General features: G+C 44.4%; 1 protein-coding gene across 1 annotated transcript; it reads left to right on the top strand.

Annotated features, from left to right (window-relative positions):
- Window positions 1-12,066: 12,066 nt before the first annotated feature.
- Myocd (myocardin) lies at window positions 12,067-65,294 on the top strand. Its single transcript, XM_032913648.1, is given in 15 exon segments — window positions 12,067-12,124; window positions 21,431-21,486; window positions 23,083-23,158; window positions 26,375-26,536; window positions 40,351-40,526; window positions 43,626-43,751; window positions 46,560-46,837; window positions 47,675-47,828; window positions 53,512-53,585; window positions 53,587-53,649; window positions 53,651-54,398; window positions 56,475-56,618; window positions 57,585-57,713; window positions 60,089-60,146; window positions 64,723-65,294. Coding segments are annotated over 13 exon segments (2,700 nt in total). The 5' UTR covers window positions 12,067-12,124; window positions 21,431-21,486; window positions 23,083-23,142.
- Window positions 65,295-72,089: the final 6,795 nt, after the last annotated feature.

Here is a 72,089-nt window from a genome sequence, read left to right as displayed (position 1 = left end):
TGAGCTTTTCCCATTCTTGGTGATGACTAATCCCTTTAACTTCCTTACTAGAAATCATCACTATCAAAGACAGGGAAAGGGAGAAATGGATGGGAACGGTGAGGCCATGAGTCAGCGCCTTCTCTTTCCCCGCTGTCTTCCTTCCCAGCCTGATATGTGAGCTGAGTTACCCATGCCTTCCATTTCTGCTTCTTAGAATGGTGTGTCCCGCTCCCGGGCACAGCCTTTAGCCAGGGCCCTGTCTAAGAAGCAGGTTTCTTTTGAAAGACCCCGTTTGCTATCTCCAGTGGCCTGAGGTATCCGTTTCTCAGCTTTTCTAACTAGAAACAATCAGGGAATATTTCTTCTGTAGACATTTTTTTTTTTGAGACAAGGTCTCACTATATTGGCCTCCAAAATCTCAATCCTCCTGCCTCAGACCAGTGTGTGCCAATTTTTGGAAATGTGTTAGTGTATCAGTAAAGCCATGTCATCAACATAAAGTGTTTGGTAACTTGGAAGTTCGGGGAAAGGTTAGCTCATTGGTCCCATTACTGCTTCTTCTATTAGTCACGCTGCTCTAAAGACAAGAATATTATAACCCAGTGTTACTGCCTAAGCTAGCCGAGGGCAGGCAGACGTGATCCTCCAGCCCACTGCGTTGACACCATCATGTTGCTTCCCTCTGTCCACCAGAACAGCTCGCCCAGCAGTTTCTGGCTCATAGAAGTGGGGTGTGCTTGTGGGATAGGAAAAATGTCACACTGTCCATCGCTCCTGATATTCCTCTCTGACTGAAACCCTAAAGAGACAGCACAATGACACCTGGCCCTTCTTCCTTCTGAGGAGAGACAAGTGTCATCTCTCAGCTCACAACTTTAGGCCTGTTGACTTTGGTCTCGCAGTCCTGCCCCAGCTGAGTGCAAGAGTCCAGTCCTACCCTCCTGAGGTATCGGACCTGCATGTGCGTGAATACATCATGGAATTGTCATTCAGCAGGAAGCCACTTCTCTGACCAAGTAGGATTTATACCTCTTCTTTGATGAGAAAACATTAAGGGAAAATGGCTCCCCTGCTTTGGGGACGTAGGTGTTTGCAGTGCTAGAACCTGCCACTCTGTCCTGAAGATCATTTGAAAACATTCTGACAAAATACTTCACACACACGCTAAAAAGAAAAAAGCTTAAGGAAATTATAATATAAGGTCCTATCTACCGGGCATGGAATATATCCCAGCAGTCTGAGTAATCTATCAATAACTGCTCTAGCACTAAAACAAATTGGCAGCGAGATCTAGAGAACCCCCAGATTCTGAATAAAGGGCAATTTGAGTCCTACACGGGACTCCCAATTCTAATGATGGTGCAGATGTGGACAGCACATTACTTTGGTTCTGGAAGCTGAGGAAGACTGACTCCCACATAGCAGAACCACAGCTCAGTGGTATGCTCTTGCCTGTTTGAACCAGGTCTTGGTTCAAACTCCAGCAATCAACCAAGCACATGTATATAGTACACACATGTGCCTGCTTGCACACACACACACACACATACACACACACACACACACACACACCATCACCATCACCACCACCACCACCATCATCACCATCACCATCATCATCATCATCATCATCATCAGATAAAGCTCTCAGAGAAAGCACCGGGATGACATGAGTAAAACACCCCAGAATTCTTCTCTCCCCTTAGCTACTTAAAACCAGCACAGCTGAGCTGATAGTTCTGCAAACACCTGCTGTTTTCAGAAGTGGAGAAAAGGAGAGCCAAGAAGCAACCCTCTGCTGGGCGTATTTTTAGCTACAGTGGATCATCCAGGGCTTGCCAGGATCTCCAGGGTCAGCAGTGGCCACAGCAAGCTGAAGGGAAGACTCGAGAACAAAAAGTCTCCCCGGAACAGGGCTAACCAACTGCTGTGCCCAGAAGGAGAGGCAATGTCACCAAGCAGCACAGACTTGGGGTGGCACAGTTTCTGCTTGATGCTTCAGAGCTCTGCAAAGTGACACAGGCCATGTGACAGACACTAGAGAGATGTTACCTGGCTGATGTCTGACCTCCAGACTCCCAGCTTTGCTAAACATGGAGGAGAAGTCACACAGGGGCAGACAGATTGCTCTGGCAAGCTCCTCCTGGGTGTGGCTCTGGGCTGGGGACAAGAGACAGTGAGCTGCCAGATCTTCACCCTCAGAGGCTGCAAGGACCACAGTGGCTCAATGAGAAAAGAGAGAGAGGAAGAGGGAGGGGGGAAGGGAGGGGGATGGGGAGAGAGAGGGAGGGAGGAAGGGAATGGAAGGAAGAGAAGGAAAGAAAGGAAAGAAAGGAAAAGAACTCTTGTTCTTGCTCTTTTCCCCTCTTCCCCTCTTCCCATTTGTCCTTCTCTCCCCATTCTCCTCCCCCACTTCCCTCCATATGCACGTGGCCAGCCTCTACTCCTCTTCTTCTCTCTTTAAACCTTTCCACATGGAAAGAAAAAGAAAAGAAAAGAAAAAGACAGACAACAGACCATTGAGGACCAGGCACACAGTGTAGTTTAAAATCAGAACCTCCTTTAGAGAGATCTATCACCTAAAAGATTTCAAATTTTGCATTTTCTGTGACCAAATCACTCTACTTCTAGGTTCATCCCTAGAAATACTTTAAAGTGCTAGAAAAGCAGTCAGGGCATAAGGCCCTGGTTCTAATCCTCTAGCCAGCACCACCGGAAAATGGACAAGGTTGCAGGCAGGAGGGTAACTCCAAAGAAAGTGCGTTCCCTTTTTAATGGTAAATAGTGTGAGTTTTCTTTGCAACATTCATTCAGAAATCTAGAAGCACAGATTGTGCACTAAAGTTCAACAGTTGAAATTCCTCTTCTTTTGCTAATCTTATTGTATAAATTAGTAATTTTATTTCTGGTAGTTTTTTTTTAACCCAACCAAAATTTTTCATACCAAATGTTTTAAAAAATGAGAGGCCATGATGAAAACCATTACTTTGTGTGCTAACCTAAAAAATCAATGTAAAGAAACAAGAGAAACAAAGTGTAAGCCCTTGGGAATAAACTAAATATCCTGCAATGGCCATTCAACAACTTACAGGACAGCCAGAAAGTGAAAGAAGAAGGAAGAAAACATGATGATGCTCTTACAGTAGTGTATTTTAAAGGGCTTTTAACAACATGGGAAAACATTGAGACATCTTACTAATAAAAAGCAGAAAAAGCAGGAGATCTTGTGATGCTTACTACATTGATCACATACAAGCTTAAAGCCCCCCACCGATTAACGCGACATCTCTATGCTGACAATATGTCTTAGTTTTGGGGACTGCTGTAATAAAACACCACAAGGTGTTAAGTGAACCACAGAAAGAAGTTTGTTTCCCACATTTCTGGAGTCTAGAGTCCAGGATCTGGAACATCTCTTTTTGTTCGTTTGCTTTTATAACTTATTCACTTTCTATCCTGTTCGCTGCCCCCCTCTCTATCATCCCCTCCCACAAGCCTTCTCTTCTGGGTAGGGTGGGGGCCTTCTGGGTATAACCCAACCCTGCCACTTCTAGACTCTTTGAGACTAAGCACTTCCTCTCCCACTGAGGCCAGACAAGGCAGCCCTCATACAGGCAACAGCTTTTGGGATAGCCTTCGCTCCAGTTGTTAGGGGTCCACATGAAGACCAAGCTGTACATCTGTTATATATGCAGGAAGCCTAGGTCCAGCCTGTGTATGGAACATGTCTTTTTAAAAGAGTTATTTCATGTTTAGTTTTGTGTGTGTGTGTGTGTGTGTGTGTGTGTGTGTGTGTGTGTGTGAATAAGAGAGACAGAGACAGAGACAGACAGACAGATAGACAGACAGACGGACAGACAGAGAACATGTGCCCAGAAAGGTCAGAAAAGGGGCATCTCACTCTCTCGATCTGGCAGTTACAGGGTGGGTTCTGGGAACCGAACTCAGGTACTCCGGAAAAGCAGCAGCCATCTCTCTGGCTTTGATTTGAGCTTTATTTAGATCTCTGAAACTTATATATTTTAATTGTAATAAAATACACATAGCATAAAAAGTATCGACTTAATCATTTGAAGTGTACAAGGGAGTAGCATTAAGTCTAGTCATGGTGCTGTGTAATCACTACCACCATCACCACCACCACCACCACCACCACCACCACCACCACCACCACCTGCCTCTTTACAAACTAAGACTGTGCGTTTGTTAATTAATAATTCTACAGGTATTGTCTCCAGTCTATATAGATCAGACATACACAAAGTGGAGTTATATAGTGTATGATCTGTGGGCATGGGCTCATCTCAGTTAGGATAATATCCTGATGGTTTAATCGATGTGGTGTCATGGGTCACAATTTCCTTTCTTGGTAGGCATTGACACACCATGCCAATCTACTTATCCACTGATACGCAATAGCATATCAGTAGCATATCGGATACAAACAGATAAGCCCGTTGCGTCCGCTCTCTGGGTAGTGTGACTAGTTCTGCTATGTACACAGATGTAGAAGACTGTATAAACCCCTGCTTTGGCTTCTTTGAGTAGATGACCTGAATTAGCCGGTCTGGACCACAGGCTAACTCTGTAGTTGAGGCTTTGATGTTTTCTACAGCAGCTGCCCAATTTCACAGTAGCCATGCCTGAGCCCCCTCTTCCCCTTGCCACCACTTGCTCTCTGAGTTACTGACAGGAGCCACCCTGTGGTCGTGAGGTAATTGGCCTATCATCGTTCTGTTGATGGGAGTCCTCTTGTGTGTCTCTGGAGGACTCTTCCAGCGATGCTTCTGTCCGTCTGTATGATTCTTTCCTTTTCCTTTGACGCTCCTCCAGATTGGGCCGTCCTCAGCCATACACTCCCATCGCGCCCTCCATTTGCGTTAGAATGTCATGGGCACAGGCAAGTATAGCATGCAGAGGAAAGGCACAGTCCGTGGGACTCATTTTGAAGCTTGGGGGAGGGGATTATAACGTGAAACAGGAAAAGCCACTAGAAAGGTGTGAGTGGGCGATGAAGGATTCATGATTCCATAGGGCATTGGTAATAATCTGGGGCCCAGCCGTGTCTCCCAAGGTATCAAACGTGATCCTCACAACTGTATGGATGGTTCCAGCCCTTGTGCCCAACCCTTTAAATGATGCGAACAGGAGCATACTCCATAGTAAAGGCTGACCTTCTCTAGTACCTCAACTGGCTGCCCTGTTAGCCCTAGTCAGATCCATCTTTACAGTAGAGGAGCCTGAGCCCACGGCTTTCTTTTGATTCTTTGCTTCTCCTCCTCCTCCTCCTCCTCCTCCTCCTCCTCCTCCTCCTCCTCCTCCTCCTCCTCCTCCTCTTTATATTCCATCGGTTAGTTCCTATGAGCTAAGATTCCTTTGTTTTCCAGTGTCGACATAGACTTGTCTCTCAATTCTGTTATTTACAGGAATAAGTAAGGGCTTAGCTCACCACCTAAAAACAGAAAATATTTAGTACTCTTGCCTCTTGAAAAGAAGATGTGGTACATGACCCAAACCAGCTCACCTTAGAGTTTAACTCCCAGAAGCAGATCATGGTTGGTGTTAACACTTTCCCAAATGAAGAAGGCATTACAAATCAGTGAACACAGAAAAGTGTTTAGTAAACATAGGTTGTAAGGTTTGCAAACCACACAATTAAATGTTTCGTGATAAATTAGAGTTACAGCCTCAGTGAGCCTTCCCCGATCCCCGTGGTAGATGGCCATAAAGCTGGGGCAAAGCTGTGTCTGCCATTAGGCTTCAGAAGAGACAGACTGGTGGAGATGGAGTCAGTGTAGAGACTGAGAGTGGGTGGGTGGAGGAACCATCAGATGAGAGGAGGAGAGGAGCCCTGTAGCACACTGTACAAAACAACCCTATGCAAATTGAGCATGCAAATAACATTGATGGACACAACCAGTAGAGAGCATGCTAGTGATCACAGAAGATGTGAGTCAAGTCTGACTTAGTGATTAGTCACATTTGAAGATTCCAAGGAGGTTCAAAAACCTGACAAAATTCATAGACCCATCAACAGAACTATTCTCTCTCTCCCCTTCTCCCTCTCCCTCTCCCCTTCCCTCTCCCTTCCTCTCCCCCTTCCCCCACTCTTTCTCCCCTTTCCCCTCTCTCTGTCTCTCTGTCTCTCTCTGTCTCTTTCTGTCTCTCTCTCTCTCTCTCTCTCTCTCTCTCACACACACACACACACACACACACACACACACACACACACATCCAACTTTGTAGTTTCAGAGCCTTTACGAAACTCTTCAAAACCAGTCTGTTCGAGGAAGAATACTTCAAATTAAGGACAATAGAAAAGGATTGGCGATAAAATGGTCTTCTATTCAGGGAAATTGAGTTTATCTCCAACTACTGTGTTCAAGCCAGGAACCTAGAAACCACCTGTCTCATTCACTGTGTGCTAACAGGACCCAGTCCTGCCACACAGTAGGCAGTCACATACTGTTTTAATTGGTCAATGCTTCCAGTCTTCATGAATGTTTAAAAAAGGACCTGCAAATTATTTGGCAAATGGGAACCAATGGTGTCAGCTGTCACAATGTTGCACATCGTAACAGGTGCATAGTGTCAATTTGCCCTCCTGGCTTCTTTTGAAACAGTGCAATTTTGTCACTATTCTCTTTTTATTATCTGTTTCCATGGGTAATCATCCCTGTTACTTTAGGAATTCAGCTAAAATGTTCATGCTGTAGCCTATTCCAAGATGATACCCAAAGTCAGTGTCCTAGACTTGACCTCTGAACGTTCTCAAGCCCTGTAAGTGGCAGTAAGGTGCCTTGTTTATTTACAGGGACCTCCAAAACTCAGATTGTCTAAAATTAAGCTTATCACACTTTTCAAATTACTCCATCAACTCCATGATAACTCTAATGCATGTTCTCAGAATTCTTGAATTTTCAGATTTCTGCATTAGTGCTTTTAAAGTCTGAAGGCCTTTGCTGTGTTTGGGAACCTGATGTACACCATGGCCCATGCCCAAGGGAAGAGTGTATATGCTGTTCTAGTTCCTTCTATCAAGGAACCCCCAAGTTCCTTCAGGATCTCAGAAGACCTCACGCTAACAGTCTTTAGAGAGTAAACCGTATTTCTCTCCTTCAGGCCAACTCGTGCTGCTTCCTTTTCTAGATTCTTCTCTTCTGTTTCTAGTCTAATGTCTGCCGTGAACTCAGTCCCGGTCAGAATAACTTAATGCTCAGAGAACTGAAACAGCCTTCAGACATGCTGATCTTAGCGAAGAGCGCTCAATGCTCTTCTTTGTTAGCTTAAAGTAAAAGACAAAATTATCAAAACCCAGGGACCCTACAGGAGCAGAAAGTACTCTTATTTCTAGTTGCAGGAATGAATATCTGGTGGATAACTTGGAAAATAATCAATTTGTTAAACATGTATTTCCTATTTAACTTAATTGGTGTGTGTGTGTGTGTGTGTGTGTGTGTGTGTGTGTGTGTGTGTGTGTGTTTGCCATATGCATGTAGAAGTCAGAAGAGGAAGGCAGCATATCTCTAGGAACTGGAGTTAGAGATGGTTTGTAGGCCACCATATTGTTCTGGGAGGCAAACTCAGGAGTCTTACAAGAGCAGTAAGTGCTCTTAACTACAAAGTTACCTCTCCACCCCCTCACATAATGTATCCTTATAGCAACATTTGAAAAAAAAAAAAAACCACCATCAAAATTCTGTCGGCCAAGAGGTGTTTTTCAGTATGCAGAGTGGGTGAGGTTTTGATGATCAATAAGATTTATTTTTAAAAAAATGTTATTCAGAATTTTTGTTTATATCAGTTTTGTAGTTTTCAAGAAATTTGTTCATTTCTTTGAATTGCTACAATTATAACACAAATCTTTAATGATAGTTTCTTATCATCTTTCTAATGTCTATGATATGTAGTTATATTCCACTTCTTATTTCTAACATTATAGGTCCATTTTACCCGGCTTCCCTTTTCTTCACCAGCCTAGACAGGCATTGGCTGAGTTCATGAGACTGTACTTGGGATCTGCTTTTAACTTTGCTAGGTTTCTCTACTCTGTATCTGTTTTCTCTTTTAAAGATCTCTGCTTGTCTAGGTCATTGTTCTACTGCCTGGACAGGAGGCCCTGACCAAGGAAACTGTTCTATAAGAAAAGCCCTTAATTGTAGGGCTTGCTTACAGTGTCAGAGGAATAATTAGACCTTTGTTACCATGGCAGGGAGCAGGGCAGTGGGCAAACAGCATGCAGAACAGTAGCTGGGAACTTTACCTCCTGATCCACAGGGAACATGCAAGGTGGGGGATGGGGAGCGAGAGAGGGAGAGAGACAGAGACACAGAGACAGAGACAGAAAGACAGTGAGACAGTCTGGTATGGGCTTTTGAAAACATCAAAGCCCACTCCCAGTGACTGGCCTCCTCCAACAAGGCAGTGCCTCCTAGTCCTTTCCCAGCAGTGCTACCAACTAGGGACTGAGCATGCAAATACATGAGCCTATGGGGCCATTTTCATTCAAACCACCACACTTCTTTAATCTCTAATATTATTGTATGATCTGGGGCATCCTCCTTGTTCTATCTTAAGGTAGAGTCGTAGGTCACTGACCTTCAGCCCTTCTTCTTTTCCCACATGAGCCTATCAAGCTAAGTTCCCCTTTGACCACGGTGGTTGCTGTTTTTCATAAATTACACCCTCTACTGATGGTTATGCACATCAAAATACTTTGAATTTTCCTTGTGATCTTTGTTTTCCCTTGGCCTGTGAATTATTTAAAGTGTATAGCCAAATATTTTCCCTAGTAACATATTGCTCCTGATTGCTAATTAATCCCAGTCTGATCAGAGAGCACACAGTGAGTGAGCTAAGCTCATCTGAGGTTGGTGAGGCCTCTTGCCCAGGGTAACTCTGTGATGTACGGCATGCACTTCAAAAGACTGTCATGCACTTCTTCCGGGGGGCTCTCTGCAACGAAGTCAAGATGTAAGTCAATTCGGATAAGATCACACACACTGTTCAACCCCTCTGAGCTGCTGGTGATTTTTATTTTTTCATCTAGCTTAATCAAATGTTAAGAGATGGCCCACTCATGTTGCTATGTCTTACTAATGACTGTCCATTTCGTAACTCTAATACACCACATTTTAAAATGCTTTAGTTATATTTATTTGTCTTGAATGTATGCAGAGAGGGAGGGGTGAGCCCTTTATTTGTCTTGCATGCGTGTGAAGGTCAGAAGACAATTTGCTGGAGTCCATTCCTTTCCTAGACCCTGCACGATCCATTGACCCTGTTGCCTCGAGCCTGTATCAAGGTAGCATAGCATAACAGGGGAATGTGGCAGGGGTGGGGAACACACATCTCAAACAACAGAAAACGAAAAAAACAGAAGGGACCAGAGGCCCAATACTTGGTCCAAGGTCACACCCCCGGTGCCCTAACTTCCTTACTAGGCTCTACTTTCTAACTACCTGCCTCTTCCCAAGAGCTCAGACCTGACCTTGGCCCTGAGGATCTTTGTGGGAAGCTCAGGACCCAAAGGAGAGCAGAGATGCTATGTGCTACAGCTGGGCTGCAAGACATCCATGTGCCTTGGGAACCCCACCAGGCAGTGCTCAGTCTTTCTCTCTCGTGTCATGGGTTTTTTAAATGACTAGAAAGGGGGTAAATCTGAAGTGTTTATCTAGATCACCAGTGCTTCTAATATTCTTACTCCTGACGATCTAGGTTTCTTTTCAGCCTTGCTTTCCATAATCAATTCTCGAAGCAGCATGAGCTAGCAGATGATTGCACCATTTTCCTTTCTTGGGAATCACCCACCCCACCTCCCTTCAGGCAGGGTGCTTCTCCTCAGGCTGGGAGCTTCTGGGTTTTGTTTTAATCTTCCTTGCATCTTCCTGGAGTTCTGATGAGAAGCCCGGCTACTCAAGTTGACATTGCCTCCCTAGAGGCGATGACCCCTTACCCTTTCTTCTGCTGCTCAACCTTCAGGGGCACTCTTAATCCCTCAGTCAGATGTTTGGACACGCCCCTTAGAGTCTGCTCACTTAACCCCCTGTTTTTCTCCTTCAGTTTGGTGTGCCTCCGAACTACTGGGCCCTTCGGTATTTGCTGATCTTTGTTTCCTTTTACTCGAAGGCTGTAGCTCACCTTATCCATCCTTTTTGGCCATTGCTCCTTTACCTTTATTGAACCTGGTTGAAAATCACCCCTTTAAAAGCCTTGTCTGGGAATCCCAATACTAGGGTCATGCCCACATCACCATCTGGGTTTATTTTACTTCGCCTTTTCCACTTAGCATTGGTTAAGATGACTTGTTTCTTTGTGTATAGAGTAGTCTTAAGTGGTTCCCCGGACATTGGACAAGCCATATACCTTAGAACCCTGAAGTCTGTCAGAATCTGCATATTTTTCTGCCTTATTGTAGTAGACAATTAAGCCACAGAGGGGCAATGGAAGCTGGCTCCTGCCCATCTGTGGAGAGACTGTTCCATTGGACCCACAGGAGTAAGTGTGAAACTGGGGGCTTAGGATGCTCATGAGCTAGCTGCCATCCCCCGCCCCCAATCTTACTGTTCTCTTGCTTGATTTTTCCATCTCCCCCTGGCAGCACTTAGCAGGCCACCACCCCTCATGCCTCTGACCAGAAGCCTGCACTTTGATTTGCTTCTGGAGTTTTAGTTATCTGTAACTGTCACATTCTCACTACAGCCACTTTCAAGTCTAAGCCTCCAGAGTAGGAATCTGAAGTCAAGTTGTTTCTCCAAGCTCTGGTCCCCTCTGCAATATGTTTAATGTTTGCTGGTTTTTGGGTTGTGTGTGTGTGTGTTCATGTGTATATGTGTGTTCATGTGTATACACATGTATGTGAATATGTGTGTGGCATGTATATGTGTGCGTTATGATACATGCATGTATACATGTGTGTGTGTTTGGTATGTGTGTATGTGCATGTGTGATGTGTGTGTATGTGTGTATATGTGTGTGCGATGTGTGTGTGTATATGTGTGTGCATGCATGTGTGGTGTATGTGTGCCTATGTGTACAGTATGTGTATGTGTGCTTTGTTCAGTGTTTACTGTTTTTAATTATCAAGTAATTTTTTTATTTGCTGTTTTAATTGTCTGTGTATGATTACTGTCAACTTAACCTCTGAATGTTCAAGCCAAACAAGCCCTTCCTCTCCACAGGGTGTATGTCAGGTATTTGTCACAGTGACAGAAACTTATTCCCAACAACTTAAGCCAAGGATCATAATGGAAAACCAGAATCTTCCTAAGAAAATAAAATATTCATTAGGGGAAAGCTGAATTTCTAAAAGCAGAATGTGTTTGGGGGACAGAGTGGAGAAAATTGTATTTATTCTACTCAATATGTAACAATCCCATACTATTCAATGTTAACAGTTACAGGCCCATGTTTTATGTATAATCTTTGTGTCATGAATGTCTAATGCATGTACATAATATAATGTTTGGGTAATTTATAATGTTTTTTCCTAAGAGAAGCATAATTGCAATAACCTTTAACTTTCCATAAGAATTCCAGATTCTCCTAGTATTAGCATTGCTGACAGGCACTCTACTAAGCTGTATGCAAGCATTTATTTTATCAGGCTTTGTAGCAACTCAGACAGGTAGGTGTGACTCCTATAACAAATGGGAAATCTGAAGATCCAGGAGATTAAGCACCGTGCCCCCGTGCCCATCCATTAAGGGGTACAGATGTGATCTGGGTTCTAATGGGACTTCAGGACCGATGTTTTCTTTGTTTTACCTCCCCTTTTACATCATGGACTACCGCCCAAATAGCATAGAGAGCATAAAGTGCAGTGGAGAGAGGGAGATACTGTGCTGGGGAAGTACAGTCTCTTCAAAGGAGCCCAGCATTCTAGCTTCTGGAGAGTCGCAGCACCAGCAGCTTCCTGCTCCTCTCATGCCTGTCTTTGACTGACACAGATATGAAAGTGTACTTCACAATACCATTTAAAGCTGTCCTGGACATTAAACCAGAAGGATGGTATGATGAAAACCTGTGACTGTGTTCCTTCTAGCCCAACTCACAAGCTTGTGCTTCCTTTTCCAAGTCTTACAGTTACGGCTTCAACAGAGAAGGACCCAGGAGCAGCTGGCTAACCAAGGCTTAATACCACGTGAGTACCCACAGTTCTTCCTCATTTGGTCAGCATTGTGATATCTGGGAGATAGGAAGTAACTAGAGATCAATTAGTCTAAGCCAGTGTATCTCTCACTCAAGATCCCCCGGAATCTGTATTTGCAGAAATCTATACAGTGAAAATCTATAATGTTTTGCCCAACTCTCTTCATCTACACAGAGGTAATTCCTAGGATTCCAATATGGTAGATTTACTCTCAGGATCAACTCAGTTTATGATGGGCATCCCTGGCTCTTCTACTAGAAGTACCAAATGTAGTCTCTCTCTCTCTCTCTCTCTCTCTCTCTCTCTCTCTCTCTCTCTCTCTCTCTCTCTCTGTGTGTGTGTGTGTGTGTGTGTGTGTGTCTGTGTGTGTGTGTGTGTCTGTGTGTGTGTGTTGGTGTGTGTGTATGTCTATCTTTTTGATTTGAGTTTGGCTATTTAAGTCCACAATTAATTGAATATTGTCAACTAATTCCTTTCTTGACGATCCAGTTGTAATACTGTTTGCACATAAGCAATATTTTGAACTACTTCCCCCAAAGTGGGTCAAAACAGGATTATCGTTGGTTTTAGGAGACAATTTGAAATTTTCTAACAACTAACACTAAATCTTGGTTATCTAGTAAAGTATAGGGAAAGGTATTCTGGACCCATTAAATCACAGTTCGAATCCTTCCACGTCCTATTAACTCTCCAAATAGAATTAAAAACGTCACTATTGATAATGACACCTGCAGAAATCCGGATGGTTGTGCAATACTGTCACACCACGCTTCAGGGTGGAACACACAGCATTCAGATTGTTGACAGACAGTGATTACTACAGATGAATACTAAAGCCTGGAACTGAAAATCTCAAAGCCTTTTGCATCTGCAATTTAAAAGTAGCCTTCTTAATAACTAAGCCTGCAAATGGTCAACAGCAGGGAGCTTTGGATCAAAGCGTTTTAGCGGTTTTTCCAGAGCGCAGAAGGGACAGATGGCCCTGTAATCTCAACACTGTTTCTGCAACACTGTTCTGCTGGGGAAGAAGGCAGCAAGCTCCTGTCTGGTGTTTTAGCCTGGTCAGCACCCCTGAAGTGAGGAAGATGGAAGACAGGGATCTGAGATTGGTCATGGCAGAGAAGTCCAAACCCTCAAAGCTCAGCACTGTCTCCCTGTCCTCGCTTTTGCAAAAGCAGATGAATCTCTCTCTCTCTCTCTCTCTCTCTCTCTCTCTCTCTCTCTCTCTCTCTCTCTCTCTTTCTCAAACACACACACACACACACACACACACACACACACACACACACACACACCTGAACCTTTTAGTCTGTCTGAGGTCACCACTGATTTAAAAGAAAATTCACTGCCCATGCCTGAATGCTGAGGCTGAGGCTGGACTCCACAGAATGAGTGAGCAATTGCAGGCAAAGACAGCGATGACCCTTGGGGATATAGTTCAAACCACACTTCTTGTGTTGGGTGGGTTAGGTCAAGCATCTCTTCATGAGGAGGAACAAAACAGAGATGTGATGTTTTCTTCTCGAAAGTTTCAGGCTGAAATATTGTGGATATGAACAAAATGTTTTAAAAACACTTACAGAGAATTTGTGACTAGTCCATCGGGTCACTGAGACAATTTCAGGGCGTCCGGGAAGTCCTGCAAAGAATGAAATATTGCCTTTGAAACTTAACCAAAAGATAAAGGGTTGATATAGTTTATAGCCACCTCCTGGGAACCAGAGTTTCTAAGGACAGAGCTCCTAATGTAGAACAATGTTCAGGTGTCTGGTACAACTGAAGACCCTGTGTGGGTGGACCTGTTCCTCTTAGCTTTCCTCAGAAAGCTAGGAAAAAGCCAGCCCTCTTCCCCTGCTGGCAGGCTCAGACTCGTAATAGGACACTAAGCTGCCATGGAGTGCACCAAGGGCAGGCACGTGCCTAAAGGCAAATGGTGGTGAGGAGAGAGAACCCATGAGGCTTGGGGTCTCTGGCAGTCAGTCTTCTTTAACACATTTTGTTATTAACTGTGTACAGAGTCCAGAGCCAGGCACAGAGAAGCACACAAAAATGGGCAAGATGGTCCCTTGGAGAGACTCAGAATGCTAGGGGAAAAGGTGACAGTAACTGATTCAGTGGGGTCCCACAGTCTGCCACAGTAGAATTTATTCTATTATTTTAATGTTTTGAATTTGTTTGTTTGTTTGTTTTAAAGGAAGAGGAAGGGAAGGGGGAGAAAACAAAAACCAAAAAGTTAACAGTCCCCAAAGAGATCTGCTAATACTGTGATTTTCTCCCTAAGGCTTTCAATTTTAAGAAAAACCACCATTATATATATATATATATATATATATATATATATATATATATATATATCTGCTGGCCAAGACAGTGTTGATAGTCTGTGCCCACTCCCTGGGCCTCTCCTTGTTTTCCTTAGAAGCCTCTAGGATTCTTCACTAGAGCAGAGTTTTCTTCAGCAGACATTCGAGACGCACTCAAGGTGATCAAATTCTTACCCCTCGTTAACATTCATAAAGATGAAGGGGAAGGCCTGAAAGAGTTTGCAGATGTCCTAGAGCAGATCCAGGCTGTCCAGGGTCCCTCTCACTTTAACTTGCAAGAATTTAAGTATTAGAAAATGAGATTATTTTGTAAAACCTTACCTTGCTTGTGATGCAAAGTAGCTATAATTTTCTCTGAAAGCTTTACAGCTTACTATAAATTGTCTACACATAAAACCAATGGCCAAGTTAGTGGGTTGCTCTAAATTGTCACATATATGGTTAAGGGGAGCACCTACCATGCTTCGGCAGAATCTCTTCTGAGTTTTTGTTCGTTTGTTTGTTGGTTGGTTGGGTTGGTTGGTTGGTTGTTGTTGTTGTTGTTCTTGTTTTGGTTGTTGTTTTGGTTGGTTGATTGGTTGGTTTTGTTTGTTTCTTTGGTTTTTATATTTGGTTGTCTCCAGAGTCTGGTAACTGCAGAAATGTCAACCCTTTCTTAATATGGCAGACTTGAGGTCAGAACCAGTGATGTCCAGTGCCCACAGAGACTAGACCCCCTTTCTACCTGTGATTCTCAGGCCCTACAGAAACCTTTTTCCTCACATGTTTAAGAGAAATCACTTTACATTGTAAGAACTTAAGTCATTGTGACTAAAAATATTCAAGTAGAAAGCTGAGGTGTAACTCATGACGGAGTAGACGCCTCTCGTGCCCAAAAGACCCTGGCTTCCATCCTGAGTACTGTGAAGACCCTCTGCGAAAATGTGAAAATGATCAATGGTCTCAATGAGATGTATTACTGTGACCAAGTTTGAATGACAAACTCCACTACCTAGCCTTGGACAGATCCCACTTTTTCTCAAAGTGATGATTAAACTCTAAGGTTTCTCCTCTCTGACACCAATGGACTAAGGTATACACTCCAGTTGGTTAGCCCACCTAGTTCAACAGAGCTCAATTCTCTTCTTCCGTTTTCATTGCTATGCATTGGGCAGGCAGGCTATGAGGTCACTGCTAAGTAACAAACAGTCCACACCAGTAGCAACAACATGGTTTATTTTTCAATCCCTCCAGTCACTTTAAAAAGCATCCACTTTGTCCCTGTTTGTATGAATTTAGGTTTCTAGCTTTTCTGGTGCTTTGAATGAAATTAAACACATCACCTTTTGAACAAAAGTGAAGACAGATGTCTTCTTAGGTCGATATGCAACTTTAGAACAACTTAAATAATGGAAGTTTGGGTTTGGAAGAATGTCTTCACTGGACTGCAGGCTCAAGATCAGGGTCCCTGTTTCCTTGGAAACATCAAGGATACCCATTGTTTTCATATCTATTTCTTCCCTGTACTTCTCGAGCTGAGAATCACTCACCCATGGCAGATACCTTTTATTTTTAAACATTTTATTATTCCTTTGATAGGCGCATTAAAGGTTTTGTTTATAATCACTCTCCCTCCTCTAACTCTTCCCAGAAACACCCCCAGCTTCTCTAGCCAACCAACTTCATGTTGTTTTATCTAGACCCATAAAGACCAATTTGCAATGCTCAAACATTCTTGAATGGGTAAGGGGCTACAGTCTTAGAGAGAACTGTCTCTCCACTCCCAGCAGCTACCAGTTGCCAATCACTCCCGTACTAGATATGGAGTTTCTGTGTGCTACTCTCACCTCTGTGCTAGGCTTTGGTCTGACTTGGACTTGCTCCAGTCTTTGATTCAATGGCTTCAATGACTCCATCTTGTTCTGACCCCTTCAAAAGCCCTCAGATAAAAGATTCTCAGCCTTCAAACTAGATACATTAAAACATTCATAGAGCTATGAGCATCTATTAGGAGTAAGGCTACATGTAGGGCATACACATGGGAATCAGACACAGTCTGTGTCAGTGGACTTGCAGGCTATAAGGAGCTCCAAGTAGCCCCCATTTAACTGTTTCTATTGATAACTTGGGGAAAGTATAGGACCCATGAGGAATGTGGGTACCTGGGGATTTGAAGGAGGAATCCCAGTGTTCCCTCTTCCTCCGATACTAAAGAGCATGTAATAGGGAGCAAGCTCAGAACGTACAGGAATACAGTTATCTTCCTGGGATGGAAGAGAAAAGGAAAGGAACTGGAATGGGTTTTAAAGGACCTGGGGACCAGAGAGGTCATTCTGTGTTCACGGTTTCAGATAAAGCCACCTCTGCCTAGAGTGGGATTTCTGGGCAGCTTTAGTCCAATGATCTGATCAATATAAATGAATTTCGAGAATACGAGGAGCTGTCTATGAATGGTGCTGCCTTTATTTGTTTTGCAGACTAATCCAAGCTACATCAGCCACATACTTACTGCAAAGCCTTGGTAAACCCCTGAACTCTGTGGCACTCCCGAATAGCCAGAAGAAGGACGGGCCATCCCCACGTCCACTCCCCACGCAGCCTCACCATAGTTTTTGAGACATTCGCTGAATAGAACCTCTGCCTTTCCTCAGTGCATCAGCTGATTTGGCTTCTCCCCCACATCACCTACCACACACGACTGGCTGCCTGAGCAGAACACGGCACGAGGGGATTAATCTGTCTGCCTCTTCCTTTCTCCCTAACATCTCTCTGCCCCACCCCAGAACTAGGGAAAGGCACCCTGAACTGTCATGCAAAGCTGGATCAATTCTGACTTCTCCTTCTTCCTGTATCCCTCCTTCAGTTTCCCAGTTGCCTGTTTCTTAAAAAAGTAGAAACCCAGTCTACTTAGAGACTGGCTTTGAATTTGTCTTTATAGCCAGTAGGGGAGAAATTCCGAAGTATTGCATGTTGGGTCAGACTCTATACATGTGCAAGACAGATCTTAAATGCCACCAGGTACACTGAGCAAATACATTGTTTTCAAACACTTAAGATGATAATTTGGGCACAGACTAAGCAGTTTATTACCCAGTTTCCCTCGAGAGATATAGAAATAGACATAGATGACAGATAGATACATAGAAAATAATTTCCAAGTTGTTATCATCTACACGTAGCCTGTACCCTGGTTGCTCAAGGGGACCACGTACTCAAGGTCTGCTGTGCCTTACAAGCAAAGCAGAGTGAGTAAACACTATGAAGTCCATTTCATAAGTGGGGAGCCAAAAGCCATTAGCTCAAGGTTATACCATCAAGGAGAAGTCTCAATTAAATAGTTCCTAAATTCTCAGGTACCCAGGATACCTTTGATCACACAGCATCTCCAGTCTCATGTATGAAATAACTCTGTCTCCTCCCATAGAGAACCGTCCAGTAGAGGGCTGAAGATTGGCTCAGCAGCTAAGACGTATTGGGCTACTCTACCAGAGGACCGAGGTCCAATTCCCAGCACCCATATGGTAGCACACGACCGTCTATAGCTCCAGTTCCAGGGAATTTAATACCCTTTTCTGGCTTCTCCAAGAACCAGGCACACACATGGTACAGGCATAAACGCAGGTGAAACATCCATACACATACCCTACTAAATATTATTAATTCATGTCTCTAATTTCAAGTAATAAATGATCAAATGCTTTTCCACAGGAGCTAGCATTTTTAACCTACATTGCTATGACTCCCGGCAGCAATGACAAGAGAGGTGGTGTTATTTACCTGAGCATCCTTGGGGCTGACTCTGCCACTTCCTTCGTTTATTTATTTATTTTGTACAGTACTGAAAACCAGTCAGTGACAAGCCCCATCCAGCGCTTCTCTCTAGAGCTCACTGTTTCCATCAGACCCTCCACGGGAGGTTGTCCTGGCTTTACAAGCTCCACCAACGTTCTTAAAGCTGGGCATCGACATCGTGTGGAGGATTTGTTCAAAACCGTGTTTCTATGCTTTCACCCCTAGAACTTTAGAGGCTGTGGTTCAGAGGTAGAAGGTCTGGATTGTCTCTTAACAGTCTCCCAAATGATGCTAGAAATGGCCAGTCCCTGGGCCTGCACGTAAAACTGAGGCACGACCCAATGTAGCCCTTGGCATCTGCCTCTTTCTCTAGTCAGTGGTGTTAATATAAAGTACTAGGAGTTCTCCTTGGGCCTGGCCCTGAGAGATTCCCTAGAGGAGAGTCAGCGACATGCCTCCTGGGCTGTCCATCAACACCGGAGCCCCGCCTTGTGCGAAACAGCCCTCTTTGGCCTTAAATGAGCTCTCAGAATCCCCGGCCTCCTCCTCACTGCATCTCTTTGGAGGCCTCTGAAGTCAGAGTGGAACAGAGAGACTGCAGGAGGCCTGTTCTTATCTAGGCGAATGTTTATCCACACAGCTGACCCAAATTAGCTGGAGCTGTAGGGACAGAAATAGGAATAGCCTGCGACTGAACGCCGAGGCGAGAACGTGAATTCCCCTGCGAGGAACGATTAATCTTCCTCCAGGGGGAACAAGTCAGATGTGTGGCTGACTGGATTTATAGTCCAATTCTAATTTGAAATCACATGGACTTATTTTTTTAATTTAGAAATCCAAATTCCTTTTCCATCTTAAATGTCATTGTCCTTTAAATACGAAATTTTGCCATTTGATACTCCTTGGGCTGGCAGCAAAAGTGGTCCTTTGTGTATTTAAAAAAAAAAAAAACCAACTGAGGGAAGCATTACGATTTTTGGAGGCCTGGAGGGGAAATGGCTAGAGCCCACATTCTCCGGAGTCACAAAGAAGGCAAATCTCAACCCCAGGGCCACTGCAGGGGAGCTTTCCACAGTGTGACCTCAAGCTAGTGCCCCATAACATACCCAACCCCCACGGCAAACTCTGAGGGGAGCATTTATTGATGGGGGCAGCATGTAGACCTCTTTGTATTCTTCCCAAGACCTCAAACATAGCTTTCTACCATAGCTGAAAACTTCAACTGTGTCAGTCACTCCTCAGGAGAGGTAGCAACATAGTACTGAATTGTAGCTTTGTAAAATCCAGTGCTGGGGGTGGGTTGGGGGGGGGATGTCAGTGTTTCTCAAGGAAGCGGCAGGCTCTAAGAGTGAGACCTGAAGAGTCCCGAGGATGCAGAGTCAGGAAATTCCTCTCAGGTCTCAAACCCAATTAGAACCAACTGAGAAGACCAGCAAAAGGCACAGTGGCTACTGGCATTTTCTTCACAAATCTGACAGCGTGAGTCTAATGCCCAGAACTCACACCAAGGTGGAGAGAGAGCAGACCCACCCACAAAGTTGCCTTCTGACTTCCACACTTGTGCCTCCTCATACATGTCCCCACGTGCACCGCACACATACAAATGCATACTCAATAATAACAAAATGAATTTTATAAGACAAACACATCTCGCTTACGATGTGGGCAATAGCAGAAGGCTGTCATCCTGTGCCCTTTGGGGAAACCCTCCAGGAAAAACACACGTTATTCTTCCTGACCATTAGTAAAGATCAGTTCAGAGTCAGTCCCTTTACTGCTGATGAAAGTAATTTAACCATACCTAACGCATAATGCTTAATTCCACGAACACTAGGTGAGGGGACAGAGGCAAAGACCTATGGGTGCAGAGCTCACACTTCAGAAGGCTAAGTAGACTCTGTGACCCAGTAACCTGGTGAGGGGAGAGCCACTCCAGACATTCCCAATGTAAATTTCCAGGGATCAAATGTGAGAAAAGGCAAGCCTCCTTCACAAGGGTACCCAGATTCCTGTCGAAGGAAATGCATAACCACAATAGTAATAAACACTTGTTTCTCAGAATCACTTGGCTAGGAAAAGTCGAGGAAGAAAGGGCGTGCCTACAGTAAAATATGGCTGGGAAGCCCACTTTACGACTGAAACTGACAATCAAACAGAAGCTGAAAAAAACGTCCAGGTCAGGGTGAAATGTTATATTCAAGCTAAATATTCATTCATTTTCCTTTAAGAAAAAAGCCTCTAGCTCCAGTCAAAGTGAGAAGAAATAATGTCAACGAAACTACGTATCAAGCAACCACCTGGGATGATTGGGCATGGCTTTCTGCCAACATTGTTAATGTTGGAGTGAGGCAGAGAAATTAATAGAGCATAACTCGTTAACATCCCAAACAGCCACCTACATAGAACCTACTATAGCACCACTACGGTACTTAGGCAGATCATGTAGGCTTAACCTCCACCAGGTTACAGGGGAGCTGTGCTTCCTCCCATGCAATCTTCAGGACTGAACGTGCAATTATGGGTACAGACACACGTGCACATATGCACGTATGCACACGGACACACACACACACACACACACACGCACACACGCACACATGCACGCACGCGCGCACGTCAACCCATTTTTGTGCACCTCAGTTTCTGCATCTCGTTTAGGGTTGGGATTAGATTTCGTGGTAACCTCCTAGTCCTCATATATGAATCTCTGCTTCTCACTCAACGCCCTCGTTGGACCAGCTGCTCATGGTCAACCACATCCTACATCCAAAGAACAGTCTCTTCCTTCAGTGCCCCAGGCACCTCAGACTGCAGTCATCTACCATGCTTTTAGAACTAAGGGCACAGAACAGTCAATGAGGATGTGAGTTACCTCACTTAGTATCTCCCCTAAACTAGTGTCACCCTATCCCCTGCCCCTCTGGTTCCTCAGAACTTGGCATGGCCTGCCTACACCACCTCTCCTCCTGTCGCAAAGCCTGCCTCTGCTGCTCCTCCTGGGTTAGGTCTGAGTTCTGCCCTCCTCTGTCTTGTGTGCCTTCTGGGCAGCTGGCGACCTCCAGGCCTTTCTTCTTTGTTGCTTGTGGTCTGATAGCGGCCATCACTTCCAGACTGTGCCTAGCTCAGCAAGCACACAGCAGCCCTGCAGTGCCGACCGTGCCTCCGGCCAGCCTCTACTCACCTCTTTATCTTTCTGTTACAGCCCTGAAAAGTCCAACTGAGTTCCATGACCCGAGGAAAAAACTGGATAGTGCCAAGGTAAATTTTGCAAACTGCCTTTTCTGAAAGGGGGTGACAGGCTGTCGATATGAATGCTGAAACGCAGGCCTGAGTGTGTGCAGTGATCTCCAAATGGCCACGTCCCTGTCCTCACACCAATACGGACTCTCAGTCCCATGAACCAAAGACACGTGTGAAAATGACATCTAACGTCTAAGCTTTAAGACTCGTAGTTGTCACCTTAAGAAAAAGTGTTTTTAACCATTTGGTATCAGAGGACAATTACCAAAGATAGACTGTTGAAGTTATTTTCCAGTTCTTCCTTCCAGCCCCATGCTCTCAGAAATAAGACTCAGATTCAAAATATATTTACAAATACCTTGGCCATATAGCTAGGCTCTCCTCTGACTAGAATCCTAACTTTAGAGGACCCATTTACTTTAGCCTACATTCTGACACGTGGCTGGTTACCTCTGCTCAGGTTACCAAGTGTCTATCTCCTTACATCTTCCTGGGTGAATCTTCCCTCAGCTGTCTCCATTCCAGAACATTTTATGTTCCCCAATGTCCTACTTTCTATTTCCTGCCTAAGCCATAAACCATAGGCTTTTTATTGACAATGCACAAGATACTCTCTCTACAATATACTAGAGGTCAAACATCCTTAAGAGGAGAAGGAAAGTTGGTCTTCTCACTGATTTATCTTTCGGTACAGTTGTTCCTAGCAAGAGTCAGTTTCTCATACGTGTATTCATTAGGAAGGTGAAGTCTGGGGATGAGGTTTATTTGAAGCAACACAAGAATGATGTTCATTAATCTTCTCACTTAGGCAACAGGTTGTTTCATTTTTTTTGTTTCACTTAAAGGGAAAGTTGACATACTCGTTAGGCACCTTTATAATAAATAGGTTTCTATACCTGCTGTTCTCAGTGGTATAAACGTGACGTAGGAGCCGTCTGCACCCCCAGAAAGCTGGGAAAGACACACTGGTGTCTTTTCTGGCCTGTCGCCGCTTGCAGCCTTGTAGCCAGGCTGTGGATAGAGGGGAAGAGCAAGGCTGTGCAGTTCTTCCAGGTTGCTTGTGAGTGGCTGTGGTGCCTCGCGCTGCAGAATAGTGAACAACATACTTGTCAGTCATGGAAGACCATGAATAGGGAGGGAGAAAAACCTGGGCGTAGGAATCCGAGGCCTCTCATCCCTTTAGACAGCTCCTCCGTGACAGACATGTGGCAAACCATCCCTCCCCAAGTGCCTCCCAAAGCCGGAATTTGCAGGGTTCACACTTTGCCAAGTCAGAGGCCAGGGTTATATGGAGTCAGATCGGAGAGCATGTTTATAATATTTCATCTCTGATCTCGGCTGCTTTAGAGACGATTCTAAGAGGCAATGAGGTCAATTCTAGTAAAACATCTCCAGACCTAGAATGCCATTGTGTTTACAGACATCGTCTTGGGCCCAAGCTTTTCACCCCTCTGCCGTTCTTTCCCATACTAAGAGTCTTTGTTTCTTTGTGGAAACGTGGGAGAAAGGGGTACTTTCCACTTGTCGTTCAATGAGTACAGTTTTCTCTTTGAGAGAAACTGAGAATTTTTGAAAGTTAAAACTAGCTCGATTCTCTGTGTGGTTGTTCCACAGACTGAAGACTCTCTGAGGCGCAAGGTCAGAAACAGGTCGGACCGTGCCAGCCTGGTTAATATGCACATTCTCCAAGGTAAGGCTGCATAAGTCATCAAGTAGGACCTGCCTAGTGGGAGGTCATTTTTGTATTTCCGTGTCTCTGTACTGGCTAAGCCCCTTAAAAAACCTCTCCCAAGCTGGGCCGTGGAGGCACAAACCTTTAGCCCTAACATTCGGGACAGAGTCAGATGGAGCTCTGATTTTGAGACCACCCTGTTCTACAGAGTGAGTTTCAGGATAGCCAGGGTTACACAGAGAAACCCTGTCTCAAACAAACAAACAAACAAACAAACAAACAACAACAAAAACAAAAAAGCATCTCCAAAAATAAATTAATGAAATAAAATAAAAATCTTTCTAAAACACACACACACTGCACACAAGCATTCATGCACACACCCCAGCTTTTCATCAGGCCATTTTGAGCAGCCATCCAGCCGTTCTCAAAATTTGGGCTCCAGACTCACCCGTGCCATTCCTACCTGACTCTACGGCAGTGGTTCTCAACCTTCCTGATGCTGTGATCGTTTAATACAGTTCCTCATGCTGTGGTGTGCCCCCCACCCAACCATAAAGTTATTTCATTGCTACTTTATAACTGTAATTTTGCTGTTCCGAATCATAATGTAAATATCTAATATACAGGAGATCTAACACCCACAGGTTGAGAACCACCGCTCTAAGGCCAGGCGATTCCATAACTCCACAGAGCACACATACAGTGTCCTTTGTAGACACGAGAGGTATCGTCTAGCTGTTCCTATTGTCGTTAAGGAGCGGTATGATTCTGCCCTGTGGATGGCTTTATGTTCTAGTGTGCAGGAAATAAGGATCGCAGGAAAATCAATGCTGATCCATGCAGTCCTATCCTGGGTGCTGTCACCATGTTCAGGAAGGGGAAACAAAGCAAACACCTAGTTGTCACCATCGCCTGACACCTGAGGGAAGGAGATGCCATTCCTGCAGTAGGACCCACAGACCACAGGGGCCCAGCTTCAGAGATGTTCAGCCTCTGCTCTGACATTTTCTGTGAAATATTTGCTCGGTGAGAAAGCGCTGCGCTGGTGATGGCTGGCTGATTGTGTGAGTTCTGAGATGAGTAAGGCACGGGTTTCTACCCTTAGAGAACTTCCCAGGGTAGCAGAGGAGGTAGGCACAAGAATCAGCATTCAGAACCCAGCACGAGAGAGAAAGTGCATGATATTCTCAAAGTGCAGGGGAGGCCATGGAAGGGAGACATCTGACTCAGAATGGCCTGGAGAAGGGAAAGCAAGGACCTTTGCATAGGAAGCAGGGAGCAAGTTCAGGAAGAAGGAAGAGCATTTAAGGTGGACCCAGCATGCACCCAGCAGCAGCGTGCTCGCGCCAGAACGCATATTTCCTTCCAAGACTGGATGCAGCTTTCCAAGACAAGAAAGGCCCCGAGATAGAGTGGAAGTTGCAAGCCTTTCCCCATTGGTCAGCATCATCTCTGACTTTGCTGGCTTACTGACTTTCTCTCCAACCGTGGATTAAGCGAGATGCTGTAAGACAGAAAGTAGCAGATGGCGCACAACGCAGAGGAAAGGCCGTGAAGAGTTCTAAGGGCGCTCAGGCATACGTGACAAAATTTTTACCTTCTTCACAGTGACATCTCTGAAGAACCTGGGAACCGGTGCTGTGTCAGCACAAAATTACAGCTATACAAATAGCAGGAGAGACGCCATTTCAAATGAGATACAGACCTTTCTGTGGTTGAGTTAGCAAATAAAAATAAATATTGCGTGTGACCAGAATGCATGGGATGCAGGCATTTGCACCCGGCTGGTGGGGTGCTGCCGGGTCGGTGTTGCTACAGGGCAGTTTGGCAGAGTGTGTCGAACGCCTTGACTATGTGTCTTGAGCTTGTAAAGGTTTGTATACAATGGTGTTTAACAGAGAGTTATTTGGAGGGGAAATATTGAAGTTGGTTAAAAAATAAATTCAGCAATCGGTGATCCCCCAAGTAAATTGGGGGATCTTCTGCTGAGTGTAATATCACATAGCAACCAGAGCAAGGGCTTGGAGGAATAATGATTTAATAAGAAAAAGCTTAGAGGGTGTTTAGTCAAAACAGCAGGAAAGAAAAGCAGTATTTATAGACAAAATTCTGGGAACTCAAACTAAACATGTAAATATGTGCATTCACGGTCCAGCTCTGGGAAGAAAAAGTATAGATCTAATAATAAAAACAAACAACTTGGGAAGGCAGACGCCTGGTGCGGAGTTTCCAGCTCATTTTATTTTCTCACGCACACCCTTGGCATGTATGATACTGGGGTGCACAGAGGTGCTACAGTCCAGCAGCCCTTCATTCTGTAAGTTGTCTCTTCCATGGAGCCTTCTAGTCTCCCAAACAGAAATTAGGAGTTAGCTCCCTGAAGTAGCAAAGACCCACTAGTCTCTCTCTGCCTATGTCTCTCTGTCTCTCTCTGTCTCTCTCTCTCTCTCTGTCTCTCTCTGTCTCTCTCTGTCTCTCTCTGTCTCTCTCTGTCTCTCTCTGTCTCTGTCTCTCTCTCTCTCTCTCTCTCTCTCTCTCTCTCTCTCTCTCTCTCTCTCTCTCTCTCCTGAGTTTTGCATTCAGGTGGGGCCAGAAAATTGAAAACATACAGCGAAGGTGAGCAGAGTGTGCCCTGAGGGCAGAAGGGACTAGTGGTTGACTGTAAGGAGGATTTGGAATGGAGAGATACAACTTCAAAGGATCTCTCTCTCTCTCTCTCTCTCTCTCTCTCTCTCTCTCACCTTTTACAACAGATCTGAACATTTGCCTCTTAGTATCACAATACTGACAAAGCTAAAACCACTAGAAGGTCACACACACACACACACACACACACACACACACACACACACACACACACACTATTACCAGGAGATCTTGTTTGCTGCATTCCCAGCCTGTGCCAGTTGCTCTCAAAAGCTAGGAACCTAAGGTCAAGCAAGCCACAGGGACCCATGGACTGCTTGCTTACAAAATTGCCAAATAACATTTAAAAAAAAAATCCTCTCAAGGCGAGTTTCTCCAGTTTTCCTGTGCATCTTCATTTGCCTATATTTGGAAGTGTCTGCTCTCTGGTGCTAATCCCTGTGAAGTGATGATGCTCGCATTGAAAAATTATCAAAATGGTAGAGCATGGTGTGACACAGTGTTTTGTAACCAGCAGCCAGAAAACCAAACCAAACAAAATGACATCGAGTTCTAAAACGGATCCTGTCTGTTTCAACCTTGCAGCCTCCACGGCAGAAAGATCCATTCCAACTGCTCAGATGAAGCTGAAAAGAGCCCGCCTTGCAGATGACCTCAACGAGAAGATTGCTCTTCGCCCAGGGCCCTTGGAACTGGTGGAGAAGAACATTCTGCCTATGGATTCTTCCGTGAAAGAGGCTATAAAAGGTAGTTTGGGTCGGGGAAAGGGAGGCATGCCCATCCACACTTGTGCATGCCAAAGCAGCCACAGCTCTGGCAATCTGGGAACCTTGTTCTGAGCATCCCACTGGGAGACCCATGACATGGGTTGTCCCCCAAGCATATACCCCATACCCAGAGGTCCAGTATCTTCTACTTCCTGTTAAATAGGCAGAGGTGGGAGGGAAGACAGGGAAGGAGTCAGCAATGATGGCCCACACCTATGATCCCAGCACTTGAGAGGCTGAGACAGGATTGCTATGATGTCAAGCTCAATCTGGGCTCCAAGTGAGATCTACAAACCAAACTAATGAATGAGCGAACTGTGTTGAGACCTGGGACAATAGAAATAGCCATTTGGCTGCTGTGTGCGGTGGTAGAGACGGGGATGGCAAGGTCCAGGCTTTCTCAAGCAAAGCTCACATTAAGATACATGTGAAACTGACAATTCGTAGGTGACATCCAAGGTCAAACACTCGTGGACAAGATGATACACTCACGGGTTAGTTTCCTCAAAACCTTAGTTCATTCCTTAGACTGTTTGACCAACTGACCTCAGGTGGATCCGAGCAGCCTGCAAATACTTTGCTTAGAGTTCGTCTAAGCAAAGTTGGACCTGGGTAAGCAGAGGAGAGGGGAGAGGAGAGACGGATTTTCTTTTTCAGTTAGACCCACAGGTGTCCTGGGGACACTTAAAAGATACTATTTGCCAATAGATATTTAAGTATCTCAATATGTCATCAGAAGCATGTGCCAGGACATCATACGCTAACTGTATTTATTGTGAGTTACCCTTGAGTTGGTCTACAACTTGATCGTACCCATCCATTCAGAGACAATGTGGATGCTGCCTTGGGGATGTGTAACTATGGAAATAGGGACTCCAGGAGAGTCACTGGATCCTCTTCCAGTGACTGGCTGTCCTCATCACATGCTGCCTCCACACTGAATGTCTTTCTTTGAACGTGACCTACAGTTCTCAGGAGTGCATGCTCCTCATCACTGCTTCATCAGACAGGAAAGGGGTAGGACAATGCCGTCCAGCGGCTCTCATCATTTCTAGAACATTCTATTCCATGACTATAAAATTGTCACTTATTTCTCTACTAGAGGCTAAAGATTTTTAATCTGCACTTTTGCCTCACACTGACTTTGCACCTTCCCCTGAGATTATGCGTTGCTAGCTGGTAGCCTTTTCTTTGTTCTTCCTGGTGCCTGTGTCTCTCTGTGTATGTCGTACTTATACAGAAACAAACAAACAAACAAACAAACAACCCCACATCTTTCATTAGTGTGGCAGACATTTTACCAGCCTGTCAGCCTGTGCATCCTGATTTTACACACAGTGCTTCCAAGTTTCTCTGTCATCTTTTTATCTTTTTCTTCATAGTTTCTAAACTTGTTTGCATTGAAAATATTTTCCAGATCAAGGATATAGACTTTTTACATCGTCGACTATACCTATGAAGTCCCTCGTTTTCACATTTGAAATCTAAGTGCCTCGGCAAAGATGTCAGGACTTAGATGAAGAGGCAAATGTCATTTTGCTTTGTCTAGAATTTTGTGATGGATTTTATAATTTACTCCGACATTTAGCTTCCCAAGCTTCTTCACATTGGTCTTTGTCTATTGTATCCTGGCTTCTTACAGAAGTATGCTAGAGATAAAACTTAGGGACAGTTTTTCACATGTTTACTTTTGCTCCTGTCAACATTTGCTTGGGAATGCAACCCCTTTAGAGCTTAATTAACAGTGAATTCATGTGTTTAAAGCATGTGGGTCCTCCCAACTCAGAAACACAAAGTCCCTTTCCGTTCATTTAATCCTTCTAGTTCCCATAACAAAGTCATAAGTCAGGTCCTGTGACATGGGAAACATACATTTTGCACATTTACCTTTCTTAGCATCTTTGAAGACTTTCTTAATAGTCCCAATACGTTTCTCAGTTCATCTTGTTTAAGTGGAAATGTCTATGTTTACACATGAAGTGTGTTTCCTGCTCCATTTGTGTGCACTGGCTAGTAGTTGAAAACCTATGTATTATACAATCCATGGCATGCTAAAACCATGCATGCAAACTACCATTTCAATAGTTTTTGTATGTCATTTAACAATGCCAAGATGTATATAGATTGGTAGATTATATCAATTTGATAAAAATTTGGCAGATGATAAACAAAAATAAATAAAATAAAATTTTACTACATAGATCTAGCAGGGTGACTCTTTTTAAATGGACAGGAGAAACACATACTTTATGTATACAATTATGTATATGGCATATAAAGCCTATATCACTCATATACGCACAATAAATAATGACGTTTGAGGCTATCGAATAGTCATGCGTCTCTTGCTTAGCAGAATCCCATTATTACTGATAGGTTGACAGGTCTTCATAGGAGCCAGAGGTAGCAAACATGAGGCCAGACTGGGCTGGACAATAAGACCCTGTTTGATAAAGATCACAGCAAGTCATGCCGTCTGCATTGTGTTTATTTGCATTGCCAGGGCTCGATGCACACAAGTTTTCACTCTGGTTCTCTGTTAGCTGTCCGTCTCTAGTCACCCACCTTCCTATATGACAGGTGCCTTTGGTGTTCTCCCATAAGGATGATTTGAAGAAGATACTGAGCAAATTGCTTGCAAAGGGTGGGAAGTGACAGTGACCAGTGACATGCCCAGACAGTTTCTGCCTGTGACAAAGTCACATGGTATTGCTTCCTTTCTGAATCGCCCCAACACTCCCGGAAGCCACCTCTCCTGATTCTGTTTTTAGAAATTGCTATGGTTTTACTTATGTATCTACACCAATTTTGATATTGGTTGGTATGTCAAGGCATTTGTTTATTGTTCTAACAGTCCAGGAAGAGCATTCCACCAATAGGAGTCCTCCATTTCAGACTCCTTACTCTGACTGCCCTATCATCCTCCACCATCCCCCCCCCCCCGCCATCCTCCAGGCAGGATGGCTCCTTTTCTTAAAGGACCAGATAGTAAACTATAGACTCCACGCACCCTTGAAGGAGGGGGGTGTAACCATGGCAACAAGTAAACAAACGGGTATGGCTGTCTTCCAATAAAACTTTCTTTAGAAGCGGAGTGTGGCGCTTTGTCACCCACTCGTTCTAGCAAGTGAAATCTAAAAATGAAACCTCGCTTACACTAGGCTCGCTGTGAGACCAGTGCGTAGGCTGAGAAAGGTCCCCCTGGCTGAGCTACATCTGTTTCCACAGCAGAAACTCCACACTGTGGAAAGGGGAACAGAGCCTTTGATAAATAGCCATCCTGTCACAGCATTCGTGAATAATGCTGCTCTCTAATGTTTTCGTTCCAACGTTCTGGCCAGATTTAAACGTCAAAACCACGCAGATGCTCCTAGTGGTATGGTGAGGTCACGTGCAAATAGACACATCCCAAGCTGAAAATATGCTCACGACTCCTGCAAATCCCTGCCTAGAGCATCCCACCCTCACCACACTGTGGAGAGGGGCTTGTTTCACATTGTGAGGACATGGCTGACTGCAGTTGCCACCAGCAGACCGAGAGAATTGAAGAGGGTATAGCTGGCCCAGGAAAAGATGAAATTACTCAGTAAAGTTCCTCCTGAAAGCCTACAGCTTTGGCATTATCGTGAAGTCAAATTGTCATTAGTTGTGGGTGACTTATCCACATACATGTCACAAGATAATTGATAATTGCCTTTGAAGTTGTCTGAGTGACAGAAAGTGTGGTCTCATGATCGGTTTCATGACTGCTCCCTGCTCATGTCTTCAAAGCCCGCCTGGGTCTCTGTCCTGAGAGTTGTTCTTCGATGACTTTCTAATGTGACTCTCATAGTTACATGTGTATTCAAATCTTTACCTTATATTGGTTGTACGATTTACCCCATGCTGGGAATTCTTCTCCTCCTGCACATCCAAGTCCATGGGTCTCCAGTAGTATGTGGTGTTGGCCACTGTAGTTCTAGGTATCTCTGAACCTGGTTTCCATTTTCTCAAGTTAATTAACTGTTAGTTACTACATTCAGGGTATTGTCTCTTCCTCTCTCCTTTAAGTTCACTAGAAGTCAGTCTGGTTCTTTTCTTATAAAGGAGTTTCTGATTCTATTCTTAAGATCCATTGGCTCCATATCTTTGCTTGAATTCAGTTCACCTCAGGTCCAGCTTGCTGAGAAGCTGTCTGAGGACAGCTGCACACATGATTTGCTCTTAGCTTTCTAGAGCTGTTGTTCTTCTTTGCTTCTTTTTCTCTTTATTTTTTTTCCTGCTGGGAGTTGAATCCAGGGCCTCACAAATGCTAAAGCAAGCGCCCCTGGCACTGAGATGCACCCACGACCACCACAAAGCAGAGCTTTGGGATGTACCAGCTTGGCCTTGAACCCCAGCTCTGTGACCCTGGGCCACACAACTGCAGATACTGTCCCTTCTCTCACAGAGCCTCATCTGCCTCATCTGTAATTCTCTCCATTGCACTAATCACTGTGTCTTACGGCGGTTTGTTGCAGGTAGACACAAATGATTGATGTAACGAATGAGGTAGGGGCTGGGGATATGGCTCTGTTGGCACAGACATGAAAACCAGCACCCACATAGAAAGCCAGGTTCAGAGACACATACCAGTGATCCTAACACTGGGGAAGGGGGGATCCCTGAGGCTCGATAGCCAGTAGGTCTAGTCAAACCTGCAAGCTCCGGTTTCAGTGAGCAAGTCTGCCTCAAAATATAAGGAGCAGGGTGATTGATGAAGAACTGATACTGATAGCCCTTCTGAGCTCCTCACACACTCCATACATGTGCACAACAGGCACACGTGCACGCACGCGCACACACACACACACACACACACACACACACACACACACACACCCCACAAACAAACAAACAAAAAACCTAGCTAGATGCTGAAGACTTACTTACCAATTATCAGGAGTCCACCAGGAACCTGCTCTGAGTCCCAGCTGAGCCCTGAAGGAAGGAAGGCAGGGGCAGTAATGGAAGAAAAGTTGGTTAAATTCTAAAAGCAGCTTACAGCGTGTCTTCCAAGATCTCAGTTCTTCTCAGTCAAGGATACTGATAGAACCATTTTTTAAATTCCCTAGCTAGAGAAAACATTAAATTCCCTAGCTAGAGAAAACATAATTTTCTTGTTTATCTTTTTATCTATCTATCTATCTATCTATCTATCTATCTATCTATCTATCTATCTTAGTTTGTTGTTGTTGTTTTTAAGACAGGGTTTCTCTGTATAGCCCTGAACAGCCCTATGTAACTGTCCTGGAACTTGCCCTATAGATCAGGCTGGCCTTGAACTCCAGATCCTCCTGCCTTTGTTTTCTGAGTGCTGGGATTGCAGGTGTGCACCACCATTGTCCAGGTGTGAAAACATAATTTTTGAGGGATTAAAAAAAAAGATAATGGCACAGGAAGTTTGGTTCTGGGGAGCCAAAGCTGAACGTGTATGTGTGTGTGTATGTGTGTGTGTGTGTGTGTGTGTGTGTGTGTGTGTGTGTGTGTGTGAACTCCATTGGAAGGCTGACACACTTGTTTGCTGAGAGCTGATGAGTTGGGAAAAGTCTTACATTTGAGTGTATGAAAAGAGAGTATGATATGACCAACATCACATGCTAATTGATTGTCCTGGAACACGTGGGTTTCTCTCTTGAACAAGGTTAATGGTGCCACTGCTCATCAAGGCAGGGATACAAGTGGAGGAGTGGGGTAGAAAAGTGACAAATTCTTGTTTTAACTGCCGGATGTGAGGCCCCCCCCCAATTACACACAAACAGATACTCAGTGTCACCTTCCTGTGGGTCTTAGTGCAGGCGAAAGCACAAACTCACACATCTTCAACACATACGGGGATCTAAACTGACAGACTGCATAAGATTGCGTGGAAATGGATGCATTTCTTCCTAATAGCTGCTGACTCTCTTCTGATGTGTCAGACCCCACTCTAAACTCTTGATCAGTGATCAGAACCTGCCAGTGTGCTAAGTGTCACGGTCAAGGCTGCTAGATGCGGTAGCAGTTCAGGGCATGACAAACCAATATAGAAAGAGCAGAGGGATGAGCTCAAGGCTGCTGTATGGTAGGGAATCTGTGCAGAATAAACAAGGAATGGCTGGAGAAGGTGGCTACAAATACATTTGTTTTAGTCTAAGAAAATTCCAGAAGTGGGTACTAGCAGTTGTCCCTCCACCCCCATCCCTGTGTCCCTCTAGACTTGACCATATACTAGAAACATCACTAGGCGGCCTGGAGTCCAGCTGTCTGTACAAACAGCAGCTGGAGGCCTCCCAGCAGCAGAGATGACCCAGCCCGTCCTCTGGCCTATTACTCCTGGGGACCACATCCCCTCTGTGGCCAGGCAGGGATGAGCTTGTGTGGTGTTTTCTATCAGCCCCAGAGTCTGAGTATTTCCTCTTCTTCATGCACGTGCCGGTCCAGTTGTGTTTATACTTTGTGGTTCTCTCCCCAGCTGTGTTTCTATGTTCCTGCCAGACTTGAGAGGCCTACTGTGTCATTGTCTCCCTCCCTCCAGGATTAATCAAAGCCTAAGATAGAATGATCTAGAACCTTTCTTAACACAAGAAAGGACACTTTGACAGTGAGCCTTCCCACCCGAGGTTTTCTCATCATTCCCAGGTCACTCTCTAGTAGCTGAACGACCCCAACCCTTTTCCTACCACAGACTTTTCCTTCTTATAGGATGCCAACTATTGATGCCCCTTCTGACTTGTGGGTTTCTTCTCTGAATATAGCTTTAGAGACTCTAGCTGGGCTCATTCTCATATCTCTGAAATGGCATACTGTGCAGGAAGACAAAGTTCAGACTTGAGGCCACCCCTCAGAGAGCATCTGATTGCGTGTATCATCCTATTGTGAAAAACCTCATCAGGTCAGGACATGGCTTATAACCAACACCATGTCCACGGGAATGATAACTTCTCTACAGAATGCAGAATGGCCTTGTTAGGTTTACAAGTGGCTGTTATTACTCAGGTGCTCCTCAATACTGAGAGCCCTGGGTTCTTCTCACGTGTTAATAGTTTCTAATTACATGATCACTAAATAGTTTCTTCACAGGATGCCAGCATCCCTTAGCTCTAGAGGAAGCTGGGTTTTGTCCAGATGCTTGACTCCTGGCTTGAGTCAAACCAAACCCAGCTGGAGTCCTCAAAGAGTAGGAGGACCCTGGACTCCAGCTACAATTGCAAGGTTTCTAACATTGTCTTTGGACTGGACCAGGTTTTCCATCTAAGTCAGCACTTCAGTTTCCATTCACCCAGTGTTTTAGAATATGTAGCTCTGTTGTCAAAGATAAATTCATTTTATCACCATAACCTTTAAATATAGAAACCAATGTGTGACCTGCCAGGGCCATCCATTTCCAGCTGTCATGTTTCTGAAGGCCTCTTTATTCAACATGTCTTTGTCTGTGACCCTCAGGCTTAATTCAAAATCAGCCTCTCTAACTCACTCAGAACCTAGTCCTTGCTCAGAGACCAAGGAGTTTTGACACTGATCATGCATTTTTAAAGCCAGATATACAATAACAATGGCCCTATGCCAGATGGTAGGGTTGTTTGCCTTGGCATGCCCTACTTTCTCACGGACAAAATTCTACCATTCCACAATGAGAAATCACTTCCAAAGTACAAATGATCCTTAGGGGAAAGAAATACACCCTGGCATGTATGTCAAATGCTTTTCTGAGGAAAAACTCTGGGAAAAGTAGGGTAGGGTTTTAAAATTGGGGAGCTGGCAGATTGGGAAGGGTATGGTGGGTCCTGAGGGAAGAAAGTGGCCCTTTGATTCTGCAGGGATGATGCCGGGTGACCTGAACACCATCAGTTTCACAGAATCCATCTTGGCACTCCTGAGAGGAGGGCCGTTAGTTGGGGATATCTTGCAAGATCCCTGAGGGGTAGCAGGAGGTATTGACAGGTGACACACAGGGACATTGGGTGCTGTCCCATGAAGGAAGGAGACAGGGGGAGTATGTCATGTTCACCCTGTTCTTTGTTCCTAGAGCTGACATGTGACACATACACATAGAAGTTAGCACTTCTCCTGAGTTATGAGGATCCAGTCAAGAGACGCAAGGGGAGTTTCTGAGGTATCATGGATCTGAGAAAAGGGAACTCATCTCTCGGGGTACCAGTTCGCATCCATTTTATAACAAAGACATCTGAGTCCTTTGAGTGCAGTTAAGCTTCAGCTAGAGGATCCACCAGGCCATAGACTATATGTATAGTGTGTGTTGTTAGAGACTATATATAGTGTGTTGTTAGAGACTATATATAGTGTGTTGTTGGGTCTCATCAAGTGTCCTTGACAATGGGCGGGATTAAAAACAACATCTACGTCTATGTGAATGACCTGTGGCGTTTTCCCCTGGGAAACACTTTGCTTCTTTCTCATTCTGGAGGATGTTAGGGATGGTCAGTTTGTCCTCAAATAAAAACAGCTCCACTCCCCCCACCCCCGCCCTTCAGGACGCTAACTCCTCCATGGTAGAAAATCAGGAGGTGCACTCTCCCATTGTGCCCCACCCTGCCTTCACAGCCCTGGGTGCAGGTTCTAGGGAGAGAGTAACCAGGCCTCCAATTATCTCATTTAATCTTGGAATGTTAAACGTGCGTCCACAGGAAAGTACAGCTGACTCATTCATCTAATCGCTTCCAGGGAATGGGGGAGTCGAGGTCCCAAGGGGCTGGTGCCAAGAGCCAGTCCTGTGGGCATAGCCGGAGGATGATGTCAGGGCTTCTCAGAGCAGGTCCTTGTCATCACACTGCCTGATGTGTCTGGAGGGACAATAGCCAGCACTCTGCTCTCCAGCAGTTCTCAGCCAGCCTCTTGTCGTGGGAGATTGGAACAGAGGCCCAGGGTCATAATGCAGTGCAATCGATGTGAATGTTCCACAAGGACACAGATAAGGTGACCAAAAGGTGACCTGTGTCCCTATCTGCAGCAGTGTGGCTTGACCCAACAAAGAGGGCGGTCTGTCCAGGACAGAGTTTCTTCTTACCCTAGGAAAGCTGAGTCCTTATTTTCCCAGAATGATTCTCTCTGGACAAATGAGTTTTCCTTGCCATGGAGTTGCACTGACGTTTAAGAGGCTGACCATAGAATAAACTGCTTCCTGGGTGGTCTTTTTGTTTTTTACAATGGTAAACTTGAGAATGGCAGATGCTCCTAACAAAAACAGTATCAGTTACCATAACAGCTAGACATGATTGAACAGTTCACGTCAGGCTGAGACTCAGTGCTCTGGGGATATTATTTTCTAAAACCTAGAGAGGTAGGTCTATTCATTATTCCCATTTTACAGATAGGGAAACTGAGCCCCAGTAAGTTGCCGATATTCAAACTCCTTCTGAGGTGACAGAACCAAGAAAAGGAAAGTGCCCAAGTGTTTCCAACTCTAGAACCCACAAGGGCCTCAAGCAACAGCAGCAGCTCTGAGGGATTCTTCAATAAGCCTGAACTGAACAGCTGTGTAGCTATGTGGAGGCTCCCTGGGCAGAAGAGGAGTCTCTTCTGCCCAGAGAGTGGCAAGCCTAAATCACTTGCAAACCTGAAGGTGATAGAACTGGGGTGGCCCATATGAGGGCACAGCCCTTGGTGGTCCTCAAATGTACCTGTTGGCAGAACCTGAGCTGGCTACATCATGTTTTCTGGGTATCAGACATCACGTTTGGAGCTGTGACACTCACCCTGCTTCTTTTTGTGGATGTGAACAACTTCTGTGTTCCGTTGCGTGTGCTCGTGGCTTCCTCGTTTCACTGGCTTAAGCAGGGAAACTCTAACTGATTTGGTAGAAGGTTTGATGGTGTAGTCTCCTAGGCTATAACTCTGTAGGATGTGGCTCCTAGAATAGTTCTCTCCCCTAGCTAATAGAGTTTCTTCTTTGCCTCCCTACACCAATTCTGTTCATTGGTCCCTCTTGCGTCTCTTCCTCCCTTTGCCACCACCCAAGCCCCTGCACCCTCCTGTTGTCCTGTCCATAGCCGACAGTCATTTTAGGGTCTACCCAAGCCCCCCTCCTCTCCAAGAGTTCTTAGACAACTTTGCATCAGCAGCCCCTCTGTCTAACTGCCATGGACACTCTCCAGGCCACATCTCTGTGACAGATTCTCTGATTGTCCCAGGGAGATACAGACAACCTCTGTCTCTCCTGACTTTCAGCCTCTTTACCATATCTTATCTGATCACCTCTACTCCTCTTGGAGTGTGAAGGGTGCAAGTGGGTGAAACAGTTAAGAACCCACTCCCTTCAGACTCTGGGAAAAATAGAACTGATTACAGAAAGTCATTCCTCCATATCCACAGAGGCTTAATGCCGGGACCCCCCACAGATGACAAGCTCAGGCCACTTCAGTCTGTCCTGCAAAATCAAATACTATTTGTACATAATCCATGCTCATTCTCCCTTTCTGTCAGTCACCTATCTACTAACTCCATGCTTAATTCCACACAAACACTATGTAACACTATTCGCACCGCAATTATCAGTCCTAGTCAATGCCAAGAATGTGAAACCTATAGACAGCAAGCTGCTACCATCTATCCCCCTATTCCAAGCTCTTTACTTCTAGACTTCTTTTTTAAAATCATTCTAGTGGCTTGGCTTGAGGTTGCCACTTGCCAGTGGACAGTGCATCAGCTCATGGGGGACGTCTCCAGAGTATGTGGACAGAGGCAGATCCTTTGTTGTTCTGGTGCATTCTCTGCCCTCCAACTGAGGCAGGCTGATGATGGCTCCACCCAAGGGCTGTATGGCTAACAGGAAGGATGACTGGTTTAGCCACCCTCTTCTGTAAAGTGACTCTGAGAGTCCAAAGGCTGGGAATCCATCCCCAGTTCAGTCACTAAACAGTTTCCGAAAACAGAACTTTCCATGTCCTCATCAGCCAAACAGATTTCAGAAGATGCCTGGCTCTCCAGGTCTGTCTGAGGACTAACAAATCTGTTTTATTCTAGTTGGCTCTGTTACAGAAATCTGCATCCTCCTCTCTTCCTCTCTCATGCTCCCTTTGTCCTCCTCTTCCTTCTCGTTTGCTTCCTCCTCCTCCTCCTCCTCCTCCTCCTCCTCCTCCTCCTCCCCCCCTCCCCTCCTCCCCCCTTCTCCTCCCTCTCCATCCCTTCCTTTACACATAATTGCATCACATTGGAATAATAAAAAAAAGCATTATACCTCTTTCTCCTTGCTTGTTAGAATGTGGGACAATTTCACAATTCAGTTCATTTCTCCCTAATTTTTGCACGTTTGGGATGCCATATTCTTACAGACACATCTCTGTCACATGACACATCAGACCACATGAAGAAGACCCAATTCCCCAATGGGGAGAGCCTGAGATAATAAAGGTCTCAGAGTGTTGTGGTGGGCAGAGAATATGGTGCTCCTGGGGCTGGTAGGATCGCATGCAGCGTCAGCTCGGGATGTGAGCCGGGCAAATCTCAAAGGCTCACTATGATCTCCCAAGTGGGCAGCAGCAGACACTCACCCCACCTTCTCTTGTCTATCTGGTCCTCAGTGGCACACGCAAAGATTTTAACAGGGATAAAAACTTTAAATGTATATATAAATTGTAACTTAAACTCCGATGATGTTTCCAAATGGGTTGGATAGACAATGTATTCCTATGTTCTCAGAAGCAACTAGAAGGAGCTTCTTTAGGAGGACTCAGGTGTTGGTTCCCCTGAGAAGGGACAATGTACGGAGTCAATCTTGATGCAGGAAGAACGATCCACACAGACCGCAGAGCTTACACTGTTCTGAGAACAGTATATGGACTAACTCTCGATTCCTGGAGGAGCGGGGTGGGTGTTTGGGAGAAGAGTTTTAAAGGGAGAGAAGAGAGACTCTGGGTTCCAGTCAAGAGGCTGGCACATATCCAGCCAGTCTTTCTAACTAGAGGAGAACAGTTTCCTGACACAAGTATGGAAAATACTAACATTTACTTATTTGGGCTTTTAGGTCAATAAATGAGTTCTGTTATTCTCTGCAGTTTCTTAATCTTTCACATTTTTATTTTTTCACTAATTGTATTCAAATGTGTGTATAGACATATAACCTGTTCAGTCTGTATTAGTCTGTATTTGTTTTTCTGGGGACAACCATTTGACACCAAACTTTTTTTTTTATTGTTCTAAAATATGTAAGGATGGGTTGGGATTATTGTTTAGTGATAAGACAATTTCTCAGCATGCACAAAGAACCTACCTAGGTCTATTTACACGCACACACACACACACACACACACACACACACACACACCTCTCAAAGTATAAGTATTAATTGTTCCCATTAGTACAATGGAATACTATACAATTGTTTTTTTAAATGAGGATATCCGTGTGTGTGTGTGTGTGTGTGTGTGTGTGTGTGTGTGTGTGAAGTAAAATTTCATTTTCAGTGCTAAGAATTGGACCCATGGCTTTACTGTGAGGTAGAATTTGCACATTAGGTATTTTTAGTGCTACATGAATTTCTAGCACAAACTTCCTCTTTGATAGTTGTAACAGCAATATTGACTTCTACACATGACCCAGAGAGCAGATGTCCCGGCCTCTAAGCTCCTCCCGGTTAATGGGCTTCCCATTGGGCTAGTCACTGGAGTTTCCACTTGCCGTGTCCTTGCCTGGCCTCTTTCCTGATTTGACACTCGGATGTCCACATGAGAGTCTGTGACACATGCCAGCAGTGGTGGCGATGACAAGCCCCAAACCACATTTGTTCCATTTCTCCCAGCTCCTCACAGCCTTAGCCATTGCGGCGGTGAGAGCTCCTGTCTCTTATCTACACTGAGTGAGAGTCAAAAGTTCTTGTGAGTGTGATTGCAGAACGGGGGCTGGAAAGGCTCCTGCTAACGCTGAAATTCCTTTGAGAGAGCTGTGCTTAGAATGGGGTCAGGAGAGCTCCGTGGCTTTGGCACATTGTGTCCTGTTTTGGACAGTAAACTGGACAGGGAATGGGTGGTGTAAAATGTGAGAAACAGATCAGGATAATGTTATAGCTCCGTCTGGTCAGATGACCTCCATTTGTCTCTGTTGCTCTAAAAGACCACCCAGGGCACAGGGGAAGCCTCTGGGGACAGAGGAAGCCTCTGGGAGATGGTGGGAGCTGCTGAAGAACTTTCAAAGACACAAGATATTAGACATGAAGACATAGTCCATGTACTGAGAAAATAAGAGTCAGGTTGAAGTTTCTGAGATATTTTTTTTTTTTTTGGCTTTTCTAATTAGTGACGCTTTGGTTGAGTGGCCGCTTGGATGTGAACTCTGGTGACGTTAGCTAAATCTGACATCTAGGAATTTAAACTTAGTAGCTGGCCTCCCTTCTCCTTATTAGCAAAGTCTACTAAACATTTTGTGCGTGTGCGTGCCCGGCTTTATCTTTGAAGATGAAGCAACTGGCAAGCTGTCATTTTGATTCTCTCTCTCGGGCTGGAAAGCCCGAAGGAGAGAGGCAGTCGCTCTGAATTATCTTCCAGTGGCCTCACAGCACGTCCATTCCTTTTTGCTTTTCCTGATTTATTTTCAAAAGGACATAGGTTCCATAAGCTGAGAAATGACTCAGCCTGGAAGTAAAGTTCACTGCACGATGATAAGCTTTGAAGTCCTTGTGTAGAAAAGCTAATCGCTTAAAAATATATTCTCACTCTTCTCTGGACCTGCGCTACACTGGGAGAGCAAAATGCATGCACCAGCATAGGGTCAATACTTAGCAGTTTCTGAACAGCTCTGTGATGATCCAAGTCACCAATTCCGTCTTGGTTTTCTCTCGCTCAGGTACTGAGGTGAGCCTCTCCAAAGCAGCAGATGCATTTGCCTTTGAAGATGACAGCAGCAGGGATGGGCTTTCCCCAGATCAGGCTCGGAGCGAGGATCCCCAGGGCTCTGCAGGATCAACCCCAGACATCAAATCCACTGAGGCTCCTCTGGCTGGCCCTCTGGACACAATCCAGGTAAAGCAGACTAGCCTGCCGCACAGTCTTAGATTTTGTATCGTCACTACTGTAGCTGGTGTTGCTTACAGCCCCTTACTCTGTCTGCTGCCGGTTTTATCATGAGACAGGGTCTCACGATATAGGATAGCCTGGACTCAAGCTCAGGATACCCCTGGCTCAGGCTGAGTGATGGGATTATAGTGTATGCCACCACAAACAGCTTACCTGATGATGTATTCTCTTAATGTCTCTTCTCAACCTATTCAGCGCAGGCAATTGTGGGTCTTAGAAGCACTGAAAACCCCCACAATGTTAGCTTTTAGAGTTACCTTGTGAGCAAGTAGCTATTCCCCTGTTTCAGGCATAAGGTAAATTGACTCAGTGAGATCCCACAATTAGCCAACACTCTCCTGGCAGGACAGATCTCAAACTCATCAGAGGGCCTGGGTGGGGGATGGGGACGGGAGGAGGTGTTCTCAGTAAAGCAGGAGGCACCAGTTGCTTCTACCCTTAACAGATGTCTACCATGTAAGCCCGAAGCTAGCACATAGCCCCAACTCCAGCTCAGTCCTCACTCCTTCTAGACAAATCCACAAGTGCGTGAAAAGGAGGAATTGATACCTAAACTATGAAGCACACTTACAAAGAATAATGAAGAGTTTAATAAACTACATCTCCTGTCCCAATGCTCACACTGACCCAATGCTCACACTGACCTGATGCCCACATTGGGCCCCAGGCTACATTATGCACCTCACATCTTCTCTCCTGAGATCCCTGCATTGCCTAGTAAGTACCAGTGAAGCTGAGGACCACAGAGGGGGAAAAAATCATCGCTGCATGAGTCTAAATGGTTAGGTGAATCCCAGGGTCACACAAAATGTCTCAAAGCCACATGATGGTAACATGTGTCCCTAAGAGATGTCAGTGGGAGAGGAGCACATGGAATGGGGAAGGAAGAATAGTGATACGGAAGTGCTTTCCACCCTGGTTTTGTAATACTCTTCTCTAGACAGAAGCCTCTAGGCCCCTCTCTTCCCTTTCAGAAGACTTCAATCTACCTGACCACCTGACCACCAAGAGACTGTTCCACAGACACTGGAATAAAATATCTTCATTGGCGATCCTTTACCCAAAATACTGGGGAACAGAAGTGTTTAGATTTATTATGTATTTGTGTCTATTCATGAGGATAGGATCCACATCAAAACACAGAATTCACTTTTGTCTTAGATATGCATGCATACCCATAGCCTAAATGTAATTTTATATATGTATTTTCTTCTCATGGCTTCTTGACAGCCTCAAAAAGGTGTCGAATTTGAAGCATTTCAGATGTTGGAATATTGGTGTACAGATGCTCAACTTGTATTTGAAATTATTTTCCTACTGGAACGCCCATTCAGATGAGGGGAAGTTGCAGTGGTGTGTATTTGGGGTCGAGTTTCCTGAAACCATGATGGTTACTGGTCACTGTCATCCCTATCTCCACCCCATCACAGCACACCTAAACCTGCCAAGAGGGAGATGTGGAGTGGGAGGAGGCAGGAGGCGGGAGAGGCAAGGCTGAATGTACACTCCTCGTGCAGGAGTCCATCATCAAAGCAGCTCCCTTCCCCGCCATGCCCACGCTGAGCTTTGCAGTCAGACATCTTTGATAACATCAAACAGGCTATCAGGCCACTTGCACATATTCTTCTGACAGCAAACTCCTCTCCTTGGCCTCTGACTTAAGAATGGTTTTGAGGAAAAGACACATTTTTTTTCTTCTTAACCCTAGCAGAAGGGGAAGAGGGGGCCAAGCATGAGTAGCACAGAGAAAACGCAAGGGCTGCTTTATGTCTCTTCTCTCAGCAACTGTGTCTGGAAGGTTAGAACGCTGAGGCTCTGGGAGACAAGCAGCCTGTAGGTTTGTGACATGCTTGGGGTCAGGGGTTCAGGGGAGAACTGAGCAGCCCAATTCCCCACCCCCCCAGGAAGGGTGTAAGGACCCCTGCCCCTTTGTTGAGCCATAGCATAGTTATGTTGGAAAGGAAGAGATTTATTCTTTTCATGGAAGCTCCAGCAGACAGAAGCATACCTCTCATAAAGACGTGTGTGTCCCTAAACATGCAAAAACGTGGATCTAATACACATGTATAAACACACATATACACATATTATTTTGTTCCTGAACTCTGACAATTCTTCCCCTTTTATATCTACCTTCTATACATATACATTGATATAAAGATGCATATAAACATTTATGCACAAGCACACATGTACATAAGATATGTACTCATACACACATAGGTATGTATAGATATATATCCTAACATGTATAGATACCAGTGTGAACATGCATAAACACAACATATAACCAGCACATGTATGCAAGCATACATGTATGAATATGCATGCATACACATATAATGAGCATAGATGTACACATACCTGTGTGCACATGTCCAGTAAAGTACTCATACTGACTACTGCATATATATTCATATATATACATATATTTGTCAGTATACACATGCATATATACACAGACATGTGTGCACACACATGCACACATATGTAGCAAACAAAGAGGCATGAACCTTTACAAATATACACATGCATACACTCACATATTCCTACATTCTGACACTCATATTCATAATTCTATCCATATACACACATGCACACATAAACTCCTACACAATGAGACAGATACATGTAGTTCTCTCTTCACACATACACTTGCACACGTCCGCAGGCATTATATTTATGCACACATGCCCTTCCCCCCTGTTTTGCTTATTTTTTTTCCTCAGAACTTCTGCTCCCACTCTCCCTCTCTCCTTTCTTTCTCCATCTCACTATTCTGTAGAGCTCTCCTTCAGGGTGACCAAGTGTCCTAATTTGCCCAGATCAAGCCAGGAGTACACCCCATCTTCTGGAATTGGTACTGAAAATTTCACTTTATCTCTCAGAGGTATCCCTGCAGTGGGTGACAGATTGGGATGTCTTCCGGTAGGGAGCACCTGATGTTACCAGGACAGGAAGCTAGGGTGGACACAGGAGGGCTTCAGCCGAATGGTACAGCACCTCTACTGTTGTATCCCAGTAACACTACAATTCGGATTTCAGGATCTCACTCCTGGCTCAGAAAGTGACAAGAACGATGCAGCCTCCCAGCCGAGCAACCAGTCAGACTCTGGGAAGCAGGTGCTTGGCCCTCTCAGCACCCCGATCCCTGTGCACACTGCGGTAAAGGTATGAACTGGTCCAGCCCCCAATCTCTGCCTGAGGCTATGCTTCCTGAAGCCATGCAAGGCAGAGCTTTCCAAGGCAGTTCTGTTGGTATGAGGAGACTTACATGAAACCAGTCACAGGTTCGGGCAACTAGAAAAAAAAGTGGCACATGCCATCTACATATACACTCTCGGCTCTAAGGAAGCCTGACTAAATTGGGAATATAGCTCAGACAGCATGTCTGTGGCTTGGATTTCATGAGTCAGACAAGGTGGTACATACATGCCTGTAATCCTAGCATTCAGAAGGGAAAAAAAACAAATCAGTGAGTTTGTGGTTAGCCTGGGCTACACAACACAAAATAAAAAAATGAAGATTAAAAATAAAAGCTCAGCATGGGCTCACCCAGTTGACTGCAGTGCACGTGGGACTTGTAAGGCTCATAAAACACGTTCAGAGCAGTTGTATTTATATGACAGGAGCAGCACTAAAGCCTTGGGTATTGCAAAGGCTCTAAGGCATGGGGGAGACAAGCATGGGAAGAGTTACGCTCACAGGAGACAGCCAGCGGTGACTACCGTATTTCATACTTAATTTCCCCAGCATTACATCCAGCCATTCCCAGAGAACTGTCTCCTAATTAAACACTGCACAGTCGTTTGGCTTTCTTATATTACTCTGTACTAGCTAATATCTATTGGATTCAGTTGGGAGCACTTTTTTTTCAGTTCTAGTGTTACCTTTTAGTACCTGGTGACACAATTCTTCTGGGAACTTTTTAGGTTGTAAATTAAAGTAATAGTCAATGACAAAATAATAGTTTTATCATCTATTAGATGCACATTGGATGGAGGAGGAAATGTTCCCCATTACTGGTAAAGGTGTCTATAAAGAGGAATTATAGTAGCATTGCTAATTGAATGTTTAAGTTTTGCGTAATTTAAATTAGTAAAGCTGTCAACTGCCCCATACCAAGAAGACATGCTAGGAGCCCATAGGAGAGCACGTGTATGTATGTGTGTGTGTGAATGTGTATGTGTGTGTGTGTGTATATGTGTGTGTGAGTGAGTGTGTGTGTGAGTGAGTGTGTGTGCAGGGGTAAATGCATGCATGCATATAAAGTCTTGGAATCTCTAGGCATAGGGTACTGCCTTCCTTTTTCCAGTTGATGAGTCACACAGCCTGGGACTTGAACACCATGGTGGATCTATTGCTGGTCCACCCTTACGAAAATGCATGTGTACACCTTCTGTGTCCTGTGAGCTGTAAAGAAAAAAAAAATACATGCAAATACAGAACAAGTATCCCCTGTACTCACAAAAGGAGTCAAACCATATGGGTGTGTTATGTCACTAACAACCGTTACACACTATCTTCCGGAATGTTCCGGGTGCCTGTGCTAAGGCAATATAGGGTAACAAAAGCATCTTCAGCACTCTTGAGTCAGCAAAGCAAACCTGAGGGGATGAGGCCTGTGCAGAAGCTAAGCTGGGAGAAGCTGGTCATCAGACCCTGCAGAAACTTGCCCAAGTTTGATTAATTAGCCAGAAAGCCAATCATTTAATGAGTAGAGTGAAATAAAGCCTCTACGCTCAGAGATACCCCCAATCATTATTCCTTAGTCTCAGAGAAGAAGACTCAGAAAACAAAAGCTCCTGCATCTTACAAGGTGACTGAGTCAGTGAAGAAGGAATGTTGTAGGCTCCTTGGAGGTCACATTCAAATGTGCTGCTTGTAGTTGAAGTCTGGAGGCTGTCCCTGGAAACTGTGCCAGCCAGCTATTCAGGAGCTCCCTCTTCTGTTCAGTAATGGTATTACTCTTTCCTTCCAATTTGACACCCATGTTCTTCCTTCGAACCACCTTTAATAAAATCTGGTTTGGATGGTTTTTACTACTCCATGATAATAGACTTATTGTTTCCTAATATATTAGGGCTTTTTGATTCCAAGAGAGAAGGTTATGTATGGAATTATCACAAAATGTGTGTGTGTGTGTGTGTGTGTGTGTGTGTGTGTAAGAGAGAGAGAGAGAGAGAGAGAGAGAGAGAGAGAGAGAGAGAGAGAGAGAGAGAGACCCAACTAGTGAACTCAGCTCTTCACTCCAGGTTTCGCATGCAAGGGCTTTTATCTCCTAAGCCTGCCCCTATGATGACCTTTTTATGATCTTTGTACTGAACACTAAGATACAAACTAAATAATATTTTCTTCATCTTATATGTGATGAAACTTATAGATAGTAAACTTATATTGTACTCAAACATTTCTATTAAGTCCCAAAGTTGCGCCCTCACCCCGTCACTGTGTGCAGATCGTAGTGTATGGTGAATGACTCCTGGAATGGCGGTGGTGGGTGGGCGTCCCTCCCCATGGTAAAGAATCAGTATTTCAAGGGCTGTGGCTTCCTGCCAGATAGGGACATTTTTGAATGTGAGGGAAGGCAAGTCTACAGGTGCATTTGAGGACCGCATCCTGCAGATACAACGCTCATTTCATCTAAGTTCACGTCCTTAGCAAGTCAGCTTACCACGTGTTTAACTTGAATTGCTTACATACACTCTCATAAGTGAACCCACATGGGAGTGCTAGGCTCTCCACAGGTTTTACATAAGCTATTGAAATGTAAGCTCTCATTGAACTCCACTCCAGGAAAGCTCCAAGTGTCCTGTAAGGTGTAAGGTGCCCCTGTGCCGTGAGGGTGGTAATTTGTCAGATCTGCTCACCTGATCCATGAACGCTGTTGGAAACTGTGCACCATGCCTTACAGAATTTGAGGGGAAACCTTCTGACCACCACCTACAACACTGGCTATGTCTCCCTTCTTCTTTGCAGTCCAAGTCTTTGGGTGATAGTAAGAACCGCCACAAAAAGCCGAAAGACCCCAAACCAAAGGTGAAGAAGCTCAAATACCACCAGTACATCCCCCCGGACCAGAAGGCAGAGAAGTCCCCTCCCCCCATGGACTCTGCCTACGCTCGGCTGCTCCAGCAACAGCAGCTATTCCTGCAGCTACAGATCCTCAGCCAGCAGCAACAGCAGCAGCAGCAGCAGCAACAGCAGCAGCAACAGCAGCGGTTCAGCTACCCTGGGATGCACCAAGCACACCTCAAGTGAGTGCCTCGAGCTGGACTGGGGGATGCTGGACAGAGGTAGAGGATGGCATCTCTGTCTAAGGCCTGCAGGGTCAGCTCTGTGGGACCAGTGTACCCTGCATTACATCATGTCCTCCTCTGACATGTGTGGCCTATGACTCTGTAGAAACCATGTATACATTGTCAGGACCATAGATAGGGCTGGGAGGAAACAACTAAATCAAGGTTCCTTAGAGGAAAGGGAAATCCTTAGTATTTCCAAACTGAACTGCGGAATGTCTAAGAATGCAGAATTGACTTTGCTGGCAGTTTGAGGTCACTGCTAATGGACTAAGTGACAGCTTTGAAACTGGCCCTTGAGCCTGGGCTATATGCCTGTGTTGCCAGGTCCTGTTCATATTCTACATGGCCAGCATCTTCACCCATACAGTTAACAAGAGGATTGTTTCACCTGCCTATGACCTCCCCCTTAATTATATCTAAAGCTGAGCATGATCAAGATCCAATACGCCATGCTCAGACCTCTCCAGAATAGTGCCTCAGCTAGGTCATGGGTGGACCTGCAGGCCTCCCTATGCCCAGACTTCATCATGCTTTTCTGTGTCCTCAGAATGAAGCTGGGAATTCTGCATGTGCTATCTAGTTTAAGTTACTGTTTCCCCTCTCCCACCCTCTTCTGATTTGTTACATCATTGACCCCTGTATGAAATCACTCTGTGACTTGTCCCAAGCTCCACCTACAGAGGCTCCACCCACATAAGTCTGATTGTATTGTATTGTATTGTATTGTATTGTATTGTATTGTATTGTATTGTATTGTATTGTATTGTATTGTATGTACTTCTTGTTTTCCAGAGAGCCAAATGAACAGATGACCAGAAATCCGAATTCTTCCTCAACACCACTGAACAACACCCCTCTGTCCCCTGTCAAAAATAGCCTTTCTGGACAAACTGGTGTTTCTTCTCTCAAACCAGGCCCCCTTCCACCAAACCTGGATGATCTCAAGGTAGACAATTTGACCTGATTTCTTGAGTAAAACGTTGAAGAGTGAGAAGGTATGGGAAAGACCCATGGGTGTTGCAGAACTTCTGGGGCCATCGTCAAGCTCTAACCTTCAGGTCCTGCCTCAGCCTCCCCAAGCTTTAGAGCAAGCCGTTCCTTTCTGCTACACCTGAAATTTCTCATTAGGATAAACGAGTTACTAAGAAACAGTTGGAATTGAGCTTAGCACGGAGGAGAGGTATGCGACTTATAAAGCTTCTAGAATTTTCTAAAGCAATGGTCAATTTCACAATGAATCTTTGGCGATCTCTGGTGAAATAGGGGAAATAAGAAACCCTGGGGATTGCTCTTCATGTAGCTCAGAGCAATCCCTGTAGCTGATGCGCCTACATTTCTTCCTAACGCTTTTGAGTTTTAAAGTCGCTTTTCCATTAAAGATGGAGGCTGAGTGGTTCGGGTTCTTTTATCCAATTGTTAAATGAGTATCTTGTCCCTCACTGAATAAGAAAAATAATGTTAGCAACTCTCTGTCCAAATATAATTTAAAACAATTTTCTTTTATGTTCCCAAATTTGGGGACTTCCGCCCTAAAGTGTCAGCTTATTCTATGGAACATGCATGCCAGCAACTTACTGCAGATCACAGAGTCCAGGGATCTGTATTCACTCAAATGACAGAGGGTTTCTAGTTGACCCTGGTATGTTGCAAAGCACTCAGTATTGATCGACATGTTTCCCTTCTGTCCAGCATCCATATGGAGACAGAGCGGGATGGATACAGTCTTTGCAGTGTGTGAACCATATCCACACGCTCATCAGATTGCCAGAGACGACACTTGTTTGCCTGGTTCCCACACTACCTACTGCTCTCCAAAAACCATCTTATAACCCCTTTCTTTAAAATCCTGCATCCTTAAAGATCCTCATAGTAGTCACTGAGCCCATCCTGGCCATTTCTTCATTAGTACCCCCGTTTCCATCCCCAACCCTTAATTTGAATTTTGTGGAGTAGAGATTGCAGAGAGACCTGGGCAGCAGGGAATGGAGTCAGGAACTAGAATCCTTGGCAAACTGAGCATAGCTCACTGGGAAAAATTCACTGGGGAAGTGGATGAGGTCATGAGAAAGAAAGACAAATGAGTGGAAAGGAAAGAAGTAGGAGGAGGCGGAGAGTAAAGGAAGCTCACGGTGCACTCGCCTCTGAGGAAGGATGGAATAGGGGATTTGAGAAGGTGATCATCCCTTGAGATGATCTGGAAGGTAATACAGCATAGCTGATGTTTCTTTAGTCAGTGTTTCATGGTGTGAACGTGAAGAGCACTGGGAGGAGTTGGGTTTCTCCTTACAGAGATATCAGGATTGGGAGATTGCCCTGTGGATAAAGTGCTTGCCATACAAAAGCATGAGGACCTGAGTTTGATTCCCAGGACCACCAGCAACTCCCAAACCACAGAGGCAGACACAGAGGGATCCTTGGGGAGCTCTGGCCAGCAATCTAACTCAATTGTGGGATTCTCAGGGACAATGCCAGAGGCCTGTCTGAGGGTGGGGGACAGACAGATGACAAAAGAACCTGAGGTTGACTTCCCGGCCCACAGAGAGAGAGAGAGAGAGAGAGAGAGAGAGAGAGAGAGAGAGAGAGAGAGAATAGTGTTTTTTCTCATGTGAGGGAGGGTGAGGGAAGGATTCTTAATTTCAGAATTAATTCTGAAAACTGGGAAAATATTTGATGAAAATTAAGAAACTGTCCACCCTAAGGTGGATAGTACTTTTGTTTATGTGTTTAAGAGCTCCTTTCTTTTGGAGGTAGATACCAAGCTCTGTAAAAATTAAAATATAGTTGACCTCAAGACAACTTAAAAGAAGTAGAAAAGGAAGGAAGATAGGCATCAGTTGATAATTACTGAGGTCGTTTGATGTGTATGTGAGTTCTTTATGGTTTTCTATCTCCCTTTGAGTATGTTAGAATTCTTCCAGAATAAATGATCTTAAAGTTGCCAATAATTAGACCCCCAGTGAGTGTAGAGGAGAGGTGTGCACAAGTCTTCACCTCAAGCAAGCCCACATGGCCAAACGATCTGACATTTTAAGGGAATTGAACCCAACAAGTACTCATTTTATTTTAGACCCTGATCTGCATTATTTAATAATGTAGCCTAAATTATTCGGTGCAAGAACAGATTCTAAAAATAAGTGTGGAACTCATTAATTTTAAGTAACTCAAAATTAAAACAATAATGAGTTGCTATCTTGCACTTTTTCAAACCAGGAAATTTGAAAGGAAAAAAAAAATGTCCAGCAAGACTCTGAAGAGAAGCAGCACTCTGGCTGCCAGCAAGAGTGGCTGTGAGTGGCTGTGGTGCCTCCTCGGGGCGCTTCGTTGCTGGAAAGTGACATTTTAAAGTTGAAACATGATCACGCATAGCAATGTCAATGGCATTTTAATAGACAGGAGCCAGGGAAAGCATGACATGATGTTTCTTCCAGCCTGAAATGCATGTGAACACAGTCTGCTTGACAACAACTACTTTTAAATAATTATGCTGCCCATAAATTTCTGACATGCTTTCCTTAACACACCATGAATATTTTCCACAACTTTTAATATTCAATAAAAGTTATATTTTTAATAACAGCAAACCACCCTATCGCCTAAGTAGCATTCCACTCCTGGACAAGGAACTTGCTGCCAAATGGTTTGCGATTCAGAATAGGATATCAGTGTCCTCTGTTTATACATCTATCATCTTCTCTGATTATCTTTCTCAGAAATAATTAAATTTCTGGTTTAAAAATACATTAATATATTTTTTTAAGCCAGGCTTGGTGGCGCTTGCCTTTACTTCCAGCACACAGGAGGCAGAAGCAGGCAGATTTGAGTTCAAGACCAGCATAGTCTATAAATCAAGTTCCAGGACAGCCAGAGCTACACAGAGAAGTGCTGTCTCAAAACAAACAAGCAAGTAAACAAACAAACAAAACACCCTCTCCCCCAAACACCAAAAACCCTACATTAATAATCTTTAGCGATCTTGAAGGATCTAGACAGATTTCTCTCTCCCAAACAGTCTGCAGTAGAGCCACATGCTAAAGTAGCTTCACTCCAAAGTGAGCCTGCCCATGTGTGTCCCAGCGCACATTAAGAGGCAGCGCCCCCAGCTCACTGGTACCAGAGGAGAGAGAGTGCGCATCTCACCAGCTCACAGACAGTATTGGGCTGATGTTTTCAGAGAGTTATGCTAAACAGGAAGACAGTTAAGTCCCTCAGTTTGCTAAGAGATTTATCTCACTGCCTCTTTGCTCACACAAAACCCTCCTACTCATTTACCTGTTATCGAGTGAATCAAAATATACCTTTTATTTTAATTGCATTACTTCTTACATTACTAATGATCAAACACATGTATTCTGGGAGTTTTAAAAACTGTGCTTGTTTATAAAGGGTTGGGTCAGATGCCTTACCTAATTTTATATTTGGTCTCAGCTTTTTGTTGTTTCTGTTGTTAATTTTTATCTGTTTTTGTTTGTTTTATATGTACAGGAGTTTCACCCCCATACATATATGTGTACCACGGGCATGCTTGGTGCACACAGAGATCAAAAGAGAGTGTCAGATCCCCTGAAAGTGGAGTTATAGGTGGTTTTGAGCTGCCATGCTTGTGCTGGGACCCGAACCTGAGTCCTCTGCAAAAATAACACGTGCTCTGACTGCCGAGCCACTCTTGCAGCCTTCCCTTTTTATAACGATAGGCACACTTGATGTGTTCTCATTTTGGCAATGTATTTTTGATGCTGTCATCGATTTCTTTCCAAATATTACTATAGGATTTGCATTTTTTATTGCTTTTTGGTTTTGCTTTAATTTTTGGTTGTGGATATTTTTACGATTACTTCCTTTGCTTTTATGCTCAAAAATCTCTGTCCCTACAGAAAGTTTTCCTATGTATTCTTCTGTTTTACAGAATCATTGGACCTTAGGCATTGAATATGTTTCCTGCCTTAATCATAGAAGTGATGTGTCTATGTGGGCTATTTAGGAAATTCAATATAGACTATCTAGCATTCTAACCCATAGTCACTAGATAATTTTATAAGCAAACATAAGTTTAAATGTACGCATGCACCATTTAATTTATTTAAAATAGTATCATCTCAAGCGTTCTTTCAGTTAACAATAAACTATACATAGTTATTCTTTTCATAAGGTCAACAAACTTTCATAGCTTTAATTTCAGTGGATCTTCGGTACCTCATCCCATACAGTAATTTTTATTTGACCAGTTCCCTTGATTGTATATATTTCATATTTTACAGCTTGTAAATATTATAAGAACATGGCAATTGATTAATTACATGTGTATCAGTATAATAATAATGGTCTTGTAGTGCACAACCATTTTCCAGGCACTATTCCAAGTGCTTTTATAAATCCATGTATGCCCTTGCAAAAATGTATAAGACAGGATTAATATCCCACTTCAAAGAGAGCACAGAGGATCAAGAAGCTAAGGCCAAGAATGGTCTGGTTTAATCACCAGGTGCATTCTTCAATATGCAATTTCTACCCACCCTGTCATGAAAGTTATTGGACCCAACTTATACTCACCATACAACATAGTGAGGTATGTCTGTAATCCCAACACTGAGGAAGTGGGGCCAGAGAACTGGGAGTCAGAGGTCAGCCAGCCAAAATGAAGATAAAACCCAAACCCCAGAGGCTGGGGAATTGGAGGGTAACTAAAAATAGACAACTGGTCTACCACGTGCAACAACCTGGGTTCTATCTCCTAAACATTTGCATATGCATGTACATAATCTTCCCCATGCTCCTCTTCCTCAAATAACGTCTTGTTCTCAAAGTCTGGTGCAAGACCAGTGGCATCAGTGTCTCCTGGGATTGGGATAAATGGAAGATCCTGGTCCCCATCCCAGACCTAATGAAGCCAAACTCCAGAGATGTCCACAATTCGCTTTTTCTATCAAGCCCTTCAGTGAGCAGGTATATGTTTTAGATTTGGAAATGAGCAAGAGGTAGAAGCCAAAATGCCTGATAATTGTTGCAGATTACTGTTAGACTTGTGCATCTAAACCCAGGAAGACACCATTCTCCTGCAGACATGAAGGAGGCTGAGATGGGGTTGGAGAGACGTGACTTGACCATTAGGTTAAGAAAAGCATTCCCATGATTATGACCATGAAAAACAAGGCACAGATGGTCTTCACTACAGTAGCTCCAAGTGTGTTGTTTTTTTAATGTACAGTGTTGTAAAGAGATGTACATTCCCTACACATCATATTCGAACTGAGTTTTGACTCCTGCCAGTTTTTCTGTTGGGCAGTAGGGATGGCCTCTGGGAATGGTTGATGTTCTGTGAAGGCCTCAAAGCTCAACTGGCTTGTCCCACAAGTTAGATGTTGTCCCTGTGTTTTTGAATTCACGCTATTTTCACATTATGATGGACTTATGAAATGATAATAGATTTTTAAGAGTTGTTAAAATTGTGTAAAATGGTTAAAATCAGAGGCAGGAGAGAAATTACAAAGAAATATTAAAGAGAAGTAGATGGATATTGTTAAGTTCCGTGTGTGTGTGTGTGTGTGTGTGTGTGTGTGTGTGTGTGAAAGCTCCCTTAATAACAAATACATTGTCACAGAACACTGCACTAATGGACCCCTCATTTTTTTTAGGTGTCAGAGTTAAGACAACAGCTTCGAATCCGGGGCTTGCCAGTGTCGGGCACCAAGACAGCTCTGGTGGACCGCCGAATTCTTCCAGGATTGTGCTGGCAACCCAGCCCAACTTGGGGACATCATAATGTCACCTTTCCTGTCCAAACACCTTGCCCAGTTATCAGTCCTCCCCATCAGGCTTCTACCACTTTGGCAGCACAAGTTCCAGCCCGCCCATCTCCCCCGCCTCATCTGACTTGTCTGCTGCAGGGTCCCTGCCAGACACCTTCACCGATGCGTCACCTGGCTTCGGCCTGCATGCATCGCCGGTGCCCGCCTGTACGGATGAGAGTCTGCTGAGCAGCCTGAATGGGGGCTCGGGCCCCTCCGAGCCTGACGGGCTAGACTCTGAGAAGGACAAGATGCTGGTAGAGAAGCAGAAGGTGATCAACCAGCTCACCTGGAAGCTGCGGCAAGAGCAGCGGCAGGTGGAGGAGCTGAGAATGCAACTGCAGAAGCAGAAGAGCGGCTGCAATGACCAGAAGCCACTGCCCTTCTTGGCCACCACCATCAAGCAGGAAGATGTCTCTAGCTGTCCCTTCGCAGCCCAGCAGGCATCTGGGAAGGGACAGGGCCACAGCTCCGACAGTCCCCCTCCGGCCTGTGAGACTGCTCAGCTGCTGCCTCACTGTGTGGAGTCCTCAGGTCAAACCCATGTACTCTCCTCCACATTTCTCAGCCCCCAGTGCTCCCCTCAGCACTCGCCCCTGGGGACCCTGAAGAGCCCGCAACACATCAGCCTGCCCCCATCGCCCAACAACCATTACTTCCTGGCTTCCTCCTCTGGGGCTCAGAGAGAGAACCATGGGGTATCTTCACCCAACAGCAGCCAAGGGTGTGCACAGGTAAGCGCCTATGGCCTCACCCAGCAGTGTCTCTTTCAAGATGCAGGGGATTAACACCCTCCACTGGGTGGAGCTGGGTAGGGTTTCTGAGAAGCTAGGTGGCACCGCACTGACTCTACCGACCTTGAGCCTTCACCGTCAGCCTTTGCATCACCGGTTGGCAAACTTACTCTGCAAAAGGCTTGGAAGGCAAATGTCTGAAAATCACAGCTTCTGTGCCAAACTCCTCAGCTTTACTCTGAGCATAGACGACTTGCAACAATGCATAACTTTCCAATATAACCTCATCAGGCCCCAAGCAATGGTTTGCTATTGTTCGGCTAATTGATATCAACTCCTGTCATAGCCCAAATCATTCTATTAAGAGAACCAAAAGGAAGTTAGGCATAGTACTGGCCTGGAATTTCAGCACTCTGGAAGCTGAGGCAGGGGATTGCTATGAGTTTGATGCTACTTAAGCTATATCCTAATACCACATTTGGGGGGCGGGGGTAGGCAGAGAGACTATTCGTGAGAAAGTGCTTATTCTCTTACATTCTTCTCAAATATTTATTAAAACCTACTGTGTGCCACACACTAGCCCCTCTACTCCTGGGGGAGAACAGGTGACAAGTGTCAAGGAATTAGATGATCCAACTTGTGGTGAAAGTGGAGCGGAGCTGGTTTGTGTGAAAAGGCTGGAAGTTTACAGTCTCCACTAAAGGGCTCAGGAGTGTTGACGTGAAACCTTGAGAGAGGTAAAGGAGGAAGCATTGTTAGTATTTGGGATGGAGGCCTGGGCAAAGCATCAGTGAAAGGTCTCAGGGTCAGAGGTCGTAGAACCCGGAAGGATCAGAATGAAAGGCAGTGAGTGGCTGGGACAGAATAAGAGAAGAGCTTTGGAAGACCAGTGAGAATAAGAGTTCAAAGATGACACCCAACAAGATCAGCAAAGACTTTCCCTTTGTTCACAAAACTAATGGGTTATTAGGAATGTATATAGATGACAATTCAAAGGAGACTACATTGTCAAAGATTGTAAAATCTAAGACAACCCACACTGAGGACCTGCCAAGTACTAAGTACAGGTGCTATCTTGTTTGCAGTCCCAGCAACCCTATTCCAGTGTAGTGTTCTTATTTGCCATTGAGCAAAATGAGACCCAGGAAGTCTGAATTCACTGCCTAGAACCCTAGGATCAGTTGCCTTTAAAGTCCATAATAAAATGTTTCTACCCTGCGGGGTGTGAAGCCTGACCAGAGGTAATGAGAACGCACTTTCACAGACCTACCCGAACAACACATTCGCACCAGTGGTGCCCACTCCTGTGAGGACATACTGGGAGGAATGGGGACTAAAATAGCTATCAACACCATTCATAAACATCTATTGCATTCACCGTGTCCTAGGCAACAAAGGTAAAAATAGCCCTTGGGACATGGCCTGGGCCATGATTTTCCATTTTGAGGATATCAGTGCTGTTGGGGAGGAATTAGAAGATGCAATAACTTGTTATTTACAAAGACTCTATAGGACAGTAGCAATTTCATGAAGAACAAATAACGTGACTGATATATGTCATGAAATCTCCAGGCAGAGAATACATGGGTAGGAGAGAGATTGATGGGACAGAGCTAATAGAATCCTAGAAGGCCTCACGAACAGCTTGTACTTCACAAGTAGCACTAAAAAGGAGAAGGCTATGTCAGGACTTTAGTAGACTTGTCTTTTATCTATGAGGGTGGGGAGTCTTAGGAATCTAAACAGAAAACAGACATTCCATGTGAACAAAGATAAGCAGGTAGACTGTAGGAGGTATGGTTACAGGAGAATTCATGTTCCTGAAACTAGGCAATGCCCGTAGTCATGGAGGGCCTTGAACACTTACACAGGTGAGATGTGCAGAGTCTATAGCTTAGTGAGAGCTAGTGGAAGTTTGTAAGCCATAGGCTATGATATTTTAGATACAGTCATCTGCTAATAGAATTCAGGAAGCTCTGTAAATATCAGAAACCTGGGGACAAAGACAGTGGCCTGCTAAAGCCACACTCGAGTATTCTGCTGGTTCTTTAACCTGTCTCATGTTCCTTTCAACAGAACTCAGGGGCACATGAAGGTCGTCCTCCTAGCTTCTCTCCCCCATCTTCCAGCCTCCATCAGCCTTTCTCTGGCACCCAAGCAGACAGCAGTCACAGTTCTGGGCTCAACCCTTGTCCCAAAAGCCCAGTTATTCATCCAAAGGTCAGTACTGGAGAAGTTGATAATAAACCAGTTTCTGTGAGGGTGCGGATTGAAGTGGGGGCTGGAGAGAGAATAGTGTTAGAGACAGAGGTGGGGACTGGATAGTTTCATGTAAAGGAATGAGAATCTAGGGTCCAGAGCTGAGTCTCTGTGAAGGAAATGAGAGACGGTGCTCATAAGCTGGTGAAAGAATTAGGAATGTGAAGGATCAGGATGGGGGAACTTCCCAGAGCAAAGAGAGGGAGAGGCAAAATGTGGACAAGGTGTAACAGAGCCACATGCCTGAAGTCAGCAAAGGGATTGAAGCTCTCACAGGCTAGGTACCAGAGAAGATCACTCTCACAGTCATTGTTGGAAAATGAGCCAGTTTGGAATGAATTGGCCCAAAGAATGGACTAGTCTGAAAATCCCTGCATTGAAGAACTTTGTACTGGATTGAGCTCATGCCCCTTCTTCGTCATCTGGTAGGAAAGGATGCATCTGCTAGGTGTAGAGGCGCATGCCTTAAATCCCAGAACCCAGGACGCAGAGGCAGGTAGATCTCTGGGAGGCTTTAAGGCCAGTCTGGTCTACATAGTGAGGTCCAGAATAGTCGGGGCTGCATAGTGAGGCCCTATCTCAAATAAAGTAAAGTAAAATAAAATAAAATTTTTATAAAAAGAAAAGAAAAGAGAAGAGAGGAGAGGAGGAGAGGAGAGGAGAGGAGAGGAGAGGAGAGGAGAGGAGGAGGAAGAAGAGGGTACACTTTAGAAAAAAATAAATCTGTGAGTTCAGCTAAGATTCCATGAACAATAAGTCCACGGTGGTGTGAACTGGTGTTAACCTGTAGTGTTGTTCGTTAACTTCTCATCTTGGGCTTACACTCCTTGGCATTTGTCTTAATGTAGCATGTGGTTCATGAACTCAAGCATTGTCCCTTAGGGCCCATGGGTTGAATGCTGTTCTCTGTATTGTATCCACTTGCAGATGACTGGTTTACAATCTTCTGACAAGGTGGGGCCAACGTTTTCAATTCCATCCCCAACTTTTCCTAAGTCGAGTCCAACAGTTTCAGAGATAACCCAGCCCCCATCCTATGAAGATGCAGTGAAACAGGTAACCACATGGTTTGTTCTATCCAGTTCAAGAAACGGACTCAGTGGAAAGAACTCCATAGTACTGAGCACTGTATGTTTTGTAGGTTCTGATATGGAGCGGCCTGGGTGCCTCCCCAATAGAGTTAGCAAAGTGGAACCATATGAATGCTGTATGTGTGTACAAATAATTCCAAGTTAAAATGGCTCTGTTGATGATTTTTTTCTCTACTTTTTGGCATTATAAAATGGTGTGCATTCAGTCTAAATTGCATTTTGAACTTGGGCTTTATTGTGAGCTCATAGCACATGGGACAGTGTTGTGGGTGTTGGCCAGTCATAGTGCACTACAATTCCTAATTAGCAGACTAATCACAAGAGAAGCAGGTTCTCTGCAGCATGCTGTGCTGCTGAGTTAGGATGGGCAGTGGACTGTGTGTGTGCCCTCATTTTGGTCTAGGGTAGTATTAGTTTAGGGTGCCTTTATCTGGCCGTAACCCCATGGAAAGCTGAGGAATGCTTGTAACAGCTGAGCGATATAGGGAGAACAGGAAAAACGGGCATTCACGAGGCCTGGCCTTACTGCCAACTTTGTTACCTGCCACTGTTGGATATACACTCAGCCTCTCTTCAAGAAAATAAAGGATTGTGGATAATGTAGTTCTTACCTCATTGTTTGGACATGATAGGTGCTCAACTATGAGAGCAATTCTCAATACTATATGTTCTCAACCCCTTAGCTTTAAAACTCAATCACCTTGGCACAATGTTGATGGCTGTTGAATCTGAGTAGTAGGTTCAAGGAGGTTCATTGAGTCCAACACTCACATTTACACTTGAAAAGCTTCTGAATTTAAAAAGTAAGAAAAAGAAAGCACATGAATGCTTTTATGCAGTCAGCCCTCTGTGTCTGCATCCTACCAGCCATGGCTTGAACACGTTAGAGAAATAAGAGCTGAAAGTTCCCACAAGCAAGCCTTGAACTTGCTGCATGCCAAAAGTGGTGTGGAGCCCATCCAGAGGAAAGGATTGTCTGTCTTGTCTTGAATCTGCCTCTGGCCATTTTACGAATCTTCTATCTCGTCAGCATGCGCATTAAAGCATCATTAAAGCATGCTATGTTAGGCATGTGACTATTCCATCTCTGTTGAGCATACATGTGTTCTTCTTGTCCCTGGTCCCCAAGCCACAGGACAGTAGCTATTTCCCCAGCATTTACATTGTATTAGGTAACAAGCTCCAGGGACGATGTGCAAAGCATGGGGATGGGTGTCGGTTTTATACAATTACTTTTTATAATTATTTTATAGAATAGATAAGCACCTGAAGATTTTGGAACCCAAAGGTGAGGGCTCCTGGACACAAGCCTTTAAGGATGCCAAAAGATGAATAGTTCAAGCAATTTGAGCTTCTGTAGACATCAAATAACCATAGCTATATACCTAACTCAGAAAAGAGCATCAGTGTCAGGTGCTACGTCATATCCGGTCTCCTGAAATCAAAACCAAGGCAGCAAGGTCTCCTTTGCCCTAAAAAGATATCATTCCAAGCAGGCTTTCTTATTTCTGAGAAGCTAGGGAGATGTGTGACTGTGCTTGACAGTTCAGATGAGTAGAGGTGAGGGCAGACTCACAGATTTTGCAAGAAGAACCAAGAATATTACAACCCACTTCCATAGCAGCCAAGCAGAGGTAGATACACGTTGTTTCCAAAGTGAGAAAGGGTCCTATGGTGTGTATTAAGATGCCTGGTCCTGGGATGGAAACTTCCCAGACAACTGACCTGAATCATGAGGCGAGGATCACTGTTCTGTCCTTCTCATCCTCGTTTGATGTGTTGGATTACCTAGCTAGGTGGATTATCTGTGTTCAATTTAATCAAACACAGATTGGGTCAACACAGACCAAAGGCCTTTTGCTAGTCTAACTCATCTCGGTAGCAAAGTAGAAACACCCCAAGTGTCCAATGGGTAAATGAAAATCAAAATGTGGTAGATTCTACATAACTGAGCACCATTCAGACCAAGACCAAGAAGAGTCAAATTCACAGAGACAGGAAGGAAAGTAGCGACTGCTGCTGTCGGCAAAGGGGTATTGAAGGGTATTGTGTAATGGGTAGAGAGTTTCAGTTTCTCAGATTAAAAGAGCTCTGTGGATTCGTAGTGCTGATGATTGCATTATCAGATGAATGTATACTTTAAAAGACTAAGCTTACAAGCTTTTATGTTATGTTCAATTTTACTCTGCTGTGTTGAATCTTTAGGCAAGACTAATTCTGTTTCTAGGGCCTTAAGCAAGTGTTTTGAATCTTTAAGCAAGCAGTGTTGTTTCTAGTGTCTCCACACAGAAGTAACCATTGCCTTCTAACCTCTGCTCTCTTTTGGCTAATTCGCAATAGCAAATGACTCGGAGTCAGCAGATGGATGAACTCCTGGATGTCCTCATTGAAAGTGGAGGTAAGAGAGTGCCTTGTCCATTGTCTGTCGGGCCCCTCCACACCCATGGCCTCTTAAAAGCAAGGTCAGGGGCACACTGAGACAGGTACACCACTTGGTCTGCTAGTGGAGCCACTTCCTCTGGGCTTCAGGTGTGCTTTGTTAGCAGAGAAGAGAGGCACAGTGGATACTTCCTTGACACCTTTATCCTGAGGATACTTTGCATGTCACCTTCCAATCCATCTGTCTCCATAAGTGTGTTCTGTTGGTACATCCTTTTCCTGCTGTTCTAATTCCACAAAGAGAAAAGGGAAACAAACAAGAATATAGTGAAAGTATTGTGCTCACTGCTCAAACTCAATCAGCCATCTCCTGCTGGATGCTCCATTCATGTTTAAACATTCCTCAACTTAGCAATAAAAGCAACCAGTGTACTCTTTAACCCAACCATTTATTTATTTAATAAGCCTTATGGGATGTGTACAAGCCAGAGAGAGCATGTGTGAAGGTCAAATGAGGACACCGAGCTGAACCCTTAATCAACAGCATTTGAAGTTAAGCAGGTGTCAGTAAAGGACTCATAGATGGAATGCCAGGCGTCATGTTAAGCCCAGTTCTCCACCAGATAATTAATTTTTCATTTCTCTGGAATGTAGTCTTTTCTTCAAGAAAGACAGTAACCAAGGGGAACTGGTGTTTTCACCATTACAAGAAGGAGGATGAAAGGGGTGGGTACAGATGCCTGTGTGTATTTAAATTTTGTGATGGAAGATGACCATCAATGCCACATGCTCCTCCTCCACATGCTGAAGAATGTGGCAAGGATGCCAAATAGTGAGGACACAGAAGGGACTGTGGGGGAGTTTAGGAAAAAATAACCATGAGTTACTCATGAATGAGTTGAGTTTTCTAGAGAAGTGCAAGTTTGTAAAGTAGAATTAAATGCAATTAGAGCAATTAAATGCAATTAGGGAAGGCTAAGATAAAGTAGATGTGAGCTTATCAGGGCGGAGAGTGTTGCTAATCTAGAAGAGAAGGGCAAAAAATGTTAGAAATAATGGCAATCTCGGATAAGAGAATATGATCCAGAGACAGAAAAAAGAGATGTGGGAGGTACTGAGATGCAATGATCAATTGACAGCCAGTGGGTGAGGTGTCTGAGAGTGCCTTAGAAATAATTGCCCTGGAATACTCCAAACATGAGCTCGAGAGGGGAAAGGAGAAAGACAGAGAGTAGGGCATCCTGTTTAAGGTAGAGCTCTTGGAAGGACAAGGCTCAAAGTTTACAACAGAGCAGGGATGCTGGCCTCACTGGAGGAGGTGGGAAGGGCAGGGAACTGAGAAGCCAGCATGGGTAGTGTGTGATTTCGAAGGATACTATGGTCTTCAAGAAATAAGAAACACTGACCTGGCAAAAATGCCTATGAGTTGGGGGATTGTTTCCAGCAGCAGCAGAAGCGTGATCAGCAGGCCTAAAGTAGGGAGCCAGGCTGTCCTCAAAACCACTGAGGAGTGGTGAGAAGGGAGCATCAAGAGAAAAACAGCTGTGGGGTGATGCTCATCCTTCATTTCCTTTCAACAGAGAGTGTGGCAGGGATACAATGTCCTCCATTGACAGCTAGTGGTAGTGAATGGAACGAAGAAGCCAGCTGAGAAGAGTTTGAAAATAACAAAGTATAGTCTTGCAGTAGTGGTTTAGTCCCTGGAAGCTCTGGTTGGTTGGCATTGCTGTTTTTATCGGGTTGCAAGCTCCTTCAATTCTTTCAATCCTTCCTCTAATTCCCCCCAAGGGGGTCCTGTTCTCAGTTCAGTGGTTTGCTGCTAACATTGACCTCTGTATTGGACATGCTCTGGATGTGTCTCTCAGGAGAGATCTATATCTGGTCCCTTTCAGCATGCATTTTCTAGCTTCATCAATCTTATCTAGTTTTGGTGGCTGTATATATATATATATATATGGGCCACATGTGGGTCAGACTCTGAATGGCCATTCCTTGAGTCGCTGCTCTAAACTTTGCTTCCATATCCCCTCCTATGGATATTTTTTTCCCCTTTTAAGAAGGAGTGGGAGCATCCACATTTTGGTCATCCTTCTTCTTGAGCTTCCTGTGGTCTGTGGATTGCATCTTTGGTAATTCGAGCTTTTTGGCTAATATCCATTTATCAATGAGTGCATACCAAGTGTGGGTTTTTTTTTTTGTTTTTTTTTTTTTGGTGATTGAGTAACCTCACTCAGGATGATATTTTCTAGTTCATTCCATTTGCCTATGAATTTCATGAAGTCACTGTTTTGATAGCTGAGTAGGACTCCATTGTGTAGATGTACCACATTTTCTGTATCCATTTTTCTGTTGAATGGCATCTCGGTTCTTTCCAGCTTCTGGCTATTATAAATAAGGCTGCTATGAACATGGTAGAGCATGTGTCTTTGCTGTATGTTGGAGCATCTTTTGGGTATATGCCCAAGAGAGGTATAGCTGGGTCCTCAGGTAGTGGAATATGCAATTTTCTGAGGAACCTCCAGACTGATTTCCAGAGTGGTTGTACCAGTTTGCAATCTGACCAACAATGGAGGAGTGTTCCTCTTTCTCCACATCCTTGCCAGCATCTGCTATCACCTGAGTTTTTGATCTTAGCCATTCTGACTGGTGTGAGGTGGGATCTCAGGGTTGTTTTGATTTGTATTTCCCTGATGACTAAGAATGTTGAACATTTCTTTAGGTGCTTTTTGGCCATTTGATAATCCTCAGCTGAGAATGTTTTGTTTAGCTCTGTACCCCATTTTTAATAGGGTTATTTGGCTCTCTGGAGTCTGAGTTCTTTGTATATTTTAGATATTAGCCCTCTATCAGATGTAGTATTGGTAAAGATCTTTTCCCAATTTGTTGGTTGCCATTTTGTCTGAATGACAGTGTCTTTTGCTTTACAAAAGCTTTGCAGTTTTATGAGGTCCCATTTGCCAATTCTTGATCTTAGAGCATGAGCCATTGGTGTTTTGTTCAGGAAATTTTTCCCAGTGCCCATGTGTTCAAGAGTCTTCACCACTTTTTCTTCTATTAGTTTGAGTGTATCTGGTTTGATGTGGAGGTCCTTGATCCACTTGGACTTAAGCTTTGTACATGGTGATAAGAATGGATTGATTTGCATTCTTCTACATGTTGACCTCCAGTTGAACCAGCACCATTGGTTGAAAATGCTATCTTTCTTCCATTGGGTGGTTTTAGCTCCTTTGTCAAAGATCAAGTGGCTGTAGGTGTGTGGGTTCATTTCTGGGTCTTCAGTTCTGTTCCACTGATCTACTGCTTGTCTCTGTATCAATACCATACAGTTTTTATGACTATTGCTCTGTAATACTGCTTGAAGTCAGGGATGGTGATTTCCCCAGAAGTTCTTTTATTGTTGAATATAGTTTTCACTATCCTGGGTTTTTTCTTATTCCAAATGAATTTTCAAATTGCTCTTTCTATATCTATAAAGATTTAAGTAGGAATTTTGATGGGTATTGCATTGAATCTGTAGATTGCTTTTGGCAAAATGGCCATCTTTACTATATTAATCCTGCCAACCCATGAGCATGGAAGATCTTTCCATCTTCTGAGGTCTTCCTCAATTTCTTTCTTCAGAGACTTGAAGTTCTTGTCATACAGATCTTTCACTTGCTTGGTTAAAGTCACACCAAGATATTTTATATTATTTGGCACTATTGTGAAGGGTGACCCAGGGCTCCAACTGCATATGTAGCAGAGAATAGCCTTGTTGGGGCACCAGGGGAAGGGGAAGCCCTTGATCCTGCCAAGGTTGGACCCCCAGTGCAGGGGAATATGGGTGGGGGGCAATAAGGGGAAAGTATAGGGGGAATACCCATAGGGGGGGGGGGAGGGGAGAGAATGGGGGCTTATGGACAGGAAACCAGGAAGGGAACAACGTTTGAAATGTAAGTAAATATATCTAATAAAAAATTTTTTAAAAAGGAGTGGTTATGTGGAATAAAACAAAATATAAGCAGATGGGATGCTAAACGAATTGCTTAGAAGAACACATGCAGGTATCTATCCCGACCTAAAATGACTGAGTTGCTGGACAGTGTTGCTTGGTGACCAAATAGTGTCATTTGGGCCACTGAGTTATCTAAAGATCAGTGATGAAAAGTCCCCTCAGCTTCAGACCTGGCCAGGACAAATATTAAAGGGCTTATTTATCCAGAAAGAAAGAAAGAAAGAAAGAAAGAAAGAAAGAAAGAAAGAAAAGAAAGAGAGAGAGAGAGAGAGAGAGAGAGAGAGAGAGAGAGAGGGAGAGAGAAAGAGAGGGAGAGAGAGAGAGAGAAAGAAAGAAAGAAAGAAAGAAAGAAAGAAAGAAAGAAAGAAAGAAAGAAAGAAAGAAAGAAAATAACAAAGTAGATGTTCCAAGGCATGGCGTATTTTGGGAAACCTTAGGAAAGAGAATGGAGAGACAGAGCAGGTAGGGGCAAGGCCAGTGCTGAGCAGGGAAGCATGGCCGTCTTCTCTGCTTTCCTTAGAGCAACTCATTTATCCCAAAGACTCATCACGTATGGTCAGTTTGAGGTGATTTCACAATTCACACTGTGCTTTGCCAACAGAAATGCCAGCGGACGCCAGGGAAGATCATTCATGTCTTCAAAAAATCCCAAAGATACCTGGGTCCTCCTGCAGCCCAACCACCATCCTCCCCAAGCCCTCGGCTTCCTTTGAACAGGCGTCTTCGGGAGGCCAGATCTCCTTCGATCACTATGCCACCGACAGTGAGGAACACCTGGAAGTCTTATTGAATTCTCACAGCCCCATAGGGAAGGTGAGCGATGTTACCCTCCTCAAAATCGGAAGCGAGGAGCCTCCTTTTGATGGGATCATGGATGGCTTCCCAGGGAAGGCTGCGGAAGATCTCTTCAGTGCTCATGAGCTCTTGCCTGGGCCGCTCTCCCCTATGCATACACAGTTGTCACCTCCGTCTGTGGACAGCAGTGGTCTGCAGCTGAGCTTCACGGAATCTCCTTGGGAAACAATGGAATGGCTGGACCTCACTCCACCTAGTTCCACGCCAGGCTTCAGCAACCTCACCTCCAGCGGGCCCAGCATTTTCAACATCGATTTTCTGGATGTCACGGATCTCAATTTGAATTCCCCTATGGACCTCCACTTACAGCAGTGGTAAACACCTGAGGTACAAGTGCTATGAGAGCTCAGTAGGAATTCCATGGGGGAGAGCACACAACCAGAAATGTGTGACCCAAAAGATAAAGGGGAGAAAAACGGGGAGAAAAAAAAATCGATGAAGGTTTCTGTGACAACCAACCAGAACAGGAGTCAGTCATTAAAATATGTCTAATGTAATATCAATAACTGTTAGTAACTTCGGTGATGCATTCGAAAATGTGCCTTGTTGGAGTAAGAATGCCAAAGATGTCTCTTTTTCGCCGCCTTAGCTCATACCAGTATGTTTTTAGCCCACAGTCTGTCTCAGGCATTATCGGGACGTAGACTGACACCATTAGCTTTTGTTATGAATTTACTAAACTTTCTGTGCAAGGAGAACAAATCCTCCTCTAGGAGCACAAGGAAGTCCCTCAACTATTCCGGAAGCCATCCTGTGCCTGAGGCAACCCCCTCCCGCCCCCTCCCCACACACCTGTGTGTCCTTCTAACTTTCAGAAGAGCAGGGCCTGTTTCAGCCAATAGAGTTCTTAAGGCAGAATAATCAGAATGGTCAGAGGGACAGACCAATCAATTCCCAGGAGAGCAACTCAGTGTCCCTCAACCCCCGAATGGTCCCACTGGACTGGCGATCACTGGCGACAACTATCTAGCATTGTCCAGGGAATCCACCCAGAACACGGTGCTTTTTAGCCAGTAGACCAGTTTTTTTTTTTTTTCTGCTACCTCTATGCTCATCAGTGATGCATAGCAGGTGAGAAACTTGAATCACGACAACTTCATGCTGTGGATGGAGACTCCTGAGGCTCTCAAATGCTACCACCTCTAGTTCCATAGACCAGAGATAGATGATCAGAAAGGCAACTGGAGGCCCAGGGAGCCGTACTGGGACAAGTAGAATTGGAGAAAATGCCATTTAACATTCCGGGAAAGAAATACCACGGATTGCTATTACATGAGCAACACACAGGGCCAACTTCCTTTTCTTCTTCATTTTTCTTTTCTTATTGTAGACAGAGGGAATTCACCTCAGTTTATTTTCCTCTCAGTACTTTTATTTCAAGATATCAATTCTTTATGATTCTTTTGCTTTTGACTCTCTCTCTCTCTCTCTCTCTCCCTCTCTCTCTTGGAAAGGAGAGGTTTCAACTCTAACAAGCTACCGTATTCCTATTAAAGCCACTTTTTTAGAACATTAAAGTCCAAACTCTCTTGCTAAACTCGTTCTTCACATGCACATTGACTACAAACAGAATTCATAAGAATTCCCTTAGGAAGAAACTGGGGAAGTGGCCCATTGGTCACAAAGTTCTTTTTTTTTTTTAACTCTTGTTTGATTTAAGGATAATCTTTGGTTTGTGTTACTCTGGAGACATTGGAAATCATTAGAGAGTGAAGATAAATCAGGGGGCCATGTAAAGTAGAGAATGTGTCAGTCAGTTTTCCAAACGAGAGCACAATTGCACACCGTAAACAACAGGAGAGTGAAGGATCAGAGTTGAGGAGTTTTCCTTGTTGCCCTGTGTTTGGTCAGGGCACTGGGGACTGGGGAAGACAACGCAGGTTGCCCGAGTCTCTCAGAGGCTACTGTGGCACCAATTCAAGTATTACAATGTTGCATGCTGTAGAAAGTAGCTGTTGCTGGTTTTTGTTTTGTTTTGTTTCGTTTTGTTTTAATTTAAGTCACCAAGGCACTGTTTTATTCTTTTGTAAAAAAAAAAAATTCACTGTGCACTTATAGAGAAAATAATCAACAATGTTGTGAATTTTTGAGTTGTCTTTTGATAAACCAAAGATTTAGAAATCATTCCATTGTCAACTTGTAAAAAAAAAAAAAAAAGTTTGATCACTGAGTGTTTTTTGGTGACTGCTACTCTGGAAGCCACCAGATCTTATTGTAGGGAAGGAAACGCAGATATGCACACATATGTAGTTCTATGCCTGTGTGTATGGGGTATGTGTACGCATACATGCACATGTGTATACAACTGTGTGTGTGTGCGCATATCTGAAAGGTGGCATTCAGAGGGCCTCAACCCCTCAGTCCGCTGTGAATGATGCGTGGCCTTTCTCACTATGAGTTGCCGATTGATCAACAAGACTCCACGTTGCCTCTCTGTATGTGACTAAAGACTCCAACCCAATGCCCATAGCCACTTGCTGCAAGTGAACAAGCTCCTCCTGGCAATGAATATGGATTTGAGAGGATCAAGCCTGGCAGTGAATTCGGACACGATAGGACAGAGTGGCTTCATCATCAGTAGCTGCTAAGGCTAGTGCCTTCTCTTACAGAAGAGTCTAAAGGGAGCACGAAACTTGTTCTGACATTCCTTGATCTGCAATGTGCTTGAAAGGGTCTGCGTGATCAACTTCTCATTGTGTTTGTCGAAACCAGAACCACAGATCCAGAGGCAAAGCTTAGCATGAAGATGAAGCTGGGGGGAGGAACCTTATTACCACATTCCAAACATTGCCCTCTGAGGCTGATGTTTCATTTGAGTCTGGATGAAGCTTCCTGCTCTGTACATTTTTTAGGCTTTGGATGAACCATGTATGTTATTCCCTCCTTGCTTCTTTGGAAAACAAATCCATACAGTGTCCTGCCTCCGAGACCCTCATCTGAGTGCTAATAATTTTCCCTTTGGGAATTCCTGTCGGGGCGATTGGTTAGACAGCTCTGTTTTTTTTTCAGCTAGACTGTGGGGGACTTTTAAAAATAGTATTCAAACTGATACACACACTTCACACTAGACGAAAGGGAAGATGGCTCTGGTTTGCTAGTGCAAGCCAATACAGCTAGAATGGGTCCCTGGATTCTTACCTCAGTCTGTTCCTATGGTCTCCCTAGGCCATGTGTATGTGTCCTGTCTTCATAGCATAGGTAGGAGACGGGAGATAACTGTGAGAAGATTGGTGAAGACAGATCAAATACGTTTCCTCAGCTGTCTCCTACTACAGTTTTTAAGTTCTTTTAATCGGTCTTGTGACAATGTGAGCTAAGAGGTGTGCAGAGATGATCACCCTTGGGTTTAGCAATGTTCCTAGAGCCTCAAATAACCACATAGTTAGAGGTCTGTAATATTCCCATATTAAGGACAGTCTTGGCAGCCATTCCTATTGTAGGTAGCCACAAGACAACAGGTCCTTCCTTATCTAAAGGTTTCCAAATTCTCCCCATGCAAGTTCTTCCAGTAAACTAGGGTTTGGTAATTATGCCTGTGTTCTAACAGTGCTATCAAGATAATGGGATTGGTGGGAGGGGGGGAGAAGTGAAGGAGAAAGGAGGAAAAGGAGGGAGAGGAAAAGAGGGAGTAAGAAGATGGGGAGGAGAGGAAGAGGGGCCAGAGGAAGGAAAGAAGGAAGGAAGGGCGGGAGGAAGCAAGGGAGGGAAGAAATGAGAGAGAGAAGGAGAAAGGGAGGAGGCAGGGAAGCAAAGGTAGGAACAAAGAAAACTATGGCCCAACTTCTTGACCCAGGAACCCAGGAATCATCAGCTATGATGTCATAGTATATAACAAGTGAAACCCAAGCATGGAAGACAGCAGCTATTCTGAGCAATGGAGTGATTCCCCCTGTTAACAGGAACATCAACACATCCTCTATCTAGAGTATCCGAGTCTCTAAGCCTGCAGCCTTGTGCCTTTCACAAACATTAGCCGGGGACAACGGTGACTAAAACCTACTCCCAAGGTTTTAAAATAGTTCTTTAAAGTTATTTATTTCATGTTCAATGAGCTTTCCTAGAGCCAGTAAGGCTGTGAACTCCCACGTGACCTGTACTGTCTAGGAGGAGGCGGCCACTTGCTTCTCCAGAGCACACAGACCTTTAGGGGTTGATCCAGCATGGACACTGACTATCTGAGGGATCACCGCTCCTCTAAACAAGGATGTAAGAGCCTCTGAGACCCTCCCTGCCCTTTGCACTCAAATCCTCTGAGCAATGATGAAGGGCTCCTGATTTTCCCAGAAATGGGAGTTTTGGGTTTTGCTTTCTCTCTCTCTCTTTTCATGTAAAACTATCAGCACACAAGCTTGTCTCTTCTCCTAGGCTCACAGAACTGTCTGCCTCTTGTTCATTATTTAACATTCAGGGGAGTTTTTGGAGTTTTTTTTTAACCAGACAGAGAAGCCCTTTGGAAATAAGGAAAGTTGTAAACTTTTTTTTTTTCCTGATCCTAAGTCACCACAGTAAGACATCTGGGCAAAAGGGACAGAAGTGAAGCGGGAGGTGAATATCCATGATGAGTTTCTCTTCTTTAAGAGAAAAGTATGCTTCTCCCCAGCCCCTTGCTGCATTTCCCACATAAAGAAACTGTGCTAGGGCACAATTTGCTGTCAGATATAAAGAAAATTAGAGTCCCGAATAGTCTAACACAAACCTGCAGGGAGGTTCAGAGGCAAATACTTCTGAGACTTCCCTAGACAGAAGACAACAACAGATATGAAGAGTCAGGGTCGTGGAAAAAGATGGTCCCATAGTGATGAGAGCATGTTCAGGTGTGTCCAGAGGTCCTCGCTAGGTGAGGACAATCTGTAAGGAATTGGTTTCAAGACAGGAAGGAATCCAAGAAGGCCTTTGTGGCTGTCTGCCAGGGATATTGTTCTAGGATCCACTAAATCCAATAAGCATGTGTGTACTCCCTTCTGATCATAAGGAATCAATGGTACTCCCACAATCGACCCCCTGCAGGGCTAACCACTGGGTACCATGATGGGCACCAGGAGGCTGTGCTTCCTCTGGATGGTTTAGATGGCCTCATGTGCAAAGAAGCACAGTAAGGAGACCCAGGAATGCTCTTTAAATGTTTTCCAAAGGAGCAAGACTCACACTGCTCCCGGGGCTCAGTTCCAATGACCTTGTCAAAAGGACCAAGGGCAAAGGATTGCTGGGAAATCAACTCTCGTTGGAACACAAAGCAGTGTTCTGGAAAGATCAAGACATCAAGCATGGTTCTCTCGGCCTCTGTGTGGTGGTGTTTTCATATTGGTCTCCTTTGCTCGGTGTAATCTGAGAGAAATGTGGCTCACTGGGAGAGCAAAGAAGCAATGGCTAAAATACCAAAGTTGGCATGTGTCCTTTTTTAAAGAAAAATGCATATATTTTTAAATAAAATGTTTATTTTAAAGAGATGTAAACTTTTTTTGACCAGATAATGACGATGCCTGGCTGTGATGTTCTTTATGTGTATTGCTTCCTGTTCTCCTCTCAGCAGCTGGAGAAGGGGTACCACTGTGATCCCCATCTTCCAGATAAAGAAACTGAGGCCAAGAGAAACTGAGTAAATTGTCAAGGGGTGACTTATAAACTAACAGAGCCCGGTATCAGAATTTGATTTGCCCACCTCCAAAGCTCCGGCCTGTGCACACCGATAGTCATGCTAACACGATGAACACTTTGTGACGTAGACACACAAACTGCATTAACACCCCTATTGAAATACGCACATGCTCATTCATGTGTGCATCCTAGCCCAGTTGCTGTATTCATCAGATTGGCAACAGTGCCAACTAAAGAGCGCATGGAGTAAGTTGGGGATTAAGATGGCCTATTAGACGTACACAGCATCCCTAAGATGTAGATTCGTACATCTGCCTTTCTCACTTAAGGATATTTCCATCTGACATTTTTTCCATTGGAGAACATGTGATCCCATGGAGGAGCTATGATGCTAATGGATGACCTTTAGACCAGAGAGAGGTCCCCAAACCTGGTTCAGATGAGAACTGCTTTTTCTCTGTGGGGTAGTTCTGCCTTCTCTCACATTGTTCTTCCCTTACATTGGGACTGTTGTACAACTCATGTATAATTATAGCGTCATGGTTAACATCAGCAAAATATAACACCTACCACAAGTGAACTTCTACGAAGGGTCTAGCAGAAGTTTCACTGTTGGCTGTCAGTGTCTGAGCTTCTCATGAGTCCCTGAGCTAGTCTGAAGAAGCAGGCATGAACAAGTTCATTCTCATGTCCTGGATCCCCCAAGCTAAAAAAGTAGGGGTCATTTGAACCTCATGGATTAAGAAGGGAGGGTAGAATTTTTAAAAGACATTTTATTGATTCTTTGTGAATTTCACGTTCGTGCACCTCAGTCCCACTCATCTCCCTGACCCTCTATATCCACCCTCTGCTCCTGCAACTTCCCAGAAACAAAATAAAAACATCTCAGTGTAGAAGCTGTGGTGTGTCACATGGTATAGCTTTTTGCCTAAACATCTTTACTTACAAATATTCACTGCAATGAGTCGTTGGTCTGGTTCAATGCCTCTGGCTACACTATTATACTTAATCCTCACTGGGACTCCTCTTAGATACCCTGTTGCTATCTTGTGTCATGGAGATCCTGCAGCTTTGGTTCTTCAGGACCAGCCCATTTGTGTGCTCCAGCAGCTCACAGATGGGGTAGATGTTCGGGTGGACAAACTCAAAGCCCGGGATCTCGGCCTGGGTGGTAGCTGAATGTTTAGTTCACTAACTCTCCTGCATCCACATCACCAGGGACAGCTTGTCTTCTAATGCATTGTATCCAGTGTCAAATCCCATGATTTCCACGTCTTTGGGGGTTCTTGAGCTCAGAAGCCATGTGTTATGTATCCAAGGTGCCCCTTCTGCTCAACGCGGTTCTTTTTCATAGCAACTCACTCCCGTTATGTTAAATCCGTGTTCTCTCTGTTCCTATAAAGAGTACACATGAAAATGAAAAGATGTACTTCCCTCATTTCCCACTTTCAAGGAGACTATCTCCCTTAGATCTCACTGTTCCTATTTGATGAAGCAATAGACACAAGAAAAGCATAG

Source organism: Rattus rattus, chromosome 9 (assembly GCF_011064425.1).
Source record: "Rattus rattus isolate New Zealand chromosome 9, Rrattus_CSIRO_v1, whole genome shotgun sequence".
Taxonomy (NCBI): domain Eukaryota; kingdom Metazoa; phylum Chordata; class Mammalia; order Rodentia; family Muridae; genus Rattus; species Rattus rattus.
Note: the sequence above shows the minus strand (reverse complement) of the source record. Positions and strands in the feature narration are given on the sequence as shown.